Raw genomic sequence first — 71,497 nt, 5'->3', positions numbered from 1 at the left:
GGAGAAGTGGAATTATAATGCAAGAAAATAAAGTGCAATGTAAATCTGATGATGATTTGGATGCTGGTATTGAAACTTCATATTTTGACTCTGATGAGGATGACTTCTCTTATGATGAAGAAAGTGATGGAGAAGGAGGTACCACTATGGTTAGAAGGAAGAGCAAATGGCCTAGATTTGATAAAAAAGCTGAAAAACCCAACTTTCAGCTTGGCATGGTTTTTAGAAGCAGAGAGCACATGAAGAAAGCAGTGATTTCCTATGGAATTAAAACTCATAGGCATTTGTTGTTCAGCAAAGATGAACATGACAAAGTCCGAGCATACTGTTCTTGGCTTAGATGTAAGTGGGTCATTTATGCATCAAAGACAACTAGGCACAAATGGTTGCAAGTCTCAACATTTGTCGATGAGCATCACTGTATTCCAAGAAGAGGCAACAAATTAGTGACATCTGTTGTTATTGCTAAGATGTATGCAGCCTTGATAAAAGCAAATACAGCATGGAAATTAGAAAACTTGAAGCAAACTGTTTTGAAGGACATGTTTGCAGATGTCACTATTGCACAATGCAAAAGGGCCAAGAAATTAGTGATGGAGAAATACAAAGATAGCACTAAAGGAGAATATTCCTTGGTTTTTGACTACCAATTGGAATTGCTGAGAACTAACCCAGGTAGCACTGTTGCTATCAAACTGGCAGATGATGTGAAGGATGATCAGCATGTTTTTGAGAGGTTTTACATGTGCTTTGGTGCTATTAAAAAGGATTTCTTGCTGGTTGCAGAAAGGTTATAGGACTAGATGGTTGTTTCTTTAAAGGTGCTTGCTTTGGTTAGCTACTTGTTGCTTTGGGAAGAGATGCCAACAATCAGATGTACCCTGTAGCTTGGGCTGTAGTCGAAAAAGAAACATATGCGTCCTGGTTCTGGTTTGTTGAAAAGTTAAACAGAGACCTCAAAATCAGTAATCAAGGGGATGTGTGGGTGTTCATCTCAGACCAGCAGAAAGGACTAATAGGGGCTATAGAGGATATTCTTCCAAAAGCAGAACATAGGATGTTTGCAAGGCACATTTACTCCAACTGGAAGAAAAAACATAATGACAAAGATTTGCAAAAGAGATTCTGGAGATGTGCGAAGGCTCCTAACAGGTCTCTGTTCAACTATAACAGAGCACGGTTGGCTCAATTCACAGTTGAAGGAGCAAAGGACATGATGAATACAAACCCAATTCACTGGAGTAGGGCTTACATGAAGCTGGGAAGCTACTGTGATTCAGTTGACAATAATATGTGTGAGTCATTCAACAACTGGATTATGGAATCAAGATATCTACCTATTATATCTATGATGGAGTGGATAAGATGCAAAATTATGGTGAGGATACAAGAATGCATTACCAAGTGTTTGAAATGGTCAGGAATCATATGCCCAAACATATTTAAAAACTGAAGCAGAATATAACAAGATCTGGAAATTGCCATGTGCTTTGGAATGGAAGAGATGGGTTTGAGGTGTTAGAGCATGATAAATACAAGTACACTGTGAATTTGCAAACTAGGGTTTGTTCTTGTAGATATTGGCAGCTTTCTGGTCTACCCTACTGCCATGCAATAAGCTGCATCTACAAGAGCTCACAATTGTTGGATTCATACATAGCCGAGTGTTATTCCATTGAGGCTTACAAGAAAATTTACTCTCATGTGTTGGAGCCATTGGAAGGTCAGTCAAATTGGCCGGTTGCTGATCATGTGAGGCCACAAGCACCTGGTTACATCAAAATGCCAGGAAGGCCAAGGAAAGAAAGGAAAAGAGAAGAAGGAGAAGCACCAAAAGGGATAAAAATGAGCAAGGTGGGTGGCCAAATCACTTGCAGTTCATGCAATAGGACAGGCCATAACATGAAAAGTTGCACAAATAATGCTGCTGCAACTAAGCATCATGGAAACACACATATTGTCAGAGAAAGGTCTAGGAAAAGGAAACTACAGATAGAAGCCTATGAGGCAGAAACTTCAAAGAAATCAAAGGTAATGTGCTGAACATAAGTAATTTCAAATGTTTACTACATTCTCACATGCCATATTATACCCATGTAGTCCATAAGTTCTAATGTGTACATGTAATAGGCTAAAGAAGTTGCAAGGCAGAGCAAGGGAAAGGCTGTAGCTCAAGACCTACAAGTGCATGAGTGCAGACGACCTACAAGCATTCAAATTAGGGAGCCAAATTCACAACCGAGCTCATTGCCTGTGTCACAACCAAGCTCGCTGAAATATGATAAGCATGCTCCAGGAAGCAAGGCTAGATCAGCAAAGGTTCAGAGAAGTGCTGCTACTCCATTTGTTCCACCTAAACAAGTTACAAATTTTCCACAACATTGTGTCTTCAATTTAGCTGCATACAAAGAAGCTAAGAAAGGCAGAGCAGGTCCTCCAGTTTGACGTTGAGGAGTCATTTTTGTGTCAAGAGTCATGTCATGTAATATATATCTATATGGAGTCATGTATTCTCTGTACTATCAGGCTACTATGTTCTATATTATAAATTAGGATTGGTGTTTCATATGATCTTTTCATACTAGCATACAATATCTTTGTATTTTTTTGTAATATTTGGTTCAGATGATCTTTGCATACTTGCATACAATATCTTTATATTTTTTGTAATATTTGGTTCATTGCAGATGATCTTTTCATAACAACATACATTATATTTGTTTTTTGTACTATTTGGTTCACTGCATATTTTATGTTGTTCATAACAACATACAATATGTTTGTATTTTTTTGTAATATTTGGTTCACTGTAGATGATCTTTTCATAATGGCAAATAATATATTTGTATATTTGGTTCACCGTAGATAAAACATAGTGTTGCATACATCACAACACATATAAGAAGATCAGACATACATTCTGAATCTTTTCGTATCAGCATACAGTAGACATTCTACATAAGAAGATCAGACATAAAACTGAGATTTTGCATCATACCAAATTCTGGATCTTTTCATAACACTTGCAAGAGGCATTGTACCAAATTCTGAATCTTTTCATAACACTTGCAAGAGGCATTGTACCAAATTCTGAATTTTGCATAAGAAGATACAGTACAAATTCTGAATCCTTTTAACAGCAGACATTCTGAATCTTGGTTAAAAGCTTACAAAGCAAAACATCATACATAAATGACTCCTTCACAAACTAGCTTCTTCTTCTTCTTCCATTGTACATAAATGACTCTTCTTCTTCTTCTTCACGACAATCATTTCCAAGAGTGTGAAATGACAAAGCAGAACAGAGCAAGCACAAAGAAGAACTACAGTTTCTGAATCTTATTCTTCAAGACATCAACTTCTCCATGATGCTTGACTTCCAAATCACACACATACGCATCCAACATTTTGTTCTTCGACAAGTTGGCGTCGTTCCTTCAGTCGATACACAACATCGCTGGACCCGCAGGAGCCGTCCACCCAGGCGCCCGGGTCGGCCCACTTGTCCGTCCCGCCCAGGAGACTGCGGCGACTGAAGTTGACATAGGGAGACTCCACCTCCTCGGCGGAGAGGCCGCTGCAGCAGGAGCCCGAGCTCGCCGTCTTTAGGCAGGCGCCGTCGCCGGGACACGCCACCTGGACAAAGAACCGGTCATCCCCTTTGCCGGCGACATTGCTGTTGGGATTGGGATTGGTCTTGGGGTTGCGGAACGCGGAGACGCCCCTGTGCTTCATGCTCTGCTCCGTCTTGATGAGGAGCCTCCGGGATGCCAGGTAGCTGGGGGCGGCGCCGCGGGCGCGTGGCCCTTGAAGGAGCAGTAGGTGTAGATTATGTGAATTGCACGATGTATTGCTCTCGTGCATAGGCACGTATATATAATGTACAAAGGTGGGCCACGGACCTCAACTATACAAGGAACTGGGAGGCGGGCCCAATACACAATATGCACATAACATATATACTCAACACCCCCCGCAGTCGAAGCGGCACCGCGGCTGACGCAAAGACTGGACCGGAACTCCTCAAATGACGCCGTAGGCAAGCCCTTGGTCATGATATCTGCAAATTGTTGGGAAGTAGGGACGTGTAAAACACGAATATGGCCAAGGGCCACCTGTTCCCGAAAAAAGTGAATATCCAACTCAATATGCTTGGTCCGTCGATGATGCACCGGGTTAGCGGAGAGATAGACCGCCGAGACGTTGTCGCAGTAGACCACCGTGGCACGGTCAATAGGGCAAGAGAGCTCCTGAAGCAGTTGGCGAAGCCACGAACACTCGGCGACGGTGTTGGCCACTGCACGATACTCAGCCTCAGTACTGGAATGAGAGACCGTAGGCTGCCGCTTGGACGACCACGAGATGAGTGAGGGTCCAAGGTAGACACAATAGCCCGAAGTGGAGCGAGGAGTGTCAGGGAAGCCCGCCCAGTCTGCATCGGAGTAGGCGGTGAGGGCGGTGGCGGCGGAGGCGTGAAGCGTGACGCCAATATCCATAGTGCCACAGATATAGCAGAGAATCCCCTTGACGGCAGCCCAATGAACGTCGCGAGGAGCATGCATATGAAGACACACCTGCTGCACGGCATACTGGATCTCCGGTCGAGTCAGAGTGAGGTACTGGAGAGCACCAATGATAGACCGATAGAAAGCAGCATCCGAAGCAGGAGGACCATCTGTGGCAGAAAGCTTGGCCTTCGTATCAACAGACGTGGCGGCGGGCTTGCAGTTAAGCATGCCGGCGCGCTCGAGGAGCTCATGAGCGTACTTCCGCTGATGAAGGAAGAAGCCATCCGGACGGCGCACCACCTCGACACCGAGGAAGTAGTGCAAAGGACCCAAGTCCTTGATGGCGAACTCGGCGCGAAGATGAGCCGTGAGCTGACTGAGGAGACCAGCTGTACATGCCGTCAGGATGATGTCGTCGACATAGAGCAGCAAGTAGGCCGTGTCAGAGCCCTGATGATAGACAAAGAGCGAGGCGTCCGAGCGGGTAGAGGGGAACCCAAGCTGGTGGAGAAACGCTGCGATGCGCTGGTACCAAGCGCACAGAGCCTACTTGAGTCCGTACAAGGACCGCGAAAGCAGGCACACGTGATCGGGAAGCGCCGGGTCAACAAACCCAGTGGGCTGCTGGCAGAAGACCTGCTCCTCGAGGTGACCATGGAGGAAGGCATTGGAGACGTCCATCTGGTGCACCGGCCAAGCACGGGAGACCGCAAGGTGGAGAACCGTGCGTATCGTGCCGGGTTTGACGACTGGAGCGAAGGTGTCGGTGAAGTCGATGCCAGCACGCTGTCGGAATCCACAAATGACCGAGCACACTTTGTAGCGATCAAGGGTACCATCAGGACGGAGCTTGTGTTTAAAGACCCACTTCCCGGTAATCACGTTGGCGTGCCGGGGACGGGGAACAAGCTGCCACGTCCGGTTGCGCAACAGGGCGTCAAACTCCTCTTGCATCGCAGCCATCCAGAGCGGGTCACGAAGAGCGGCTCGAATGCAGGACGGCAACGGCGAGGGCTTAGAGGTGGACGCCGCATGGACGTAGTCATCCAAGGTGCAGCGCTAGCTCGGGCGAAAAATGCCCTTACGGGCGCGGGTGACCGGACCGGCCACAGGCGCCGAGGGGGCCTGGGGCGCCGAGGGGGCCACAGGGGCCACGGGCACCGGGGGAGGGGGGCACGGGCACCGGGGGCGCCGGGGGGCCGCGGGCGCCAACGTCGGGGGTGCCGGGGGCACCGCGGGGGCCGCGGGCACCAACGTCGGGGGCGCCGAGGGCACCGCGGGGGCCGCGGGCGCCAACGTTGGGGGCGCTGGGGGCGCCAGCGCCGCGACTGTAGGAGGCGTCGCATGCGGAAGGCGCACCTCAAAGCCAGGCGGCGGGCCAAGAGAGGCGCGCGAGCGCCCTGGGAGAGGCATCGAGGAGCCCGCGTCACCAGTGGTGGGAGGAGCAGCCAGGGGTACCTGGTGAAACGGAAACACATGCTCATCAAAGTAAACGTGCCGGGAAGTGAACACACGGTGGGAGATGGGATCGTAGCACCGATATCCCTTAGAGTTGGAGGGGTACCCGATGAAGATGCAAGCGACAGATCAAGGTGCAAACTTGTGAGAAGCAGTGTCGACAGTGCTGGGATAGCAAAGGCACCCAAAAATACGCAAGCCATCATAAGATGGGGGCGTACCAAAGAGAAGATGGTGAGGTGCGTAGTTCCACCGTGGGCGGCAAGGTCTAATGTTAAGGAGAAGTGATGCAGTGGCGAGTGCGTCTGGCCAGAAACGAGGCGGCACGTTAGCATGAAACAGGAGTGTGCGAACGCAGTCGTTCAGAGTGCGAAGGACGCGTTCGGCTCGACCATTCTGCTGTAAAGTATACGGGCATGTGAGACGAAAAATTGTGCCGTGATGCGACAGAAAAGTGCGGAAAGCAAGGTTGTCGAACTCTTTTCCATTGTTAGTCTGAAGAGCAAGGATGGGACGCCCAAACTGCGTGCGGACATAGGAGTAAAAAGCCATCAAGGTAGAGAGTGCATCCGACTTTCTGCGCAAAGAAAAAGTCCACACATAGTGAGAATAATCATCAAGAATGACCAGATAATATAAATAGCCCGAATTACTAGGAACCGGAGAGGTCCACACATCGCTATGAATCAACTAAAAAGGAAAAGAAGCAATGGTGGTGGAATTATTAAATGGCAGGCGAACGTGTTTGCCGACTCGACAAGCATGACAAGTGTGATCTTCGATCTTATTGCAAGTGAAACTGAAACTCCTAAGAATATGTCGAAGTGTGATGGGGTTGGGGTGACCTAAGAGAGCGTGCCAGAGATCAACTCCAGCGGAGAGAGCGACCGGTGCAGTGGTGGTGGATGAGGGCGAATGCACCGGATATAGCTCGTCGGGGCTGTCACATCGGTGAAGTACCATCCTGGTTCGAGCGTCCTTGAGACTAAAACCAAACTCGTCAAATTCAACAATGACAGGGTTTTCACGAGTGAAATAACGAACGGAGATAAGATTCTTAATAAGATGAGGAGACACAAGTCTGTTAGACATAGATAAAGGCGTAGAAGTAGAAGGAAAAGAAGTGTGCCCAACATGTGTGATAGGAAGTGTGGAACCGTCGCCGACAATGATGCGGCGGTCGGTGGAGACAGGAGTGAAGGAGGCAAGATTACCAAGATGAGCAAACATGTGAGCCATAGCACCAGTGTACATGTACCAATCACCACCTCCAGTGTAGTTATTCGGCGTAGGAGCGGCATGCAGCCCGGTGAGGAACACCGGGTCCCAGGGCGCCGGCGGCAGGGTCGGTGAGGGAGTCCTGGATTAGGGGGTGTCCGGATGGCCAGACTATACCTTCAGCCGGACTCCAGGACTATGAAGATACAAGATTGAAGACTCCGTCCCGTGTCCGGAAGGGACTTTTCCTTGGCGTGGAAGACAAGCTTGGCGATACGGATATGAAGATCTCCTACCATTGTAACCGACTCGATGTAACCCTAACCCTATCCGGTGTCTATATAAACCGGAGAGTTTTAGTCCGTAGGACAACATACACATCAACAATCATACCATAGGCTAGCTTCTAGGGTTTAGCCTCTCCGATCTCGTGGTAGATCAACTCTTGTAATACCCATACCATCAATATTAATCAAGCAGGACGTAGGGTTTTACCTCCATCGAGAGGGCCCGAACCTGGGTAAAACTTCGTGTCCCCTGCCTCCTGTTACCATCCGACCTAGACGCATAGTTCGGAACCCCCTACCCGAGATCCGCCGGTTTTGACACCGACATTGGTGCTTTCATTGAGAGTTCCTCTGTGCCGTCGCCGTCAGGCTCGATGGCTCCTACGATCTTCGACAGCGATGCAGTCCAGGGTGAGACCTTCCTCCCCGGACAGATCTTCGTCTTCGGCGGCATCGCACTGCGGGCCAATTCACTTGGCCATCTGGAGAAGATCCAAAGCTACGCCCCTGGCCGCCAGGTCAGATTCGGAAGTTTTAACTACACGGCTGACATCTGCGGGGACTTGATCTTCGACGGATTTGAGCCACTGCCGAGCGCGCCGCACTGTCCCGACGAGCATGTTCTAGCTCTGCCGTCGAACAGTGCCCTAGAGGCCGCACCCGTATCGGCTCCGGTCCCTAATTCAGAGCCAACTGCGCCGATCGAGGATGGGCGGTTGGACGCCACCTCGAGGGCTGCGATCCCAACGGCGGTTGAGCCGAACACCAGCCCCGCACTCCGCGAGACTCATGACTCCGAGGAGCCGGACTCCTTTCCGGACTCCGAACCCTCCGCGCCCTGGCCTATCGAATCCGATTGGGCGCCGATCATGGAGTTCACTGCCGCGGACATCTTTCAGCACTCGCCTTTCGGCAATATTCTGAAGTCACTGAAGTCTCTCTCTTTATCAGGAGAGCCCTGGCCGGACAGTGGCCAGCGAGGTTGGGATTCGGATGATGAAGAAATTCAAAGCCCACCCACCACCCACTTTGTAGCCACTGTCGACGACTTAACCGACATGCTCGACTTTGACTACGAAGACATCGACGGTATGGACGCCGATGAAGGAGATAATGAAGAACCAGCGCCTACTAGGCCCTGGAAAGCCACCTCGTCATATGACACATACATGGTGGACACCCCAAATGAGGGAGATGGCGATGGAACAGCGGAGGATGACCCCTCCAAGAAGTAGCCTAAGTGCCGACGTCAGCGGCGCCGCTCAAAATCCCGCCAAAAAAAACACAAACACGGTGATTCCAGCACGGGAGATAATAACACTCCGGAAAGCGCCAAAGAAAACCCCCTCCAGCAAGATTTAACACAGGAGGATGGAGAAACCAGCCCTCATGAGAGAGTGGCAGACAGAGAGGTCGAGGACGATAATTATATGCCTCCCTCCGAAGACGAGGCAAGTCTCGATGACGACGAATTCATCGTACCAGAGGATCCCGTCGAGCAAGAGCGTTTTCAACGCAGGCTTATGGCCACGACAAGAAGCCTCAAGAAAAAACAGCAACAGCTCAGAGCTGATCAAGATTTGCTAGTTGACAGATGGACTGAAGTCCTTGCGGCCGAAGAGCATAAACTCGAACGCCCCTCCAGAGCTACCCAAAGCGCAGGTTGCTACCCCCATTAGAGGAGGAAGCACTCGATGCGGCCGACCGGCCACCTCGTGGCCGCGACAGAGAGGCCTCTCGGCCCTCCACTCAAGCCGCACCCCGTACCAAGGCACGGGACTATGCGCCGGACTTACGAGATATGTTGGAGGACAAGGCTAAACAAACAAGATCGATCTACGGATCGCGTGGGCGCCCAATGGCTCGAGACGGCATCCGTCATGCCGGCCACAAATTCGGCAGGGCCGAACACAGTAGACAAGGCTCACTGGAGCTACGTCATGATATAGCCCAGTGCAGAGGCGCCGCACACCCACTCTGCTTCACAGACAAAATAATGGATCATCAAATCCCCGAGGGTTTCAAACCCGTAAACATCGAATCATATGATGGCACAACAGATCCTGCGGTATGGATTGAGGATTATCTCCTTCATATCCATATGGCCCACGGCGACGATTTCCACGCCATCAAATACCTCCCACTCAAGCTTAAAGGACCAGCTCGGCATTGGCTTAACAGCTTGCCAACAGGATCAATCAGTTGTTGGGAGGACCTAGAAGCCGCATTCCTCGACAATTTCCAGGGCACTTATGTGTGACCCCCAGACGCCGATGACCTAAGCCACGTAATTCAGCAGCCAGATGAATCGGCCAGGCAATTCTGGACACGGTTCTTAACAAAGAAAAATCAAATAGTCGACTGTCCAGATGCTGAGGCCCTAGCAGCCTTCAAGCACAATATGCGCGACGAGTGGCTAGCCCGGCACCTTGGACAGGAAAAGCCGAAATCTATGGCAGCACTCACGACACTCATGACCCGCTTTTGCGCGGGAGAAGACAGCTGGCTTGCTCGTAGCAACAATATAACCAAAAAGCCTGGTAATTCGGACACCAGGGACAGTGGTGGCAGGTCGCGTCGAACCAAGCAGAAGCGCCACATTAACGGCGACAATGCTGAGGATACGGCAGTTAATGCCGGATTCAGAGGCTCTAAATCCGGTCAGCGGAATAAGCCATTCAAAAGGAATCCTAGGGGCCCGTCTAGTTTGGACCGAATACTCGACCGCTTATGCCAGATACATGGCACCCCCGAAAAGCCGGCCAATCACACCAACAGGGATTGTTGGGTGTTCAAGCAGGCAGGCAAGCTAAAAGCCGAAAACAAAGACAAGGGGCTACATAGCGATGACGACGAGGAGCCCCAGCCGCCGAACAACAGGGGACAGAAGGGTTTTCCCTCACAAGTGTGGACGGTGAACATGATATACGCAACCCACATCCCCAAGAGGGAGCGTAAGCGCGTGTTAAGGGACGTATACGCGATAGAGCCAGTCGCCCCAAAGTTCAACCCATGGTCCTCCTGCCCGATCACCTTTGATCGACGGGACCACCCCACTAGCACCCGTCACGGCAGCTTCGCCGCATTGGTTCTAGACCCAATTATTGACGGATTTCATCTCACTAGAGTCCTTATGGACGGCGGCAGCAGCCTGAACCTGCTTTACCAGGATACAATGCAGAAAATGGGCATAGATCCCTCGAGGATTAAACCCACCCAAATGACCTTTAAAGGTGTAATACCAGATGTAGAGGCCAACTGTACAGGCTCAGTCACACTTGAAGTGGTCTTCGGATCTTCGGATAATTTCCGAAGCGAGGAGTTAATCTTCAACATAGTCCCGTTTCGCAGTGGTTATCACGCACTGCTCGGGCGAACCGCATTCGCTAAGTTCAATGCGATACCGCATTACGCATACCTTAAGCTCAAGATGCCAGGCCCTCGAGGAGTAATTACGGTCAATGGAAACACCGAACACTCCCTCCGAATGGAGGAGCACACGGCGGCCCTTGCGGCGGAAGTTCAAAGCAGCCTCTTTAGGCAGTTCTCCAGTCCGGCCACTAAACGACCGGACACCGTCAAACGCGCCCGGAGTAACCTACAACAAGACCGCCTGGCACGATCCAAGCAGGCGTAGCAATGCGGCCCCAACCCCAACCCTCGCAAAAAGGCGACGCCAGTACTTCGCGTACATAACTACGCTCTAGAGATACCATGGGCACAGGGGGAGGGGCACCACCACGGCACGCCCGAAACACGGCTTAAACCGCACCAGGGGCTGCCGATTTTTTAAATTTTCTCTTACTTTCAGGGTTCCACTCTTCGGAAGGCCTGTTCGGCAGTTCAGTTGCCGCACAAACGGTGCAAGAACCATGGAAGCAGCCAAGCCACGCCGCATTACGGAAACTCCCAAGTGGTCTCTATCACGAGCAGTATACCTGTTTCACACATTATTCCGCAGCTTGCCACTGGAGCGGACATGTTACATAGTCCAACCTTTTGCTTATCGCATTATTTGTATCGTTCTGCTTTGATCGCATCCCTTTTTAATAAACAATGCATAGCTTTTGTCTATTTTTGCATTACTTTTTTAATATATTTATATATGTTCCTTAACGACATGTTGCACCCGCACACTTTGGTACGGCCAAAATACGCCAGGGGCTTCCGTACCCCTCAACATGGTGTGAGAAGTCCGAACACTTTAACAAGTACGGTACCCCGAACTTATAGCATTATATGCATCGGCTCCGAATCATGTCTTGGGTCAATAGTTGGGTTTGCCCGGCTCCTATGTTTTGGTGCCTTACGTTCCGCTATATCGGCTAAGGTAGCACTAGGAGAACCACTGCGATTGTGCCCCGGTTGAGCTGGGTCGAGCACCTCAGTGGAGAAAGCTAAAACTGACCGTCATGATGAGGTGAGAGCTGGTCGCTGTTCGAGAGGTTTTTTCGAGTCCATAAAGACTTATGCCGCTTAGGGCGAGGAGCCGGCTCTGTCTGGCCAAGGCATGGATAGTGCCCCGAACTCGGTCTTCCGAATACTAGGGGCTTCGCCGAAATTTAAAATTATAGAATTCTATGGCTAAGTGAGAGTGCTCACGCATTATAGTCCGATTGCCTCGTTCGACGGGCTGAGTGCCTCCCTCGAAGGACCCAAATATGGGAAAAGAGCACCCAGGTTTATCCCCGAACACCCCAGCACTAGCGGCAAGGGGGCAGAAGCCGACGACTCGTCATCTCTCAGTATTGATAAACAGCCGCACAGAAGGTAATATTTTAAAGTCAAATAGCATTGCCTAAGCGCATATGAACAAGTTTTCAGCGCACGGGACAAAACGAGCGAGTTTTACTCAAAAATTACATCCATAGAACATTCCTCCGCCACAAGGCGGGCACCCTTCAGAACATCCTTATAATAATTTCTGGGATTACGATGCTCTTTCCCCGGCGGTGGCCCATCCTTCACAAGCTTCTCAGCATCCAGCCTGCCCCAGTGCACCTCCGCATGGGCAAGGGCCCTACGGGCACCTTCAATGCAGACGGAGCGCTTGATGACTTCGAGCCTGGGACAGGCCTCCACCAGCCGCCGCACCAGCCCGAAATAGCTCCCAGGCTGAGCCTCTCCAGGCCACAGCCGAACTATGAGGCCCTTCATGGCCTGCTCGACCGCCTTGTGGAGCTCGACCAGTTGCTTCAACTGGTCGCTCAAGGGCACGGGGTGTCCGGCCTCAGCATACTGAGACCAGAACACCTTCTCCGTCGAGCTACCCTCCTCAGCTTGATAGAATGCGGCGGCATCATATACACTCCGGGGAAGGTCTGCGAACACACCTGGAGAACTCCGGATTCGGGTAAGTAACAAGTAACTCACGCTTATGTGTTTACTTTGCATAAAGAATGCCTTACCCGCCGCTATCTTCTTCACCTCATCCAACTCCTGGAGGGTCTTCTGGGATTCGGCCTTGGCAGACTTGGCACTTTCAGTAGCCGCCGCGAGCTCGGACGCTCGCGTCCTTGAGTCATGCTCCAAACTCTCATGTTTTTCCATGAGAGCCTGGAGCTCTTGCCGCACCTTGCCAACCTCGGCCTCATACTTTTCTCGCTCAACGCGCTCCACGGCCGACCTATTCTCGGCCTCGAGCAGCGCTTGCTTCAGGGTCGCCACCTCAGACGTGGCCCCTACAATAGCCACGATAATCCTGTCATTTTTTGCAATTGCACCTTTTTATATAAACATATATTTTATTTACATAAGGTATTTCTTACTTTTTTTTGACTGTGGACTGTGGGGCAAAACCCCCACAGCAGATCAAAACTTTATTGAGAATAAAAGAGGTACAACAAGTTGATTACAAGGAGTAACCAGGTTACAAGGAACAAAAAGAGAAAAGAAAGTCCTACCAAACTAGCTTAGGGTGGGAGGAAAGATATCCATTTGAGCAGGTCATCCTTGTAAACAGCTTTGATCCTGTGCTGCATGAGACTAATATCCTGCCGAAAAGCAAACCTCCATTTACTGAAACTGGCCCTCTCATTTCTGAACACTTTGGCATTTCTGACTAGCCAAATATGCCAGCAAGCAATGAATACCACTTCAGAAAAGAAAGGCCTAGCAAAACCTCTCCTTGGCTGAGTAACCAGCTCAATCATGGATGTGCCAGCAGTCCAATCAATCTGTAGATAATTCCAGACCCTTACACTAAAATTGCAATTGAAAAATAAGTGGTCTCTTGTTTCCCTAGCCTGCAAAGGGCATAGTCTACAGTGGACTCCATCCTCCATGTGCCAGTGTCTCCTTTCAACTATATCCTTGGTGTTTAACCTGTCCATAATGAGCAACCAAGCAAAGACCTTGATCTTGAGAGTACAGGAGGATTTCCATATCCAACAGAGCAAAGGATTGAAGGACTCAAACTGAAAGGAGAGTAAGTAAAACATCTTGGGTTTGTAAAACTTGGAGGAGCCCTGCCAAAACCAACAATCCTTCAAGCTGGGGTTCCTTTTGTGTGAGTTCGTTAAAGCCTTTATCAGGTTTAACTCATCAAAGGCTTGAGCCGATAAGGGTAGGTGAAAAAATTGGAGCAGATCCTGGGTGTTGAAAATTTCTCTAATTGAGATCCAGGGGTCCTTGGCAAAAGAGAAAAGCCTTGGGAATCGTGCTTGCAAACTGGATGTCTCAGAGCCAAGGTCCCAATTATCAGACCAAAATAGGGCAGTGTCCCCTTCATTGATCTGTACCCAGGAGCAGGCCCTAAAATGCTGCATGACTTTACAAATATCTCTCCACCAGAAGGAGCCACAGTCATTTGTTCCCTGGGGCATTCTCTCAAAATAATATGAGTCCCAAACTAGAGATACCCAAGGAATTTGTCGTTTGTTCAGGAAATTGCTGGCATGCTTGAGAAGGAGAGCCACATTCTGAACCCCCAGATTAAGAATACCAAGACCTCCTTTGCTTTTTGGCCTACATATGAGCTTCCAAGCCGCCAGAGATGGAGCTGGCTCATCTCTATGCTTTCTCCACAAGCACTGCCTTTGAATTCTTTCTAACTGCTTTAGAATACCAACTGGGAGAGCCAGACTACCCATAAAGAAAATTGGTAAAGAGGATAGAGCCAAGTTTAGGAACTGTAGCCTTTCTCCTTGGTTAAGGAAAGAAGAACTGGCAGTCATTCTTCTCTCCATACAGTCGACCAGTGGCATGAAGTCTACCATTTTGGGTCTGGTGGTCCCCACAGGTAATCCCAGATAGGTAAATGGCATTGTACCAATTTTGCAGTCAAAAGCAGTTGCTAAATCCTTCATTACAGCAGAGTCAACATTAATTGGAATAATGGAAGACTTTTGATAGTTGACATCCAGACCAGTGGACTGGGAGAACACCTGTAGCATATCCTTCAGAGCCAGGAGTTGGACCCTGTCTGCAGGGAGGATGATCAAAGTATCATCAGCATACTGTATCACAGGGTAGTCTGTATCATGGCAAGGAATAGGTAAATGTAGAATTCCCCTCCTGTACATATCATTAATCACTGTTTGTAGCAGGTCAGCAGCTATGACAAACAACAGGGGAGATACAGGGTCACCCTGTCTAACTCCTTTCTTACAAACAAACTTCCTCCCAGGGACTCCGTTGAGCAGGACAGAAGAAGTACCAGTGGTAAGGAGCTGTTTCATCCAAAGAATCCACTTATCATTAAAGCCCTTATACCTGAGAATTTGAAAGATAGCTTCATGCTCAATGGAGTCAAATGCCTTTTCAAAATCCAATTTAAGGATTACTATTGGCCTCTTGGACTGGTGGCACTGATGTAAGTACTCGAAAGTCCAACCCAGGCAGTCCTGTATTGTTCTGGTTTTGATGAAACCATATTGGTTCTTATGGATGCACTGCATGATTATTGTTTGAAATCTATTTGCATCCATTTTGGACAAAAATTTAAGCCCCATACTAGTGAGAGAGATGGGTCTGAAGTCTCCCACTTCCTCAGGAGAAAGTTTCTTGGGCACAAGAGTAATAAAAGAACTATTGATGTTATCTAAGACAGCCTTTCCCTCATGAAAGGCCTGGGCTAGCTCATAGAAATCCCCAGAAATTAGGTGCTAGCATTTCTTAAAAAACAAGCCATTAAATCCATCCGGACCAGGTGCCTTATCCACAGGCATATGCTTGACCACATTATCCATTTCCTCCTTTTCAAAAGGCCTAGTGAGCACCTCAAGGCCAGACACTGGTGAGATTAGCGAAGACAAGTCAAAACCCATCACAATCCCTCTAGAGGTGCCCATTCTGTTCTTAAAACAGTTCCAGATAAGTCCAGCCATTTGGGAATGATCAGAGACTACAGTTCCATCAGGTAGTCTTAGACTAGCTATGGAATTTCTCCTATGCCTCTCAGTGGCCATAGCATGGAAAAACTTAGTGTTTTCTCCCCCCACCTTAAAGTATCTGATAGAGCATCGCTTCTTCCAGTACAGAAACTGTAAGTGCAGAAGCTTTTCCAAATGTGTTTTGACAATTCTTCTGAAGTTGTTCTCCTGAATAACAAGAGGCCTCCACTCCTCTAATTCATCCAAAAGGAAAATGACATGATTGCATTTGCTAATCAATAGTCTCAACTTGGAAATATTCATTTGCCATTTCTTAAGACACATTCTCAAACACTTAAATTTGTCTGCAATTTTAGCAGTTATGTGTGTCTTTCGAGAGGGCTGCTTCCAAGAGGATTCAACACAATTCATGAAACCTTCCAGTTCAAGCCAATAGTTTTCAAACCTAAAGATGTTTGATTTTGGAATGGAAGTTTTGATGGATACTAGACAAGGCACATGATCTGATGCAGTCCTAGCCAGGGGCAGAACTTCAGTCATGGGGTAATCAGAGATCCAATCTACAGAGGTAAAAAACCAGTCTAGCTGCTCAAGAAGTGGGGTGTCTTGCATATTGGACCATGTGTAGGATCTGCCTTTGATTGGAAGTTCAAGGAGGCCCAGGTGACCGATAATCTCATTAAAAATGAACATGTCATTAATGTCCCCACCCGGTAAGTTTCTGTTGTCCACAAATCGGAGGAAATTAAAATCACCAAGTAGCAACCAATGCTCATTAACAGGTATAGTCAGGTTGTATAACCAATTAACAAAGTTGTCCCTTGCTACACCCTGACAAGGACCATAAACAGACACAAGAGTCCAAGTTTCATTATTTTTCCTAGAAGTAAACTGAACCACCACAGCAAACTGCTGCACCTCAATTATAGTGCCACTAAAAACAGCAAAATTCCAAACAACAATAATTCCCCCAGAAGCCCGAATTGAGGGAGAGCAGACAAAAGAGCCAAATCTTTTAGGGCGGAAAGATTTGATTGTCCGCGAGTCAAAAGAAGTACATTTCGTTTCTTGCAGACAAGCTATTGAACATTGGCTCTCCTCAATTTTCTGCCTAACAGCTCTCTGTCTAGTTTCAGAATTCAGGCCTCTCACGTTCCAACAAAGAACATTCCAGTTTCTACAGCTATTACTCATTATAGCAAAAGTTAAAGGCCAGAAACCACATGGCACACAATACCACATTTTTAAAAGATGACAGTTTAGTCTGTCCCAACATCACCAAGCACCAAAGTTCCAGAAGCATGAAACTGCCTAAGAATAGATAAAAGGCAAAATTAAGGGCTTGCAAAACCCAATATTCCAGGGACACACTAATCATCAAGTTTAGGCGAGGCTACAGCAGGTGGGTCCACCATAAGTGCATCCACAGTTAGCAGAGCAGCATCAATCTGAAGCTCATGTCCAACTTCTTGTAGTCTGCTGACAGGGGTTGCAGGAGGAATTCCATCAGAAGCAGGCTCTTCATGCATCTGGGCCGTGAAAGGCCTGGCCTTGGGCTTCTTCCTCTTGGGCTGAAGTGCGAGCTCTTGGAAAGTGGGCTTGAAACCATCCCGCTGGGCCGAGCTTCTGGTGCAGCGTCGAACTGTGGTGTCTACAATTGGAGTTGGCGCCAGAGTCTTCCGTGGCTTGCGAGTTTTGACCGCAGCAGAATTGGGCACCTGCACAGGCTGCACATCAATAGGATCAGAAAAAAGTGCCCTGCCAACTGGCCGAGGTGGCTCCTCTTCCCTCCATGTAAGACGTGGCAGGTTCGAATCGCTGAAAGCCAAATCCCAGCTCCTCTTAGACAGAATAACAGGTGACAGAGGTTGCAGCATCACTAGCCTAGGTACAGAAAATGCTACAGGAGCTTGCAAAAGGTTCTCAAAAGACCTCCTCCAAATCATCTCCGGGGGCAAAGGAGGCCCAAAAGGAATCACCGGTAGAGCAATCTCCTTCGTGACAGTAGGAGGATGATACACCACAATTGCCCAATTGTTCGCTGTATCTTCATTGACCACAGGCTGCATAATTGATTCAGATAGATCATCCTCCACCACAATGACAGGTGGACCCTGGTCAGTAGCGGAGCTTGGCTGGGCGGAGAGATCCACCACCATTGACTCTTGATCTTGAACAGGTTCAGGCTCAACATTGTCCTGGCCATTCCCCCAATTGTCCTCGGCCACTTCAATGATCACAGGCTCTGGCGGCGGAGGAGGGACTGCATTCCACCCCAAGGCGGGGTAGACAGGAAGATTAAACGGGGGCAAATCCGGGAAAGGAACACCCGGAACTGGATGCGGATTACCATTGAGGGGCATCCAATCTTCATCCTGGGGCATCTGCTCAGCAAAGTTCGCTCCCAAAATGTATAGAGGTGCAGTCCAAGAAACCCTCGCCCCACCATAGGCCGCAAAATCCATGAAGACCACACCACGTGGTACGAGGAAATCCTCAGGGAAGGAAGCGAAGACCAGAGATCGAACCAAATAAGGGTCCTCACTGACCCAATGGTGGAATTTCCCAAAAGTATTCACCGCTGCCCTTATGCATTCAGTGTTACGAAGGTCCAACGGAATACCAAGAAACATAATAAGTCCCTGACGAAAACCCTGAACTCCCCGAAAATTTTCACCCTCGTCATGCTTCATAAAATGCACAAAACGGTCATTACCCAGCGGCTGAGGCGGAAGTTGTAGCAGAGAAAATCTGACGGCAGCATCTCTAAGCTCAAAGAGCCCAACAGACCGGATCCAAGGCTGAGCTGACCGAACATGAACCCCATGCCCATGCAACCACTGCACTACTTCCTCTCTAGCCGCACCAATCTCATCTGGTTGAGGAATAGGCATTACCTCTGCAAGCATGAACTCCTCATGGCGGCGCACAATTGGGGTATGTGGCGTCACAAAGGTTCGCGGCAGCCGATCTTCTCCCCCATCGACGATGTGGTGACCAGCAGGTACATACCGCAGGGGATCCAAATGGAAGTTGGCCATCGGATTCGGGAGCTCCGCCTCCAATGACGGCGAGTGAAGGGGCGGGGAGGGGTTGCAGGCGGCGAAGTCGGTGGTGTCTTGGGGCCAGGGCTGATGGAACTGGACGATGGTGTAAATGCGGAAGTGCAAGGGAGGTCCAAGTTTGGTAAAGGATTTGTCAGAGAGATATTCCCGCAGCGCGCCTCGGAAGATGGAGCGTTAACAGGTTTGGCTTGCCACACGAGCCCCAAGATACTAGCAAATTTGTTGCAATCTTTTTTGACGTGACCAGACCGGAGGCAAGAGATACACCAGAGCGTAGATGTGCACGCAGAAGCAAAATGACCCATAGAAATTTCATCGACCATATCAGAAATTAAGTTATCGAAATCCTCCCTTGCTTGTTGGGACGAGGGGATATTCAGCTGCTCCCCAAAGGAAACCGGCGAAGTCCGGCCCACCTCAGAGGAGGATGATGGCTCATCAAGGCCCTCCGAGTCCATAAAAGCGGGCCCAACATGGCTCGGCACGTCCACATTCGAAGGAACAGAATTCCCGCCCGGGACTGGTGGCGTGCGATCAACATGGGGCCTAAGATCATGCACCGTACCAAACGAGATAGATGGTCTCGCCGACGTCCACCGGAGAGTCGCCGGCAAGGTTGGACGAATAATCACCCTCTCATGAGAAGAAATTGAGTAGCCCGCTTGTTCGACATCGCGAATGCAACTTTCCGTAGCTGGAAAACGATAATCCTGACAAGCACCATATCTTTGAAAAACTGCAAATGAGAGCTTCTTTCGAATTGAATGAGCCGATTTGAAAGAAGACTTAGAAGGCTTAGAGCGCAGGGCTAAAACCCCAAGAGCAGCACGTCTCTTTGAGGGACTCACTAGGATCCACTCAGCATCACACTCCAAATTCCAGATCTTGAACTCACGACTCCAATTAGGACCACCGTTACTCCATAAATGAAAGTAACATTTGAATTGTTCGCAAGAAAAAGACCGAAGGCGAAGAATAATCATGGCAACAACCTTGCAAGAGACTTGAAATCCAAATACCTTGTCCTTAATCAAAAACACCATGAGATCAATGCCCGATCCACCAATCGCTGCTTCCAGAGCCGCAGCCACAGAATCTTCGTTCAAACGAAAGTTGTGGCACCCAAACGAAACCACCATGGTGAAGATGTGGGATTCCTCCATGGGGTGTACCGAAAAGCCCGTAGATCTGAAGACCTTCTCCGCAAAGGCCAAACCCTTGGAAAAATCCAGGCCAAGGGTAGAACCCTCCATGGGACCCATTAAAGATGGGTATGAACGTGTAGATCTCAGAACGCCGAAGAGATCCACTGGAGAAGAACTAGATTTTAGTGGCTAGTGGAGTGGATCGCCGGGGTGGGGGTGGGAGCGCCATTTTCGTCGTGGGCTATGTATTTCTTACTTTCATTGTCCTCTAGCTGCTTCTTGGCACATCCGAGCTCTTGCTCGGACCGCTCGAGGTTCTGCTTTAGCACGTCCACTTCCGCAGTCAGTGCGGCGGACGCCAGCAGGGAAGCCTGCACACACACATTGACTCTTTTTAGACTCCTGCGATTTTTTATTTTGATCCTCTATTCGGCTTTTCTTTCCGAACGCCAAACAGAGCATCAGGGGCTACTGTCTATGTGGTAATGTTATTTACACATTCTTTACTTACCTCAAAGCCTGTTAAAAGGCTTGTACAAGCTTCAGTCAGTCCGCTCTTGGCAGACTGAACCTTCTGGATCACCGCACTCATAATAGTGCGGTGCCCCTCGTTGATGGAGGCGCCTTGGAGCGCCTCCAACATATTGTCCGGCGCCTCCGGTTGGACGGAGATCGCCGCCGCGGTGGGTTTACTCCTCTTGGAAGGAGGTTCTCCGCCAGACTCTGGAACCTTTGAAGGTTTCGGAGCGGTGTCCGGCCTAGGGCCGGACTTGGAGCCCTGGGGGGTTTCGTCCCCTTTACTCCTGGAGTCCGGGAGGTCGCCTTGCGGCGCCTCCAGGACCACCTCCTCCCGGATTGGACCTTGTTGGGACAACACTTCGGTGTCGTCCGTAGGGCGGGGGGAGGAAGCCGTCGGCAGCGAGTTCACATCCGACGAGTCCAGTGAGCCGCTCGACGACGCGTCGAGCCGGTCTTTGGGTGGGCTGCATAAACATATTCGACATAAGGGAAAGCTGTGCAATAAACGAATACTATGAAATCACTCCGGTATCCAGATACTTACGATTTCGCCAGGGGCTTGGCCCTGGGTGGCCACTCCTCTTCACCGTCGTCAGCGTTGGTGGGGTAGTCCGGAGGAGGGATTCTCCCCTTCTTGGACCCTTCGGCCTCCCCAGTTGGGGCGGCCTTCCTTTTCTTCCCTTCCCCCGTTGGAGGGGGAGGGGTCTCTTCTTCCTCCTCCTCATCTTCGTGGGAGGAGTGCGCCTCGGAACCGTCGGATGATGGATCCGACGCCTCCTGGCGCCGGGCACTCTTTCGAGTCCCCACGGCCTTTTTCGCGGCCTTCTTCTCCGGCACCACATAGGGTGCCGGAACTAGCAACTTCGCCAATTGAGCGTCCGCTGGGCCTTCGGCCAGAGGAGCTGGACAGTTGATCTGCCCGGACTTCGCCTGCCAATCCTGTCAAAGGTAAGGGAGCTTAGATCCCGCACAGAGTTGAACTATGAAAAACTAGTGCCCTGTAAAAGGTACAAAAAACTTACCGCGCTAGCGTGACGCTGCGCGCCGTATCCGCGATCCTCGGCGGCAGATGCGGGAGCCTCGGCGCCTTTGAAGAGCACCTTCCAGGCATCTTCGTACGTCGTGTTGAAGAGCCTGCTCAGAGTTTGGTGCAGCGGCGGATCAAACTCCCACAGGTTAAAAGCCCGTTGTTGGCACGGGAGGATCAAGTAGATGAGCATAACCTGGACTACATTGACAAGCATGAGCTGCTTGTTCACCAGGGATTGGATGCATGTTTGTAGTCCGGTCACCTCCTTTTTGCTACCCCACGACAGGCCCGTCTCTTTCAGGACGTGAGCCGCGTTGGGGGTCCGGACCGGAACTCAGGGGGTGTGACCCATTCGGCGTCGCGCGGCTCGGTGATGTAGGACCACCCCGATTGCCACCCCTTCAGGGTCTCCACAAAGGAGCCCTCGAGCCATAGGACGTTGGCCATCTTGCCAACCATGGCGCCTCCGCACTTCGCTTGGTTGCCGCGCACCACCTTTGGCTTGACGTTGAAGGTCTTGAGCCATAGGCCGAAATGGGGGCGGATGCGGAGGAAAGCCTCGCACACGACGATAAACGCCGAGATGTTGAGGACAAAATTCGGGGCCAGATCGTGGAAATCCAGGCCGTAGTAGAACATGAGCCCCCGGACAAATGGATGCAGAGGGAAGCCCAGTCCGCGGAGGAAATGGGGGAGGAATACTACCCTCTCATGGGGCCTGGGAGTGGGGATGAGCTGCCCCGTTTCGGGAAGCCAGTGCGCGATGTCGCTAGCCAGATATCCAGCCTTCCTCAGCTTTTTGATGTGTCCTTCCGTGACGGAGGAGACCATCCACTTGCCTTCCGCTCCGGACATGGCTGGAGAAGGTTGAGGTGAGGAGTGCGGACTTGGGCGCTGGAGCTCGAGTGCGCAAGAATGGATAGGCGAAGGAGGAAGAGGGCGTAGGTGAAAAGGTGGATCCTTATCCCCTTATATGGGTGGACGCAACTACATGTCCCCACCAGCCTGGTAAAACTCGCTTATCTCCCAAGCGTCGTAATCAAAGGCGCGGTTGGGTTACCCACGCCCGTATTGATGAGAATTCCGGAATAAGGGGACACGGTCTCTGCTTTAACAAGACGTGCCAAGGAAACCGCCTCGCATAACGCGCTGAGATGGGACAGTAAAACGGCTTGTATAAAAGCTTGGTCGTGGTGTGATGTCACACTACGGAGTGCGTCGGCAGATTAGATTTGTGTAAATATTATTCTCTCTATGGCAATATGTGGAAACTTATTTTGCAGAGCCGGACACTACTTTTGTGTTCAGCAATGCCGAAGACAATTTGCGCGCCGAACTCGTCGTCATTGAAGCCTGGTTCATGGGCTACTGAGGGAGTCCTGGATTAGGGGGTGTCCGGATGGCCGGACTATACCTTCAGCCGGACTCCAGGACTATGAAGATACAAGATTGAAGACTCCGTCCCGTGTCCGGAAGGGACTTTTCCTTGGCGTGGAAGGCAAGCTTGGCGATACAGATATGAAGATCTCCTACCATTGTAACCGACTCGATGTAACCCTAACCCTATCCGGTGTCTATATAAACCGAAGGGTTTTAGTCCGTAGGACAACATACACATCAACAATCATACCATAGGCTAGCTTCTAGGGTTTAGCCTCTCAGATCTCGTGGTAGATCAACTCTTGTAATGCCCATACCATCAATATTAATCAAGCAGGACGTAGGGTTTTACCTCCATTGAGAGGGCCCGAACCTGGGTAAAACTTCGTGTCCCCTGCCTCCTGTTACCATCTGGCCTAAATGTACAGTTCGGGACCCCCTACCCGAGATCCGCCGGTTTTGACACCGACAGTCGGTGAGGGAGACGGAGGCGCCATGGGAAAGCCGTAATCGCCGCTTAGCTGCGGCGGTGGGTACTCTCCATACGGCTGCGGAGCCGCGTAGTATGCATGAGGTGCGAGAGGGGCGGAAGGCCCGTACGGTGTGGATAGTAGCCTCGGAGGCAATTGCGGTGCCAGGTAGGCCGGATGATCCGCCGAAAAAAACCTGCTGGCCCGTTGAGACCGTCACCAATACCCAGAAGACCCGTACGCGGGCGAAGCTCCGTACGCCCCGTACGTGGGAACAGGCGCGTGGGGAGCCGCACCCGAGGGCGCCGGCGGTGGGGCGATGACGGACTGGCTGAAGAGCGCCAGCGGCGGAGCCGCGACAGAGGGTGCCGGCGGCGGGATGGCAGTAGCGGCGGCGGACGGTCCGGTTGACGCCATTGCTGATGACGTGCCTTGCTGCATGGCGAGTGACGAGGCGTATGGCCCCGTGGGCGACGCGCCTGGTTGCATCGCGGGCTGCATGGCGCCGTATAAAGCTGTAGACGCTGCTGGCCCCGCGGGCGACGCACCGTATGGCCCTGCTGGCGACGTGCCTTGCTGCATGGCGGGTGACGAGCCGTATGGCGGGCGAGGCGAAGCTAGCAAGCGGGCGACGCGATGCTACACGGAGGACTTGAGAAAGCAATAGGATCTCAAAGAACGAGTTGATTTGTGGAATTGCTCACGTACTAGAAGTACTGGTACTAATGCCCAATGGTTTGACTAGGTCTTCACGTGGAGCTGGCGATGCGGGGATTGCCTAGCGATGCAAGGCGCGGCTAGCAAGTGTGAGGTGTGGCGGCAGCACGGGTGCGGCGGCGCGGGAGGGAAGCAGGCGGGCGGCTCGAAGGGAGTGGCGGCCTGCGGATGGATGCGGCGGCGCGGGAGGAAGGGGACGCGCGGCGGCAAGGAGGAGCGGCGGCGGCCGGCGCAGGAGGTGTGCACGAGCGGCGGCGGCGCGTGAGGAGGTGCGCGGCGGCGGCAGCGGAAGACTAGGTTTAGAACCTAAAAACTGATACCATGTAGATTATGTGAATTGCACGATGTATTGCTCTCGTGCATAGGCACGTATATATAGTGTACAAAGGTGGACCACGGACCTTAATTATACAAAGAACTAGGAGACGAGCCCAATACATAATATGCACATAATATATATACTCAACAGTAGGCGTACCGGCATGCGCGGTGCCCCAGCTACCTGGCCGCGCACGGCGTGCTCCCAACGAGCACCGCCTTGGCCCCCATCAGCTGCGCGGCGTGAGTGGAGGTCGCCGCAGCAGCCTCCCGGCCGGCCCTGGCGCCGGAGCTGCTGCTCGGCCTCATGTAGCCAGGGTCCGACGACGCGGGCGCCCTCGCCGCCATGGCCTCGGCCCCGCCCCCGGCGCGCGCGGCCCCCGTTCCTGAGGACGCCGGGCCTCGTGCGCGGCTGCTTGCAGTGCACCATGGCGGGTGGCGGCGACCAAGAAAGGAAAGAAAGGCGGAGACGAGATGGAGATTGGGGTTTGTTGGGGGTTGCGATCCTGGTGCAGACCCACACTGGCCTACTCAGCATTCTCTGCCCAGTCAGCGCCTAATCAGAATTATGGGCGCACATAAACCGCTCCAGATTACATATAAATCGCTAAGGGGGTTATTAACCCGGTTTGAGTAATTTCAGGGTGTTATTTATCCCGGTTTTGAGTTTAGGGGGGTATGTATGTCAAAGAGTAGATTTGAGGGTGATTTGTATACTTCTTTCATCTATATATAATTGCTTTGCTAGGCGGCCTGGCTAATTAATCAGTGGGCATCTGCTTCATCGCCGCTGCCGGTACGCAATCAAACCGACACTCCTAGGCCCTGTTTGGTTCATAAGTCCTAGGGCTTTTTCTAGTCCCAACTAAAAAGTCCCTAGTCCCTAAAAAATCTTTCCCTGTTTGTTTTCAGAGACTAAAATGTCCTTAATCCCTTTCTAGAGGTTATTAAATGACCATGTTGCCCTTAGTATATAGAAAAATAACAATCAAACAACACCATGGGGGGCGGGCCAATGGGTGCATGGAGGGGCATTGTTGGAAAAGTCCCAAAAAGACTCTCCTTGAGAGTCTTCTTCATTTAGTCCCAAATATCTAGTTTAGTCTCTAAAAGTCCCTATCGTTTGATAAAAAAAATCTTTAAGAGAGACTTTTTTTTAATCCCTACATAAAAAAGTCCCTAGAAACAAACACCCCTATAATTTCTTTGCTAGGCGGCCTGGCTAATTAATCAGTGGGCATCTGCTCCATCGCCGCCGCCGCTACGCAATCAAACCGACACTCCTAATTAATTGACTACTTAATTTGACCTTTTTTTTGCTGGGGAATTTGGCAATGAGACTGACGACGGTCCATTTACCCTTGAGTTTTGTCTCTAGTCAAAATTTCTAAACGTTGACCAAGTTTACAAAAACAATATTAGCATCTACAGTAACAAATCAATACAGTTAGAATCATCATTCAATATATTTGCATACTATATATTTTTTTACTGTGAAAGTTTAGATTGTTTTAGATAAACTTGGTCCAACTTTATACAGTTTAATTTAGGTCAAATCTAATATGCCAAATAAATAAAAACAAAGAGAGTATAAATATCTATGACTAGTAGGCCCCGCATATCGGCACGAAGGAAAAATCAACGCCATGGGAATTTGAATTACCGCCCTCACGCTTGGGACAGGTTGTGCTACCCACTCCACAACTGTATTTCTTATCTCTAGTAATGATGACGGTGCTTATTATTTTGTAAAGGAACACGTTCGTCGGTTTCAAATCGGCTGCAGCCCATTTTGCACATGTTAGTGTTTTTTATAGAAATTTGTAAAATTATAATCACAGTAATAAAAATAAATTTCCAATATTTATGTATTATAAATATTATGCGTACAAATAAAATAACTAATTAAAAAAATGTTCACGTGATTTTAAAATATCCACTTTTTTACATGTGTATTATATTGAAACCATTTAGTAAATACAAAAATTGTTTACCAATGTAAACATTTATACCCTATGGATTATATTTAAATTATACTTATGAATACATTTTTTTTACTAATATTAACTTGTGGCATATATTCATCATTTCTATATAATTGAAATATAGTCAGGAGTAAATAGTAAATTGAATTAAGATTTTAGATCTGAATGATCATGCATCTGAAAGTTGGAACGAACAAGTCTTGGTAGAATTATTTTCATCTCCCAATGGATATTGATGCAATCCACAAAATATCGATTAGCACACGGCATCAAGATGACTTTTGGCCTGGTTCCATGAATAGAAAGGAAGTTTTACTATTCATTCGTTCTACATAATGTTTATAACAACGAAGAAATTTAGAGAGGACTGGTTGGAGGGAAGGACGAGTTCAGGCTTAAAGAAGAGTCAGGAGTGTTGGTTATGGCTATGGAAAACAAAAGCTCCATCAAAGGTTCGGGTGTTCGCTTGGAGACTGGTTCGGCAATTGCTGCCCACGGGAGAGGTGCTTCGTCACGTAAACATGGCTAGAACAGTGAGATGCACAATCTACCAGGGCTGAGGACATGTGGGTGTTTGGTTGATTGTACAATGGCTAGATGTGTATGGGCACTATCGGACTCAAAGCTTACTAGTTTCACTCAGCTGGAGCAAGGATCCGACTACATCTCAAATTTCAGAGAGGATGGAAGCTCGTCCATGGAGAAATGAGAAACATGAGGAAGGAGACTAAAGTGAAGGAGGTTGTAGCCGTCCAATCCAAGCCAAGTTGTTGTAGCCAACCCCCTCCCGCCTCCTGTGGCTTTCGAGAAGCCCAAGCCCAGTTGAGCATGGGAAGCGTACTACCTGCCGTAGCAGGGCACGGGGCATTTATTGATAGAGGCGAATAGCCAGCCGTGGCGTACAAAATGGGGACGATCGCTACGTTGAGGATGTGAGGAAATTGGGTACTTGGATGGGAATCGCCGGAGGATAGAAAGCCCTCAAAAAACCCTAGGGGAGACGGAAAATATTAGATGAATGGAATTTGTGGGAACAATTTTGGTTGGCTATAGGGCAGCGATGAGTACGTGATAAATGGGCTGGTCCATTAATCTAGTTGTTCCCCTTCATCAGTTTTTTGGACTGTTTTATTTATTTGTTTCAGGGTTTTATCCGCACTTGTTTTGCTCTCTTTTTTCATTGGTTCCATTTTCGTTTTTGTTCTATTTTTTGCGATTGTTTCTAAAACTTTTATGCAAATTTGTGACCTTTTTCAAATTCATGAACATTTTTGCAATTGTTTTTCAAATTATGAATCTTTTTCAAATTCATCAACAAATTTGGAAATTTTTAAAAAAACATAATTTTTTTCAAATTTACAAACATTTTATTTAAATAAAAAAATAAAAATCAAGGTATTTGAAAATTAATGGATTTTTTGTTCAAATTCATGAACTTTTTTTCCCCAAATTGTTGATGATGTTGTTTATGGTTATGTAGCGTGCGTGCGTTGGTTGGGAAAAAGATAGATGTTGATGACGTCAGTGTATGCCCTAGTGTGAACTCAGGAAGGGGATCTCATTCTCATTCTCATCTGAGGGGATCTCATCTTCATCTTCTTCTTCTTCTCTCCTCTTGTCTCGTAGGCAGAGCAGAGCAAGAGCTTACTCTCAACCAAGGTGAGGAAAGTGTGGATCGAATCGAACCGAACCCAATCCTAAGCAAGCGGCCGGAAGGAAGGAAGGGGATGGCGATGGCGCTGTTGAAGGTGTATGCGGACCGGCTGTCGCAGCCGTCGCGCGCCATCATCATCTTGTGCAAGGTCAACCGGATCGACTTCCAGGAGCTCACCGTGGATCTCGCCAAGGGACAACACCGCGCACCAGAGTTCACCAGTAAGTCTGTCTCTTTTTCTTGATTTCCTTGTTGACTTCTTTCCTTGTTGATTTCCTTCCTTGTTGATTTGCTTGCTTCAGAAATCAACCCCATGGCACAGGTCCCAACAATCGTCGATGGAAGATTCAAACTATTTGAAAGGTATTTCTCTCTGTATGCTACTAGTTGCGTTTTTATTTGAATGAAAGGTCTCCCAACTGCTGCTGCTGCTGCTCCTTGATATATAGTGATAGTGTTGTTCAATCTCACTACCCTCATACTCATGCTCTCTCTCAAGCTCTACTAATCTCACTCACTCATTGCACAGTTTTACATCCTTTGCGCCTACTCTACTAATTACTATGTTTCTTCTTCCTGTCAGCCATGCCATTCTGAGGTATCTTGCCACCGTCTTCCCCGGGGTTCCAGATCACTGGTAAGTTCCTTCCCTTCCCTAACCTAACCTTGCCTTCCTCTCTCACAAGTCACAACTACTGCTACTGCTACCACTACTACTACTTACAGTATGAGTTACTGTATATGACCCAACCCATGGGAATTCACTTTATTCACTCTCTTATCAACTACGTAAATAATTAACGACTTTTAGAACTGCTGCTGGAGTTGTATCATGTCACAGGGACAGGGCTACACATGGATCATTCGCATAATTATTTTGCTCTCACAAGGGCTACATTTATTCTTTCATTGCCCCGTTTCGTTTCGTTTCTTTTCTTTTCTTTAAGGACGGCTACTACTTGATTCATAGTCTCAACTCATCATTTTATTACTTGTTTTCTCACATGACATATACATATATAGGTACCCTGCTGACTTATTTACCAGAGCAAAACTCGAGTCTGTCTTGGATTGGCACCACTCTAATCTGCGCCGTGGTGCAGGTCACAACCCCTCCCCTCCCCTCCCCTCCCCTATTTTATCCTTCTTGCATAGCATAATAATAATACTAGCTTCCATTCAAGAGACGAGATTGATTGATGGATCCTTGCATGCATATGCAGCAACCTATGTACTGCACACCGCGTTGGGTCCTGCTCTCGGTCTCACACCGAATCCTGAAACCGCAAAAGAGGCCGAGAAGTTGCTGTCGCGATCACTGGGAACGATCGAAACCGTGTGGCTCAAAGGCGATGCCAAATTCTTGAATGGCAACCCCCAGCCATCAATCGCAGACCTCAGCCTCGTGTGCGAGATAATGCAGCTGGAGGTATGATGTTTTTGTCTCTCAGCTTGTAAGAAGATGTGTGTGCCGTCAGCTCAAGTAGAGTTTCTCAAAGTGGAATTTCGTATTTGCAGGTTGTTGGTGACGAGAGGCGTGACAGAATTCTGGGACCTCACGACAAGGTGCGCGCTTGGATGGAGAATGTGAAGAAGGCCACCAGCCCTCATTTTGATGAGGTCCATGAGCTCATCTTCAAACTCAAGGCGCGCTTGAACCCAGCATCCAAGCTCTGAATACATGGATCCTCCTACATTTACCCAATTCTTCTTTCTTCTTGGGATGAAAACCAAGTACTAGCATCCATGTACTGTACGATGAAAGAAAGAAATAAGGAACAACAAGAACCTTGATGCTTGATGCTTTGCTTGTGCTGTAAATCTTCTTGTGTACAAAACTCACCTTGCTGTTCTAGTGCTGTACGTGCCCCCTTACATTTTTGTACTCCCTCCGTAAAGAAATATAAGAGCGTTTAGATCACTACTACAGAGGTAGTGATCTAAACGCTCTTATATTTCTTTACAGAGGGAGTACATTTCAACATGGAGTGAGTAAGCAACACTACAATTTGTTCCATCCAGCTCTCTTTACTCAACAAAACTCAAGTTTGATTTCATTAACGTAACGTACAGAGCAAAACGGGCTTATTATTCCATTCCATTCCATGGAACCAACCTCTGCTACGTCACCTTCGGTATGTTCATATTCATTTACAACAACACCCAAAATGTACACATTACAGCATCATGCAAAATGTCATCTGAAATTTATTCCTCCTTCCTATGGCTCCTCTCTCTCTCTCTCTCTCTCTCTCTCTCTCTCTCTCTCTCTCTCTCTTCTTCGGCTATAAATTGTCTGGTCTCACATACACAACACGTGAAGCTTTCTTTACCAGCCAGCAGCTAGTCTGTCTTGAATCTGTGCACAAGCTTCTCCAAGCCATCTTTGCACTCCTCCACGACCTTCTTCGACCTGTCCCCGACGCTTGAACCAAACGCCTTGGCTTCTGATGACACATTCTTTGCCTTTGAGGCTGCAGCAGCCCCAAGATCTGCGCACCCTTGCCTTGCTTCCGCCGCTCGCTGCTTTAGGCTTGAGATCAAGGACCTCACGTATTGCATTACTCTCTCCAGGGCATGGCTGGATCGCACTTTCATCTCACCAGCAAACGACTTGAGCTTCTCCAGCAACGACTCCGCCCGGTTGATTGCCTCGTCGACTGGGTGTTCTTTGCCAGCATTAGCCCATGTCACTCCGGCCGATGCGTCGTCCTCAAGCCCTGCTTCAACGACAACTTTGATTCCCTGTCGCTCCCATTGGTTCCGGGCCTCCTCGAGTGCGCGAGCATGCTCCCTGGCCTTCTTTGCTTCATCCTCTGCCCAAGCCCTGGTTATTCAACATGTGTGCATTTGTTAATTTGATTTGATGCATGGTGGCAGTAGTAAGATGTATGTACTCATATTAAGTACATCACCAAACAAATTAGAGATGGGTTCAGTGTATCGCCAAACAAATGTATTGCAGAGGAAATCTCAAAAAAGTATCTTAATTACCTGGCCATAGACAAAGCCTTCCTTTCAACTTCAAGCTCGTACTGAAGTTGCACAGCAGCCTGGTTTTCATTCTCGATTTCCTTTTGAAGTTTCTCAATCCTGTTCTTCTCAAAGTTGATCTCGACCTTCTTGCTCAGCACATTCTGCAGCTGCTCCTCTACTTCACACCTCAACTTTGAAAGAACTTGTATTTCAGATTCGACGGTAGCTCTGCCCCTAAGCAGAGCATTCTTTTCCTCCTCTCTCTCTGCTCTCAACTTGTCCAATTCAGCCCTGGCCTCTTCAGCCAGCTTTTCAAGGGTCTCTATTTTTTCCTTTTCCCTTGTAAGCTCCCTTTCAAAACTTGCATTAATTTGTTTCTCCACCTCAGCGACCAATGCCCCATGAGCGTTCACAGCCGCTTCAGCTATTTTATCTGCTTCAATACGAGCAAGCTCCTCCATAACCACTTCAGCATAGTCACCAGTTGAAAGTGCCAGGGCAGCTTGTCCTTTTGTCACAGGTTTGTCTGGCTGGAAAAGTCTTGTAAAACCTTTAAGAAGATGAGTTTTAGCGATCGTCCATGAGCCAAAAAGTGAGCAAAATTTTATAAAAAGAAAGACTACCGAATGCAAGAGCCGTGATGCTCTGGTCTTCAGCACCCAAGTCAGCCACCAAAGCAGGCCATGCAGCTGTATCAATTTTATCAATGTCTATGTAGCCGGATGTCTTGTACAAAGACTGGTCATGCAGAGAGTGCTAATATCAGCATAACCAGATGGTTTCAAGACAGATAATTATGGAAGATATTATTAACTTTTTTATATCCTTACATTTTTGTCAACTTCAGGTAGTTGCCTTTTATCCAAAGCCATCTTCCAACTCACAAGGTCTTGACGTGACAAGGGACTGAAACAAGGACAGATGATTAGTAGCTAGACACAATAAACGCACGCACACATACAGCACGCAGAGAGTCAAGTGGATGCGTGGAACAAGACCATTACCTGTCCGGGGAGAAAAAGTAATGGTTGTCCTGAATGTTTTCAGCGATGTTCATATCAGATCTTGAAAGCTTGCTAGAAATTAACCCTGCTTCTGCCAGTCCTGAGGGTACATTTACATAGATGAGGCTAAAATTCAGCAGTGATGATTTATTGATTCACTCATGCTTGCATAAACAAGATAAACTGTGATAACAATCTTTCCATTTCTCACCTTGTATAAATGGAAAATCAGGATCTTCAGTGGTGACGTCATCAAATGCAAGTTCAGACACGTTCTCGATGTACATTGCTGGATAAACTTTTGAGTAAGTGTTCCTGCGGTTGCAAACCAGATCAATAATAAACTAGTTAAATGGAAGAAATCGCTCAGGAGGCCAGATTGGATTTACAGGGGAAAAAAAAAGTGAACTCCTGCCGCTACTTCTTATTTCTATTATGTAACAGGCAATATCCACAGAAACAGTTAGCAATAAGAAATAAACTAGTGATACAACATTACTGAAATAAATAATCAAGAGGATGAATCATTCAAAAGACAGAAATGAGACTTGGGATTTTCTCTCAAGGAACAAAGACAGAAGCGGGATGCAGCAATATCCGGAAGGTGAAGATGCATCAAGGAGAAGTATGTACCTCGAAAGGGAATTGCTTGCAACTACCAACCATCGAGCGTATTCACGTCGGGTACACAAATCACCAGCTCGAGCATCAGGTTCAATCACCTTGAAAGAGAATAAAAGTTGAAGAAAGAATTCCATATAATTCCCTAGAGAGTGTACTCAGTAAGTTGTCTCTGTAACAATCAGCCCCATACTACAGCTTACGTTGTGCAAATGAGATGGGGGTTTTCCCTAGAGAAAGTTGTAACGATTTCAGCGAAAGCAGCAAGGCATGATTCAACATATAATAGGGTAGTTTAACTTATCTAGAGACAGAAGCCACTATAAGCTCAAAACCCTGATGAGGAAGCCAATAATATATATATATATATATATATATATATATATATATATATATAGGTTCAGGGCCACACAGAGATTTTCTGTTTCAAATAAAATTCTAGAACTAGCGAATGATGCTTGATCTAACAAGAACCCTTATCCAGGAGATACAAGAAACAATGAATGGTGTTCCTGAAAAAAGAGAAGAGATGCTGAACTGAATATATACATGTAAAAAAGAAATACCTTTAGAAGTTGCAGCGCGGCCAATGCATTTCCCTGGGTAGGGTCAACTGCCGCTGGAACCACAATGTGGCCAGCAGGCACCTGTAAAGCTGCAGAGAGCAGAGAGGGAGCAGGAATTCCAATTCCAGAAGAGAAAGGTTTGGCATTTCGTCCTTGATCCTGGTCTGATGCTGGGTCTTGTATCGCCTTTCCTTGGTTAGCGTCTTGAGTGGGTAAGTCATTCGAGCCCGATGGAAGCATCCGGTCAGTGCTTCCATATGCCACATAATCAGGAAAAGTGGATGCAGAAGAAATTCCATCTTGAGTAGAAGAAAGTTGAGGATTCTGCTCTGTATCTTGTAAATGTTTAACCTCAGCCACAGCGTCGGATATTTGCACAACATCACCGGACTCGAGCACCATAATATCTGAAGTGAAAGTAGTATCCTGGTTTTCTGGCAAAGTGGGTTCAGAGTCCAATAATAATAATGCGTCCTCAGAGGTTGGATCATAAGCAGGGACCAAAGATTGAGGTGAATCAGTCACAGGAGTGTCATCTTGTGAAGCAATGTATTTATCGGTGGTCGGATCTAGGTGACTGCTGCCGCGATCCAGATCCAATTGGTGGTTGTCCATGTCATCATGTTGAGCTGCTTCCTCGGGTATTTTGTCGTCTGTTTGTAGATTATTAGGCAATGGCGTTGCCTCACTAGTGGCATCCAGGGTATCATCGGCTGGTGACAAAGCCTGAGCAGCAGCAGCGTCAGCGTCAGCTTCTTCTTGCTGGTCAGGAGTAGTATCGGCCGTTGCCTCAGTGTGTGTGGGCAAAAAGGTTTGGATGGGTGCCTTTGATCCTGCATATATGTATATATGTAGAAAGAGAAAGAAATGTCAGAGAGTGATTGAAGGGAGGAAGGAAGGAAGGAGAAGATTTGGGCATCATCAACAACAAGTGAAGTGCAGTAGAGTAGGTTATTGGTTTACCTGTGGGTCTGAGTGAGATTGCTGCGAATGTGACGCCGGCGAGGAAGAGGAGGCCAGCAAGGGCAGGTCCAACAAGGCCTGCGTTTGCATTTGCATTTGCATTTGAATTTGATTCAGGCCAGTAGTGAGAGAATGTTGGACAAGGAAGGGGGATTGGATTAATGCTATACTATACTATGCTAGACCAGAGTAGTACTGTAATTGTAATGGAGAAGGTCGTCTTCTTGTTCCATATCTACTACTCTATATATCTATCTACTCCTCTGGTTTGCTTTAGCAGCTAAGAACGAAAGAAAGAAAGAAAGAAATGATATTTATTAGCGTATTGTGAGTCACCTACCTCCGAATGGCCCTCCTCCTGAATCAGCAGCAGAATCCTTATTGTCTTGGTCCGACCAGCCGGCGAAGGAGTCGTCGGCTTCGGCTTCGGGATCCGGGGAAGGGGAAGGGGATGCTTGGGCCCGGAGGCGGAGAGGGAGGCGGAGGTGGGGGCGTCCGACTTTGGGAAACACGACTAGGGCGGGGCGGCGGAGGAGGTGGAGCTGGAGCGAGCAGCACGCCGGAGACGGAGACGGAGAAGCGGCGGCGAGGCTGGACGCCATCACCACCTCACCTGACCTGACCTGACCTGACCTGCCCTGCCCTGCCCTGACCTGACCTGACCTACCGACGACGACGGCGAGACCCGACCCCAAGCGAGCGGCTGAGACGACCCACACCACATACACAAGTACTCCACAACACACGGGACGGGAGATGGGCCTCCTTCCTCAACAAACCTCTCCATTTGGGCCGGCCCAGCACCTGGCTAAACGGGCCTCTCGCGGAACCAACCAAATTCTCTGGATAGCCCAAGCCCATACTGGATATCCTCAAGCCATCCGTCTGCTCTGCTTTAGTGAGTCTTGCCTTGTCCCTCCCTTACAAAAAAAAAAACATTTGGAGTTTCAAGACACGCATCATCTATGTCTTTTACCATCAACTCCGATTCTTCCTGCCCTCCAATAGTATGTCACCCCACCGAATATTTCTCCCACCGCAAGTTCCTCATTTCCTTTTTCTTTTCCATACAATCGTAGCAAAGGATATGATAGGATAGGGTTCCACTATCAAGAAAAAAGAAACAACGGAATAGCAAAAGTATAAAACAAAAACATTCGCCAGCTTACCAGTCAAGAAGGAATTTGGAGGAATTCAAGCCTAATCTCAACCTAGCTAGTAGCATATACTAGATACATAGACTAGCAATATTGTGTTGCGATTAAGGAGGCTAATCAAAGAAAGACGCTTGGACAAAGTTTGGTTGACAAGAACAAGATACATCGATTTTATTTTATTTTATTTTAGTAGAAAATAAGCTAGTGTCGACAAGCATTATTTTATTTTACTTTATCCCTGCAATGCAAAAAGTAAAAAAGCAAGACAAGAAACTATGAGCCAGGCAGGCAGCAGGTGCTCTCTGTCGACAGGTAAAGTATACATTTTATTTCCTTGATGGGAAGTAAAGTAGTACTCCGTAGTAGAAAGATAGATGAGGAGGAGCACCCATGAATTTCACTCCAGTCGACAGACCACCAAAATCAAATCAAGTTTGGCAGGCACTCACTGCATGCAACGCACACGCACACGCACATCTGCTATAAAAACACGACGCAACACTCAAGCAGTCTGTACACCACACCACCAAGAGAGATCACTCACTCCACCTGAATGAATCCCATGGCCAAATGTTGCCCGCTGCTCCTCCTCTTCCTCTTGTCGTTCCTCTCGCCCGAGGCGCGCGCGACCTCGTGCCACCCCGACGACCTCCACGCGCTATGGGGCTTCACCGCGAACCTCAGCAGGGGGGGCGCCCTCCTTCGCGCCGCGTGGTCCGGCGCCGCATGCTGTGGCTGGGATGGCGTGGGCTGTGACGGTGCCACCGGCCGCGTCACAGCGCTGCGCCTCCCCGGACGTGGCCTCGTGGGGCCCATCCCAGGAGCCTCCCTCGCAGGCCTCACGCTGCTGGAGGAGCTCGACCTCGGCTACAACAGCTTGCGCAACATCTCAGGGGTGATCACCGTGCTGCGTGGGTGCCAGAACGTCACCATACTAATTCTCACCAAGAATTTTGACGGTGAGGAGTTACCGACCGATGGTATTATTGGTGGGTTCAAGAGCCTCGTGGTGCTGGATCTTGGTGATTGTGCTCTTAGGGGCAGGGTTCCGGAATGGTTGTCTCAATGCAAGAAAATGAAGGTGCTTGACCTGTCCCGCAACCAATTGGTTGGCGCCATTCCGTCGTGGATTGGTAGGCTTGACCATCTTTGCTACTTAGATCTCTCCAACAATACATTAGTTGGCGAGGTACCCAAGAGTTCTAAGGGCCTCAACATCTCTGGGTGTTCATCGGGCATCAATTTCACGAATATGACATTTTATCTGAAGCGTAGCGGAATAAGCAAACATCGCCGACAACGCAAGCATACCCCAAATGTCATAGCTGGGACCAATAACGTTGTCAGATCTGGAAGCAACAATGTTATGGCCGGGAACGACAATACTGTAATATTTGGGAATGACAACGCCGTATCCGGGAGCTATCAGGTCGTATATGGGTATAACCATGTTGTAACTGGGGATCATCACGTCGTATCCGGGAGCAACCATGCCGCGTCTGGGAGCCACCATGTCGTGATTGGGAAACACAATATCGTATCTGGGACCCACAATGACGTAGGTGGGAGCAAAAATATCGTATCCGGGAGTAAAAATGTTGTATCTGGGAGCCACAATACCGTGTCCGGTAAGAACCATTTTGTAACTGGGCACAACAAAGTCGTAACCTGAGGTTAATGACTGTACACATCATAGTATAAGTGCGCGTGTTGCCGCGTCCGTCCGTTTCATGGTGTCAGAAGTACTATCATGCATGATCCCAAAAGAATAAATAAAGACACTCATATATTCAGGGCAAAACTGATGTATCAAGAGTTTTAATACTAGCTGGTATGACATATCCAAATTAAACTTATGTATGTATGTATGTATGTCTCACGAGATTATACTTTTTCCTAGGTTATGCTTTGCTGCAAATCCATGCATGCCGGCGTGCCATATCTTTTGTCCATGCACTACACTGCACTAGACGCATTCCATATTCTTCTTCTCACTGTATGTACGTACGTCCATGATAGCTGTCCATGCATCGATCCCACACGTCTTTGGCCGTCTGGTCGAATGCAAATTACAAATCAAAGATACCTATGACAGCCGCGCCGAGAGAATATCCACGTTGAAACTATCTTTTGAAGTTTTGAAGCTATAAAAAATGTTGCATGTCAAAGAGATGCTTTATATAGACATGTTAAATTCCAAGTTCAAATACAATACAAATTTATCAACTAGGACCAACAACTTAACCATCACCCAAATGTCATACAGTAACTAGGACCAACAACGTTGTCAGATTTGGACACAATAATGTCGTATCCAGGAACGACAACACTGTCATATTTCAGAACGGCAATGGTGATCAAATGTACAAAGGGAGTTCGAAATGAGTGAACCGTTAGGGGTACGGACTGGCGACTGTGTTGGCGACCGCGTGCTTTCGCCGGTGCGTGCTGCGGGAGGGGCATCACCGGAGGGTTGGACCTTGGTTCGCCGCGGGGCGGGGTCGCCTAAGGCGCGCTCGTCGGCTTTGCGTGCTGGTTCGTCGCCGGCGGGGGTTGGGGCCTACCGCAATCGCTTTTGGGCGTTATCGGCGGCGGAATTGGAAGATGAAGACGAGGGGGACGATCACGTGGTGCAGATGCGTGCGGTGCCGGCGGGTCCGTCGATCGGCGACTTTGTGGCCTTCGCGGCAGACGCGCGCGGCCTGGGAGCGGAGCGAGGGCGGCGCTTTGTGCCGGAAGGGCGCGGTTCCAGGGCCATGGCTCTGCGCATTTGGCAACCTTCGGCGGTGCAGTGCGCGGTCGCAAGCGAGGGGGTAGCATCAACAGCGGCTCGACACATCAGATCATGGCGGCGGCAAGCCTGGTGGTGGACAGGGCAGTGCCGTCCAGGGAGGACTAGCCGTGCCTGCCGGCCCCTCCGTCCCCCGCGCCGGCGGCGGCGGCGTCGGGTGGTCGGACGAGACCGCGGTCCCCACTGGTACCTAGGGTTGGTTCAGTCGGGCCGTGTTCGGTTGGGCCTGGGCCGGCTGGCTCCTCTTGTCTTGGGTCGGGCGTGTTTGTCGGGACGGGACCAGAGTTAGACCTGGTTGTGTTTCCTCATGGGCCCCCAAGGCCCGGGACGCCTCGGCCTGCCTCACGCCCTGTCTCTGGCTATATATGGTTGGGACGCGGCTGTCTGGACCCTAGTTTAGGGTTTCCAGCCACTGCTAGTGAGGTGCGGCGCCTCGCTCACTCCGCCCGCACCCTCCAGATCTCACTCCCCTCCCCCTCTCCACAAATCCTTCGCGGCGGTGGTGATGGGAGATCGGCGTGCGGACAAGCGCCCCATGGAGGTCTCAGATCCGAAGGCGGAGCGGCGTCGTGAGCGTGAGCTGTGAGACAAGGCAAAGCGCGCGATGCGGGAGCGTGCGGATGGTCGGGAGGTCAGGGCCGAGCGCGGCGGTTCCCGTGACCATGACGGGCACGAGGGGGATTGGGGTCCTCCTCCCTCGTGGTGGAACCAGCAGCAGGAAAGAAAGAAAGAAAGAAGAAGGTCAACCAGCGACGGCGTGAGCTCGAGAGGAAGCCGGAGGCACATCCATACTGTGGTGGGGGGCCATGGTGACCCGATGGCCAAGAAGCCGCGGGCGGCTGCAGACCCATTAGCGGTATCTTTTCCCTCCTCCTCCAAGGGCACGGCGGAGGAACCCATTCCGGTGGAAGAGGTGCCCGACGTGGAGTGCTTCAAGTGCGGACGCCTCGGGCACTACCAGTCCAAGTGCAAGTTCCCTCCCCTTTGTGTGCTGTGTAAGGAGGAGGGCCATGCGTATGCGCACTGCCCGACGAGGGGTCGACAGCTGCAATTACAGATCATGGTGAGCGCCATCTCCGGCGAGGATTTCTTCTGCTTGGAGTTCGACAAGGAGGCCAAGGGTGAGTTGCCTGTGGACGCTCGGATTGAGAATGCGGCCATCCTATCTGCTGAGCCAGGGAGGCTCAATCTCCGCATCCTCAAGCAGGAGCTGCAACACATGGTGACCGGATCTTGGGATTGGCAAATTACTCAGGTGGGCGACAACGATTTCTTGGTGGTCTTTCCTTCAGCAGATCTTCTGCACATGGCAAAAACTAGTGGGAAGCTTTTCCTCTCGATCAACGACATCACGGCCTCGGTCCGGGATATGCTACATGAGGAGCTGCAGCCGGTGGCCATGCCAGAGACTTGGGTTCGATTGCACGGCATTCCAAAGAAACACAGGCATGAGGACCGCATCAAGGAAGGGTTCCGGATGCTAGGTCGCCCGATTGTGGTGGATGAACTGTCCCTCATCAGGTTGGGGCCTGTGAGGATGAAGTTAGCTTGCAAAGCTCCGGAGAAATTGAATGGATTTGTGGAAGTGTGGTTCAATCATGAAGGTTACCAGATCAAGGTGGAACGTGAGGTTCTGCCCAAGCGTGGGGGAGACCGTGCGATGAATGTCTATGATCCTCCCAACCCCGCCAAAAGACCCACCTGGCAATGGTGGCGCACGGCCCTCGGGTAGCGCCCCGCCCAAGGGGGCGACCCCTGGTCCTGAACCTCAGGGCGAGGCTCGGGCGCCTGCCAAGGCTTCTGACGGCGACACCAAGATGCAGGACACGGGAGAAGAAGGAGATGACAGCCAACATGATTATTCTATAGACACGGAGACTTGGGACAAGCTGGGTGCGATTTCCACTGATTCGGGTGCCTTGGGAGTGGCGACCCAGGATACGGCGGTGATTGTTCCACCACTGGCCAGATCCCTGGCGCTGTCCTTTGACGAGTATGGATCCAACATCTCGGCCCTGTAGCTGGCGCAGACGGAGACTCAGGAGGTGGTTGGGGCCATTGTGGTTGCGGACCCGCCGTCAACTCTTGTTGTGGCACCGGGGGCCGATTCTAGATGCGTTGTGGACTCCGACCTGACCCCTGCCAACAAGCGTGGTTCCAACAGTGCGGGGCGTCAGGCTAAGAAGACGGCTGGGAGGAAGCCGGTCTCCGAGAACGTGGTGTCGGTGGCGGTGGCGATTCTGGGTGGCGAGCTAGGGGCGACGTTGGGCACGGCACAAGTGGGTAGCAAGGCCAGGCGCTCCAAGGCTACTCCGGTGACGCAGCGGGCTCCCAGCGTCCGCGCCAAGGCCAAGCTAGGAGAGCTAACGTCGATGGAAAGCGCCAAGCTGCGGCTCGCTGACAAGAACCTGGAGGCCGCAGGTAACCCCTTACCCTCTTATCGTATCTTGAATGCTTTTACGGACGATCAGCTTGCTAGCATTTTGGACGATAATGGCGTGGCGATTAGCGATCCTTGTAGCGAGATTATTTCGCTGGTTCATGCACGGGAGGAAGCACATGCCATGCTTGCGGCAGCGGCTGCACGCTGTGTCGACCCGAACCAAAGTGCCACCGTACCGGTTGCAGCTGGTAGTGAGGCAGAGCCCGATGAGGAGACAAAGGCTACGGAGGCCTCTGTTCTTCCTTCTTCCAGCCGGATTCCGGCGCGGAAGCAAGTGGCGAAAGCGGTGACATCCAAGGGGGTGCGCCTTCGCAATCGTATTATTTAGATGCGTTATCTTTTCTAGAACATCCGTGGTTGTGGCCAGGAGGCGTACACAACTCAAGGAATATATTGCCAAAGAGAGGATAGATGTGGTAGCGTTACAGGAAACGATCAAAGCTGACTTCTCGTTTTGTGATCTTTTGGCATTCGACCCTTTGCAGCGTTTCTCTTGGCACTGGGTGCCCTCGTCGGGCCATTTGGGTGGTATCTTAATGGGCTGTAATAATGATATCTGTGATGTATTGCAATGGGATGTTGGTGTATTTTTTCTTTCTGCTACCATTAGACACCGTGTCTCGGGCCTTTCGTGGGTGGTGGTGTGCGTTTATGGGCCTGCAGACCATTCGCGCTCTGTAGATTTCTTACATGAATTAGCTAATTTGGTAGGGGCCAAACGCGCTATCAATCTGCCCCTTATAGTAGGTGGGGACTTCAATCTAATTCGCTCGGGTGCGGACAAAAGCAACGCCAACATTGACTGGACTCGGGTGTCCATGTTCAATGCTACCATCGTGGCATCGGCGCTGCGGGAGGCAGCTCAGACCGGTGCGAGATATACCTGGACAAACAAGCAATTGTGCCTGGTCCGGAGTGTGTTGGATAGGGTATTTTTTACCCCTGAATGGAAGGCCTTATTTCCCCTATGCACACTGGTTGCTGAAACTAGCGGCTCGGACCATGTTCCGTTAATATTTTCCTCTGGGGAGGAATATATTAGACGTAGCCCTCGATTCTACTTCGAAACGACATGGTTTGAGTCCGCGGGGTTTGCACAGATGGTGTCGGATCGTTGGGATATGATCTGCAACCAGCTAGGGCCGCAACGGGGACCGGCAGAGTGCTGGAACACGGCGGCTAGAAAACTCCGGGCTTTTCTGCGTGGTTGGGGGCTAACCATGGCAGTGAATCCAAGAGGGAGCGGGCTCAAATTGTTGAGGCAATTGCTGCACTTGACTTGGAGGCCGACCTGCGGCCCTTCTCGGAGGGAGAATGGGCCTTACGTTACGACTTGGAACGCCAAGTCCTGGCCATCCTCCGGGCTGAAGAGGAATATTGGCGTCGCAGGGGAGGGATCAAGTGGGTCACCAAAGGAGACACTAATACCGGCTATTTTCATGCTTAAGCTAACGGTAGGAAACGCAAAAGTACGATCCTTAGATTACAATCCGATCATGGGCTCTTACTTACGAACGAGCTCATTGTGGCCCACATTTACGAGCTCTTCATCGGTCTGTTGGGAACGGCCGAGGAGAAAGTTCTTGGCCTCCGGGATGACCTATGGGACCCTGCCGAACGGGTCCCACAGGAGGAGAACGATGGGCTCGTCCTCTCTTTCCTTCCGGAGGAAATTGATAGCGCCTTACACGATATGAAAACGGGCATGGCGCCCGGTCCGGACGGATGGCCGGTGGAATTTTTCAAAAAACTCTGGCCTATGCTCAAACATCTTTTCTACGACATCGTGAACGGCTTCGCGTTAGGTACCGTCGACCTGTCGAGACTAAACTACAGGGCTATCAATCTGATCCCCAAGGTTAAAGGGGACGACGACATTAAGTTGTTTCGGCCTATCACTCTGATAAATGTCCCTTTCAAGATTTGTGCAGAAGCCTACGCCTCCCGCTTGGCGCCCGTGGCTCAACGGGTGATTAGCCCTAGTCAATCCGGTTTCCTCAAGCAGCGTAACATTCTTGAAGGGCCTTTAGCGCTGCTCGAAATCGTTCATGAGATAAAACGTACCAAGTCTAGAGGCATTCTCCTTAAGTTAGATTTCGAGAAGGCATACGATCGCGTGAACTGGGAGTTTGTGCGTGAGGTCCTCATCAAAAAGGGTTTTGATGTGGGTTTTGTCCATCGTATCATGCACCTCGTGAGTAGTGGACACACGACGATGACTATCAATGGTGAAATGGGCAACTTCTTTCGCAACAAACGCGGCCTTAGGCAGGGAGACCCTAGCTCTCCTTTGATCTTTAATTTTGTTGCGGATGCCTTAGCGGCTTTGATTAGCAAAGCCAGGGCTGCGGGGCATATCAAATGGTTAATCACTCACCTCATCCCCGGCGGCGTGACCCATCTGCAATACGCGGATGACACGATGTTGTTATTCGAGCCAGACGACCATAGCATTGCCACGATTAAGTTACTTCTGATTGCCTTTGAGATTCTATCGGGCCTTAAGATTAATTTTATCAAAAGCGAAGTGATCACCATAGGGATGGATGACCACGAAGGACGGAGAGTCGCAAACTTGCTCAATTGTAAGATTGGGAAACTCCCGATCGAATACTTAGGGCTCCCGATAAACCATAAGAACTTGACAATTGCCGAATGGGCGCCACTTTACGACAAAGTGGTGAATCGGGTTAGTCCGTGGAGAGGGAGGTTCATGTCTTCCGCGACTAGGTTAATTTTGACCAATTCTAGCTTATCTTCCTTGCCCATCTTTATTATAGGCATGTTCCTCCTAGCCGATGGTGTGCACGCCAAGCTGGACACGCCACGCGCCCGGTTCTTTTGGGAAGGAACCGGGACGAAACGCAAATACCACTTGGTGAAGTGGGCTGCGGTGTGCAGACCAAAGAAGTTTGGTGGTTTGGGGATCATGAATTCGAAGCTTATGAACATAGCACTACTCACTAAATGGTGGTGGCGCCTTGCCCAAAATGAGAAGGGTCTCTGGGCAGACATTCTCCGGGCTAAGTACTTCCCGGACAGCAACCTTTTTACGGCCAAGCCCAAGGGATCTTCTTTTGGAATGACTTTCAAGCGGTAAGGCCGGCGTTTGCGGTTGGGGCCCAGTTTGCAGTCAACAACGGCAAGTCCACGCGCTTTTGGCTGGACTGCTGGAAGGGGCAAACTCCGCTGTGGCAATCACACCCGGAGTTGTATCAGCTTGCCACGGACACGAACATTATGGTCGCTGACGCCCTTAGAGTGCACCCTCCGGCGATCTCCTTCTTCAGACCTCTGGAAGCAGGAGAGGCGACGGCTTGGGATACACTGGTTGCTGAGCTCGAGGGGTGGAGTCTCAGTCAGGACCATGATCAGATTGCTTGGAGGCTTACGGCTTCTCGTAAATTCTCGGTTAAATCCTTATATGAGAAACTTACGGAGGGGAATGGGCTAGATATGGCTAGGGGGCTGTGGAAGGCTGGCATTCCCCTCAAGATCAAGATCTTTTTGTGGCAAATGTTCCGCAATCACCTACCTACCTCGGATAATGTGGCCAAACGCAACGGGCCGGCTACCGGTCGAGTGCTAACTCTCGGTGGACTTTTTTGTTCGAGAAGAAACATTCAATCTATTCATCGTCTGTTGCACATTAATAATTTCAATTAGGAGGAAGGTGACGCGTTTGAACAAGTTGATATAAGAAAAACAAATCCTTGCATCAGTAGTCGGCCAGCTTAAGATAAGAAGAAGAGTCGACAAACATGAATGGGCCACAAACAAGTAAATATAAGCTAGATGAGGAAGAGGAGCTGCCACCCACAAATTTCACTCAAGAGTCGACACAGATCTTCAAGCATCGAAAAAAAAAGATCTTCAAGCATCGAAAGAAAAAGATCTTCAAGCACCAAAATCAAAATCAAGTGTGGCGGGCACTTACTTGAAGTAGTACGTGGCCTGGCCACTCACTACCACTTGCTGCAACGCACACCCTATAAGACACCATTCATCACCCTAGCAGTTTGTACAACACCAATAGAGAGCACTTGCCAATCACTCACTCGACCTCAATGAATCCCATGGCCAAATGCTGCCTACTGCTCCTCCCCATCTTCTTCTTGGCATTTCTCTTGCCCGAGGCGCACGCGACTTCGTGCCACCCCGCCGACCTTCGCGCACTGCAGGACTTTGTTAGGAACCTCAGCGGTGGGGGTGTCCTCCTCCAGGCCACATGGTTCGGCGCCGCATGCTGCAGCTGGGAAGGCGTGGGCTGTGACGCCGCCACTGGCCGTGTCACGGCACTGCGCCTCCCCAGGCGCGGCCTTGCAGGGCCCTTCCCAGGAACCTCCCTTGCAGGACTTGCACATCTCGAGGAGCTTGACCTCGGCTCCAACAACTTTCACAACATCTCAGGGGTGCTCACCGTGTTGCGTGGGTGCCAGAACCTCACCACGCTGATTCTCACCAAGAATTTTGGTGGTGAGGAGCTACTAGGCGATGGTATTATTGGCGAGTTCAAGAGCCTCGAGGTGCTGGCCCTTGGTGATTGTGCTCTCAAGGGCAGGGTTCCGGAATGGTTGTCTCAATGCAAGAAAATGGAGGTGCTTGATTTGTCCGGCAACCAATTGGTGGGCACCATCCCATCATGGATTGGTGAGCTTCACCACCTTTGCTACTTGGATCTCTCAAACAATTCATTGGTTGGCGATGCACCTAAGAGTTTGGCACTGCTAAAGGGGCTCGCCCCTGATGGGCGTTCACCGGGCATGGTTTTCACTAACATTCCATCGTATGTGAAGCATAACAGAAGCACACTCGGACGGCGACTTAACGACCTCCCAAATGTCATCACAGGGACCAACAACTTTGTAACATCTGGGAGCAACAATGTTTTATCAGGGAATGACAACACAGTCATATTTGGGGATGAAAACACCGTATCTGGGAACAACCATGCTATATATGGGGATGGGAACACGGTATCTGGGAACAACCATGTCGTATCTGGGAGCAAGCATGTTGTATCCGGGAGTAGGCATGGCGTAACTGGGAGAAGTAGTGTGGTATCTGGGTTCAACAATGGCGTATCTGGGATCAACCATGTTGTATCGGGGAGTAACAATGTCGTATCCGGGAGCAACAATGTTGTATCTGGGATGAACCATATTGTGTCTGGAAACAACAAAGTAATAACATGAGGTTAATGATTTTATAAGAGAGAGGAGGGAGGGGGAGAGATTATGCCTAGTATCTGAGGCCGATGAGATGGTTCAATAAATAAGGTACATAAGTTGCCACACAAGATGTGCCCTATGCCTCGTATAAGTTGTAGTGAGTATATGTATTGTAATAGTATGGTTTGGTTTGTATGTTAAGTTTTATTGTGTATCGAGAAGACGCGATCTTGAGTGGTTTGTTTGTTTTAATTATTGGAGCTCTGATCTCTAATATATTAATTAGATTAGATTATTCCTTGCGACCTGGGCGGTGTTGTTTGCTTTGTACTTTGCTTTGATCCATACACCAAAACAAGATAGCAGCAGCAGCATGTCCACGCCTTCAATATTCTTCTTGGGCAAACCAGTAGAAGTATTACGATCAATCACTATCCATCATATTCATATCAGCTCCAGAGCTGCTACAGCCACGCATATTCATATGAGCTCCAGAGCTGCTGCAGCCACGCAGAAACCAGTGAAAACCAGGTTGATACTATATTTTGAAATTTTTAAAAATTCTATAAAATACACTATATGTCGAAGAGATGCTTTCTACAGACATGTTAAATTCCAAGTTAAAACACAAATTTATCAACTAGGACCAACAACTTAAGCATCTCCCAAATGTCATAACTAGGACCAACAACATTGTTAGATCTAGAAGGAACAATGTTGTATCCAGGAACGACAACACTATCATATTTAAGAATGGCAATGTCAAGTCTGCGAGCAACTATGTCATCTATGGGGTCAAGCATGCCGTATCGAATTTTTTGAGTTTCCTGTCCCCTATCTGTAATTCTGTTCCAAATTGGTTTTTGAAGCAAACGACAATCCGACAGTAGCAGCTGGTGGTGAGTTTTTTAGTTTCCTGCCCTCTATTTGTAATTCTGTTCCAAATTGAGAATAAATATTGATTGACTAATTGAATTCCAGAATGATGTATCGTAGTATGCATTCTTTTTATTTGAGCAAAGGTGAACATTTTGAGGCTTTCTAAGCTGGAACAGCAGCACCTGTTAGATGCTTGCAAATGGATACATTAAGAATTCAGGAAACCAAGTATTAGGTAGCCGCTCAAACTTATTGATATGAAGTATACCTTTACAAAAAATACATTGTATGAAGTCTAAGATGCCTTCTTCGATTCTAACTTGTATTCAATGTTTCACGTGTTATATATTCCTTTGGTGAAGTTCTCCAGCCAGTATAGTAGAATAAATCAACCATAAATCTCATTTCCTATAAAGTTTTGCTGCTGAGTGATCAGTTTTTGCATGTCTATTACTTGCATATTTGAAAAACCAGGCGCACGGCTTCTGTGAAGGAATACCATATCTTTATGAACTTTTTTGTTTACCAGTAATGCTTACATGCTTGATCTTTCTTTGATAAAATATCACACCGGATGCAAGAGGGCACTATCTAATGCGCAATGGGAATAGGTCTTACCATTAAGTAGTATAAGCATCATAAGGCAATGTTGGGGTATTGATTACAAGACACAATCAGATGGTGATCTTTGTCATGTGAGAAATACAAAAAAAACATTTGCTACTTCTCTAATTCTCATGGATGGTTGGATTTTGGTGTGCATGTGTTGTTTCAGTAATGACATAAATTTGGTTGGCTCAAGAATTATTTGTTGACGAACTGTCGGATGCTCAGTTTAGTTTAAAAATATCATGCCATGTGGCTTTCACTGTTTATGGCCGCATCAAGGATCAAAAGAGGGCATGTCAATTAATTTGTTGGCATGTTGTCTCTAAGCCTATAGTAATCCCACTCTCTCTTGCATTTTCCGCTATTTATAACTTTTACATTCACTTTTGTTATGTAAGTGCAAGTACAAATAGTGACGAGCTTTCACTCTTTCTAGGGCTCTGGTAGTAAATCATCATGAGATGGGTAGCGATGACCTGATATACATCACCGATTATACAATGTGCAGCAGACACATCTTCGACTTTGTGTTTGACTTATTCTTATTCAATCTTAATTTTTCATTTTCCTCAGAACTGGAAACATCAAAATTGACACTTGGATATAAGCAAGACCATGAATTATGTCAACTTTAGTGCTCTACAATTAGAAGTGACTCTTCTGCAATTTTTGATAACACAGGTTGAGGCGAGCATTGTAAGGATGTAACGCCCTCGATGCGGCTATAGCTCCCACGTGTCGAGGCACGACTTAGAGACATAACCGCATTGAAAGCAATGTCGCAAGCTAGGCAATCTTCACAACATCCCATGTAATGTAAATAATAAAGGGGAGAAACATAGTTGGCTTACACTCGCCACGTCAATCAAGTACATAACTAGCATTACAACATTCAAAACACTCATGACCCGACTACAACGCCAAAATAAAAGATAACCCAACATGCGACACGGTCCCGATCACCCCAATTGGGCACCACTACTGATCATCAGGGAAAGACACGTAGTATCGTTGTGAGTCCTCGTCGGACTCCCACTTGAGCTCAAGCGCGTCATCTGGAACGGAATCATCAGGCCCTGTATCTGGTTTAATAGTAAACTGTGAGCCACAGGGACTCAGCAATCTCGCACCCTCGCGATCAAGACTATTTAAGCTTAATATGTAAGGCAAGGTAATATATGTGGAGCTGCAGCAAGCGGCTAGCATATATGGTGGCTATCCTGTTCGCAAAAGAGAGCGAGAAGAGGAGGCAAAGCGCGAGCGAGAAACTAGAGAGCATCCTGCGGCAAGCATTACTCCAACACCGTGTTCGCTTTCCGGACTACGCCGAGAAGAGACCATCACGGTAACTCACACTGTTGATTCATTTTAATTAAGTTAAGGTTCAAGTTATCTACAACCGGACATTAACAAATTCCCATCTGCCCATAACCGCGGGCACGGCTTTCGAAAGTTCAAATCCCTGCAGGGGGTCCCAACTTAGCCCATGACAAGCTCTCACGGTCAACGAAGGAATAGACCTCCTCCCGAGACGTTCCGATCAGACTCGGTATCCCGGTTCTTCAAGACACTTCGACAGGTTAAAACAAATCCAGCAACACTGCCCGAATGTGCCGACAAATCCCGATAGGAGCTGCACATATCTCGTTCTCAGGGCACACTCAGATAGGTCAAGCTACGAGTAAAACCAACCCTCGAGTTTCCCCGAGGTGGCCCCGCAGGCTGCCTGGTTCGCACCAACACTCAGAGGAGCACTGGCCCCCCGGGGGGGGGGGGGGTTAAAATAAGATGACCCTCAGGCTCTGGAAACCCAAGGGAAAAAGAGGCTAGGTGGCAAATGGTAAAATCAAGGTTGGGCATTGCTGGAAAAGCTTTAATCAAGGCGAACTATCAAGGGGTTCCTATTATAACCCAACCGCGTAAGGAACGCAAAATCCGGGAACATAACACCGACATGACGAAAACTAGGGCGGCAAGAGTGGAACAAAACACTAGGCGAGAGGCCGAGCCTTCCACCCTTTACCAAGTATATAGATGCATTAAGATAACATGGCAATATAATGATATCCCAACAAGTAAATAATGTTCCAATAAGGAACGGTCTCCAATCTTCACCTGCAACTAGCAACGCTATAAGAGGGGCTGAGCAAAGCGGTAACATAGCCAACCAACGGTTTGCTAGGACATGGTGGGTTAGAGGCTTGACATGGCAATTTGGGAGGCATGATAAGCAAGTGGTAGGCATCGAAGCATAGGCATAGCAAAAGAGCGAGCATCTAGCAAAGCAAAGATAGTAGTGATTTCGAGGATATGATCATCTTGCCTGCAAAGTTGTCAGAGTTGACTGGATCCTCGAAAGCAAACTCAACGGGCTCCTCGTTAGCGAACTCGTCTCCCGGCTCTACCCAAACAAGACAAACAAGCAAACGGAGCACAATCAACCACGTGCAAACTCAAACAACATGATGCAAAGATGGTATGCTATGCGGGATGCGATGCGGGATGCATATGAAAGAATGGACAAGTAATGCATGAACCTGGCCTCAACATGGAAATCCAAGTGTGCCACTGGAAAGATGAGATGAAATCGCTTGAAAACGATATAAAGAACACCGAAGTCGGAGTTACGGTTTGGAAATGGCAAGCGATTTAAATATGACCACGTTCTGCGATTTACAGCAAGTAGCCATCTAAATGCAACAAGATGAACATGCTACAACACTCAAACATGGCATCAAAGTACATGGCAGGAATCCATTCATGGAGCTTAACAAAAGTCTAGCACTGAGCTACGACCAATTCATCCATTAACAGGTTCAAACAAGAATGGAAAAATGCATTTGGTAAACAGATCTCAGACTTAGTGAAATTAACACTTGTCTGGAATTTCAGATCAGATAGCACTCTTTGGAGCATGAAAACTATATGCTACAGGACCTGAACATGGCAAAGTAAAGCATGGCATGGAGCTACTCAAAGAGCTTAACAAAAGTCCCTTAGTGACCTTGAGCCAAAAAGGATCAGAAAATACATTTGCAAGCATGTGAACATGGCAAAAACATAATCAGTTCTCAGACTTAGTGAAAACTGGAGCATGCTGAAACAGATATCAAGTAGGCATGTTTACGAGCTCGATGCACTCACTACAGAGCAAGTCATGACAATCTAAGTATACACCCATCAAGAATGCACAAAATACAAGCTAGACATGGCGTGAACAATAGCATAGCGTGCACGGATCAACTACAACATCCTCGGCCAAATTGCTAACAAGTAGACAATCTGCCCAGATTCACGAAATGACAAAAGTAGAGCTTGATTGACTCAAGCTAGGGTGCTCCATAATTGCAAAAAAATTACATGGATGGATAGAGCACTACAAGATTAACAAAACATCCTTACTGATCATCCTCAAAAGAGGCACAGATCACTAGGAAACAACATGAACATATGGCCATATGAGATAAGCAGTCCAAGGACTTAGTGGAAATGCTAAGTCCCTGAAATCAGCATTAACAAATGCCTCACTTTGCAAGCTTGTGCTAGTCACCACACACGTCACAAAAATACATGGGTTGCACCTCTAGATAGATGGCAAAACATATAACAAAACACATGTGGAGCACCTGGGCATATCATGCACACAATAATCATGGCAAAAATGACAAATATCCAATTGGATCAGCAGATCTGACAATTATCTCAAATAGCATTCTTCTAACAGCATTTCGGACATCAAGATGAACTCAAATGAAAATGATGCAATGAGATGAAATGATTTACTCTCTGAGATGAACATTTTGATATGCTATATGCCCAAAACGGAGTTACGGATGAGGAGTTATGATGCGATGAACAGGAGCAAATAATTAGGGTTTCGGGGCAAAAGTCAACCCAAACGGGATCTCAGATCCAGATCCGGACAGCACGCGGATCGAGGTTGGCTGGAGCTTCGCTGGAGTTCCTGTACGCCGGTGGACGAGGTGGCCGGAGTTTGTGGTTGCGGTGGCCGGCCGGAGGAGGACGAGGACAGAGAGGAGGCAGACGGCATGGTGCGGCGGCCGGGGCGGCGCTCGCCGGCAGCCGGGGCGGCGGTCGCCGGGCGCGGACGAAGGGCGCGGGGCGCGCGGGGAGCCGCGGGCCGGGGAGGGCCTCCCGCGGGCTCGCCGGGCCGGCGGTGGAGGAAGGCGGCGGCGACACGTGGCGCGGCGTGGTTGGTCGGTGGCGGCGGCGGACAACGTCCGGCTCCGTCCGGACGTGTCCGGCGGCGGCGAAGGAGATTTTTTAGGGTTAGAAGGAGGGGATCCGAGATTTGGAATGGGGGAGGTATATATAGGCATAGAGGGAGCTAGGAGTGTCCAAATGAGGTGCGGTTTTCGGCCACGCGATCGTGATCGAACGCTCTAGATGATGGAGAGGGTTTTGGTGGGTTTTGGGCCAAATTGGAGGGGTGTTGGGCTGAAACACACACGAGGCCTTTTCGGTCCCTCGGTTAACCGTTGGAGTGTCAAACGAAGTCCAAATGGTACGAAACTTGACAGGCGGTCTACTGGTAGTAAACAAAGGCCGCTTGAAAAGTCTCGGTCCAATCCGGAAATGTTTAATCCCCACACACGAAAGAAAGGTAGAATTGACCACCGGAGGAGAACGGAGCGCCGGAATGCAAAACGGACAACGGGGAAAATGCTCGAATGCATGAGATGAACACGTATGCAAAAGCAATGCACATGATGACATGATATGAGATGCATGACAACGATAACAACACACGGAGACAAAAACCCGAACCCGAGAAAATAAAATAACTTAACGCCGGAAACGGCAAGAGTTGGATTACATATTGGGTAATTCACATCCGGGGTGTTACAAAGGATCCAGTAGAATGATGCTTGATCTCCTATTAGAGCATCATGGGCTTCCAAAGGCCATTTACCATCAAAGGAGATACTTATAGAACACGATGAGTAACCATTCTTTTCAACACCACTATCCAAAACAGCGCTGTCCAACCCAAATGTCGATTACTTGTGTTTGCTCTCCCAATGAGACAATGGCGGAAGATTCTGCCGCTTTGAGGCCATTAGGTACAATGGCGGAAAACGCCACAAACACTGTGGCGAAGGATCTGAACTACACACAGCTGGACATATGTAACGAGACTTTGGTTATCTAAGGCTCAGACTCAATTAGGCATTTGACATGATAGACAGCTTGCTAAAGGTTACTTATATGATGTGAGATACATGTCCTCCTTTTCAGATCAACTTCATAGTGTGATAGCAGATGCCTTTCCTCCTACTTGTGACATGGATAAATCGACAAAGTAGATGGTTATTAATATCGAATTGGTGGGGCATAATCTTAAGGACATAAGCTGCCACTAGCTACTGTGATGTGTTTTGTGAACTGTTGTCGGATTGTCCCCGCCCTTCGTAAGAGTGCCCTGCTCTAAGAATTATATGACATTCTTTATGTTGACTACATATTAGTTGCGCTGATGCACTACTGGAGCTTTAGCAGAACCATATAAGATTCTTATCTCGAAACGCCACACTACTAGAGAAAACTGTATACACATAATCTTACTAGCAGCGTGGTTTAAAATAAGGCGCAGCAGTAGCGCGTGACCCCAAACAATGCTACGGATATCCATGTAGCAGTAGCGCGACATGAAGAAGGAGCGCTACTACTACAATTGCCACGACGTTGCCGCCAGACTAGGTATAGTAGCAGCTCGTTTGCGCAAATGCACTACTGCTATTGTACTTAGCAGTAGCGCTCTTCGCCAACCATCGCTGCTGTTAAGTTTAGTCCCCTCCTAGGAACTAAGTTTAGTCCCATCTTGCTCCGCGAACAGGGTGTTTACCACCTTAAATATGTTACTTCTCAAACTATCACAACCACTTGGTCTTCATTATACTCTATGTGTAGTATCTGTGACAATATGAATCCTCACCGGTTCCTAAACCGGTGAGGATTCATACTGACAATTTAGATTCTACACAAAAAGATCATTGATGACCAATGTATTTTTTGATGGCATATTATCATTGATGACAATATGAATTTTCCTTTTCCGTTGCCTCCAAGCTTGGTATAGAAGTACGTAGCGCCCGTTCACAGACCACGCTACTGCTAATGAAGTAGTAACAGCGCGTTTCAAGGTGACAGCGCTGCAACTAAGAAAAGGAAACAAAAAAAGAAAAGGAAAATTAGAAAAAGGAAAAAAATAAAGCAATATGTTTGCGAAAGCGCTATAGCTACTTTAGCTATAGCGCTTTTTGCCGGCAAGCGCTATAGCTAACTTATTGAAAGCACAAGTGCTCCCTGGGTGATTTTGGTAATTAATGACAACATGTCTCTTGTTGGACTAATGCTTCTATCTAGTATGTTTCAGATAAGTTCAACAATGGAGTGGCATGGACTAGAGGATGTGGAACCTCTTCAAAATGCTGAGGACAAAGGATTGGCTCAAGCTCAAAGCTCAGGACTCTATATTTTCTATTTTAGTGATCCAAGATCACATTGAGTCCATAGGAAAGCCAATACTATTAAGATGGGATGAGGTGTTGCTTAATGGATTGCTTGCTCAAAGTGCTTAGTGATATGCTCCATAGCCCTCAACCACTTTCTCACATCCACATATGTCCCAAACCAAAAGTCAAACTCGGCCCCACCGAAACTGTCTATCCGGCGCCACCGAGTTCTCTTGACATAGCCACTGCCAGAAACCCTAGTCTTTTCGGTCTCACCGATAGGGATCTCGGTATCACCGAGATGGGATCGCAAAATCTCTATTGCCTATTGCAATAATTTTGGTCTCACCGAAATATGCAATCGGTCCCACCGAGATTGCAATGCAAACACTCTAGTTCCCTTTTGTAACGTTTCGGTCTAACCGAGATGAGCGAATCGGTCCCACCAAGTTTGCCTGACCAACTCTCTGTTTGTCTATTACCAAAATCGGTCTCACCGAGTTTTTGTAATCGGTCTCACTGAGATTAATTTATGCCCTAACCCTAACGAAATCGGTCTCACCGAGTTGACGTGTCGGTCCCACTGAAAATCCTAACGGTCACATTATGAACTATATCGGTCTGACCGAGTTTAACGATTCGGTCCCACCGAGTTTGGTAAATTCTGTGTAACGGTTAGATTCTGTGTGGAGGCTATATATACCCCTCCACCCACTCTTCATTTGTGGAGAGAGCCATCAGAACATGCCTACACTTCCAACATACATTTTCTGAGAGAGAACCACCTACACTTGTGTTGAGGTCAAGATATTCCATTCCAACCACATAAATCTTGATCTCTAGCCTTCCCCAAGTTGCTTTCCACTCAAATCATATTTCCACCAAATCCAATCCTATGAGAGAGAGTTGAGTGTTGGGGAGACTATCATTTGAAGCACAAGAGCAAGGAGTTCATCATCAACACACCATTTGTTACCTCTTGGAGAGTGGTGTCTCCTAGATTGGCTAGATGTCACTTGGGAGCCTCCGTCAAGATTGTGGAGTTGAACCAAGGAGTTTGTAAGGGCAAGGAGATCGCCTACTTCGTGAAGATCCACTAGTGCAGAACCGGGTAATAGCACCGGTTCGTAAGGCCCTTTAGTGCCGGTTCCATAACCGGCACTAAAGTGTGGGCACTAAAGCCCCCCCCTTTAGTACCGGTTCAGCACGAACCGGTGCTAAAGGGCAAACACGTGGCACAAGCCAGCTCCGTGGGCGCGTAGGACATTAGTACCGGTTGGTAACACCAACCGGTACTAAATGTTTTGGTGTGTTTTGGTTTTTTTACTTTAATTATGTGTTTTCAATTTAATTTAGTGATTGTTTTACATTATAATGAGTTGTTAAATCATTAGGTGATTAGTTTGACTGGATGCGTGTGGATCCTAGCTAAGTCATCAAGTATATGTCATATCCATATTATATATACTTGATCACCTACTTAAGTGATCGAGGTAATATGGATATGGCATATATATACTTGATCACTTAGCTAGAATCCATCCAGTTGAAACTAATATGCAATTTCTTTCATAAATGATATAATAACTCATCATCATCATATTAATTAATATAAAAACTCTTGCATCATATATATCATCACCAACGGTTTTCATAGCAAAGATATCATCGAGTTCAACATGGTAATGATATTATAAGCGTTTATAACACCACAAAAGCAAATCACTGTTTGAGATTAAGTTCGGGACGAAGAACACGGACATGAGAGGACAAGTACTAAGAGCATGAACTAGCTAATTAATCACTCCTGCTGCTCTCTCTCAGGTAAAATAGCATAGAACATGTATAGCTTTGCTGATTCATCATATTGGAACATGCAGATGAACCTGTCTCCTAATCGTGGGTTGTGCTTTTGATTGCTGCCCCCTAGTACTTCTCTGTGATCGTTCACAATTTTGCTCCAGTCTTTTACTATTAAGCATTCCTCGCTATTAGAAATCCTGAATGCAGTAAAGTGCATTGTAGGATATCTTGGCCGTAAGCTAACAATATTCATGGTACCTTTAGTCTCGATCCAATCAGGCACAACATTCATCGGGACTCCCTGTTGAATAACATCGTATAGTAACATACTTAGCAATGAAGTTTAGCTTAAAAAAATAATGTATGCAAAAGATGCACTGAGAAGAAATAGTAGAAATCTTACCATCTTTCCTAAATATATGTGACCGTAGTTCAGTACGAACACTATTGGTCGCACGTTTTGAGTACTAACATTTCTAAGTGCAGGAAAGAAATTTGTCTTGACAGCATCAAGATCCTCAAGCCATGAAATATAATGACTTGTCTCCTCGCAGTTTAGTTCAGCCCCGGGACAGTGGATGGTCCTGTCCACCAAGCGCCAGACATGTTTGCTTGACTGGAAGTAAGCTGTCAATATTAATTGAGATCTATTAATTATTCAACTGGTTCAAATAATCTCATATCGAAGACATAAATATGGTTGAGAAACTTACATAATGGTAGAACTGGAGGCGTCTGCACATCGACCCAGATGTCTCTATTACCTTCAATATCATCTTCCGGACGAATATCAAAGGTGATAACCATATCAGGCTCAAATGCATAAGCCTTGCATAGTGCTTGCCAAGTTTTGCATTCAAAATAGGTGTATGTGTCTGCATTGTATAATTTGACGTTGAAGGTATAACCATGCTCGGTCTTCAAGTAAACTCTTTTTACCTCCATAGTTTCGTTAGGACTGAAACCTATCTTATCCAAGACAAAAATTCTTGCATGGCAGGGGATACGCTAGTAGAATAGTGAAAAATTAAAATTAAAAGGTGAAGCAAAATGAAGCATAAGTCATGCTTAATTACGAAAAAAGACTTGTCATTGTGACTTACTGTATCCACTTCGAAGTTCTCATCCAGCTTGATGCTGAAGCGTCTATCATCAACTAGAAAATTTTGGCCGCACAGGCCGCGCTGGTCTTCGCAGTATTCACACATAATGAAATCGTGTTCGTCGTCAGACAACATTCCTATGTTCATAGGTGAAACATTAAACACTTATTAGTTCTATTAATTCAACTAATTCTGTTAATTCAACTAGTTCAACTAAGCACTTACGAATTCAACTAACTAGTTCAACTAATTAATTGAACTAATTCATCTAATATCTAACATATATGTTCATATATAGGTGAAACATTAAACACTTACTAGTTCTATTAATTCAACTAAATAAACTAGTTCTATTAATTCAACTAAGCATTTACTAAAAATAAACTAGTTCTATTAATTTCTTACTAAAATAAAGTAGGTAGTTCTATATAGTAATATTTTGATTAGATCATCAAATCTCATATACCTAAATTTTCTTACTAAAAATAAACTTGTTCTATTAATTTTCATACAAAAAATAAACTAGTTATATTAATTCAACTAGTTCAAATAATCTCATATATATACCTAATTAATATCTAGCTATACTAATTCAACTAGTTCAACTTGTTCTAATTCATGTAAAATATATTTGACATTAATATTTAACATCTTTTCCATATAATTCATCTAACCATTAACATTCTAACATTATTATCTACGTAACTTATCTAACATTAATCTAAACAACAGAAAATAGAAAATAAGTAAAAATTAACAATGTGTGTGTGTATGTGTGTGTGTGTGTACGTACGACCGGGGGACGGCGGCGTACGGGCGGCGGTGGGCGACGACGGGGGGACGGGCGCGGCGGGCGAGAGGCGGCGGCGACGTACGGGCATGGCGGGGGCGACGGGTCGGGCGGTGACGGCGACAGGCGGCGGGGCGGCGCGCGATGGGGCGACGGGCGCGCGGCGAAGAAGTTTGGATCGAGAAGAACTACTGGTGGTCGATGAACTGATTTTTTTCGTAGGTTCCATATATATAGGAGGGGTCTTTAGTGCCGATTGGAGCCACCAACCGGTAATAAAGGCCAATTTTCGCCAGGCCAAGGGGCGGGAAACGGCCCCTATAGTACCGGTTCGTGCCACGAACCGGTACTAAAGACCCCCTTTAGTACCGGTTGGAGCCACCAACCGGTACTAAAGGTTGTGCGCTGCCACCGGCGGTGCACAATGTTTAGTCCCACCTCGCCGAGCAAAGGGCAGCCACACTGGTTTATAAACCCAGCCGCGACTGCTCCTTCGAACTTCTCTATATAGCAGGTTTCTAGGCCTAATTAACTAGGGCGCGCTGCCCTGTGAGCCCGCTGGCCCTTCTGGGCCTGCATTTGCACACCCTAGGTCTGGCAGGCCCACTGGGCAGCACGCCAACAATTTTTTTATAAAGTTTTTTCTTTTCTGCATTATTTATTTTCTTCTATTTATTTTTGAGTAGTTTTTTATATAGTTTTTTCTTTTCTGCATTATTTATTTTCTTCTATTTATTTTTGAGTAATTTTTTTGTATAGTTTTTTTTATTTTCTGCATTATTTCATTTCTTCTATTTATTTTCTTCTGGAAAATGAATACTGCATACTGAACAATTAGGTAAATGACCGAAAAACAACAAATGATGTCAAAACATGTTGGAAATTGATGACGTCGCTTTGAATGCTGCATACTGAACACAAAAGAAGTCCGGAGTTCAAATAAGTTTAAAAAACATTAAAGTGGCCGTGTAACAGATGAGTTCTCGTCCGAAACCCTGATACGCCGAAAGAGTATGTCCAGTTTGTACACGAAGTGCGTCCAGTTTTTGCCGTGACCCTCTCTACTCTTTCGCGCATGCTATGCGGGTGATATGATGATACCATGCCAAGTTTCAACATTTTCAGGATTCATTTTGTAGTGATTTTCAATTTCACGGTCATTTAGCTCTCTAAACAATTAGGTAAATGACCGAAAAACAACAAATGATGTCAGAACATGTTGGAAATTGATGACATCGCTTTGAATGCTGCATACTGAACACAAAAGAATTCCGGAGTTCAAATAAGTTTAAAAAACATTGAAGTGGCCGTGTAGAGTTCTCGTCCGAAACCCTGATACTCCGAAAGAGTTTATCCAGTTTGTACACGAAGTGCGTCCAGTTTTTGCCGTGACTCTCTCTACTCTTTCGCGCATGCTATGCGGGTGATATGATGATACCATGCCAAGTTTCAACATTTTCAGGATTCATGTTGTAGTGATTTTCAATTTCATGGTCATTTAGCTCTCTAAACAATTAGGTAAATGACCGAAAAACAACAAATGATGTCAGAACATGTTGGAAATTGATGACGTCGCTTTGAATGCTGCATACTAAACACAAAAGAAGTCCGGAGTTCAAATAAGTTTAAAAAACATTGAAGTGGCCATGTAACAGATGAGTTCTCGTCTGAAACCCTGATACTCTGAAAGAGTTTGTCCAGTTTGTACACGAAGTGCGTCCAGTTTTTGCCGTGACCCTCTCTACTCTTTCGCGCATGCTATGCGGGTGATATGATGATACCATGCCAAGTTTGAACATTTTCAGGATTCATTTTGTAGTGATTTTCAATTTCACGGTCATTTAGCTCTCTAAACAATTAGGTAAATGACCGAAAAACAACAAATGATGTCAGAACATGTTGGAAATTGATGACGTCGCTTTGAATGCTGCATACTGAACACAAAAGAAGTCCGGAGTTCAAATAAGTTATTAAAAATAAAAAAGAGGTGCAATGCTGGTTAATTTGCTTCAAGCCATTCGGAATAGTGTAGACTGCACTGCACATAGCTCGGTGCAATCTATGCTATTCCACAAGGCTTGAAGCTAATCAACATGTAGGTGAGCATTGCAACTCTTCGTCATTGTCTGTGCACTCACGGCTTATAAACCGCTCATACTGCCTCTCTCTTGGCGAGGTGGGACTAAAAATCACCTTACAAAGAAACTCTAGTACCGGTTCATGGCATGAACCGGTACTAAAGGTCTTCATGGGGGCCCCAGACTGACCATAGCCTAACACAGCCTCATTAGTATCGGTTCGTGGCATGAACCGGTACTAAAGGTTAACCACGAACCGGTACTAATGATGCCCGCCCGCCTAGCCGTTGGAACCGGCACTAATGGTCACATTAGTGCCGGCTCAAATTCAAACCGGCACTAATGTGCTTCACATTTGACCCTTTTTCTACTAGTGATCTACCCTAGTGAGGCAAGTCCTTCGTGGGCGACGACCATGGTGGGATAGATAAGGTTGCTTCTTCGTGGACCCTTCGTGGGTGGAGCCCTCCGTGGACTCACGCAACCGTTACCCTTCGTGGGTTGAAGTCTCCATCAACGTGGATGTACGATAGCACCACCTATCGAAACCACGGATAAAAAATCTCCGTGTCTCCAAATTGCGTTTGCACACTCCAATCCCATCCCTTTACATTCTTGTAACTTGCATGCTTTACTTTCCGCTGCTCATATACTCTTGTCATGCTTGCTTGATATGTATTGTGAATGTTTAAACTTGTGCCAAAACTCCACATCAACTTAAGGAAATTAAAAACTGCAACTTTTCTTCTTAAAGTCCATTCACCCCCCCCCCCTCTAGACACCTCTTCTTGATCCTTCCAATTAGTATCAGAGCTTTGGTCTCCATTGCATTGGTTTAATCACCATTGGAGGAAGATGGATGAGTCTATGTTGGGGAGTCTTAGACATAGAGTGCGTATTCTTGATGGAGAGTTCTTCCATGAGTGGAAAAATGAAATGCTTGCGATTTTCAATGAATATCATTTGAACAAGTACATTACTGAAGGAAATATGCCCTACAGGCAATAATAAAGTTATTATTTATTTCCTCATATCATGATAAATGTTTATTATTCATGCCAGAATTGTATTAATCGGAAACTTAGTACATGTGCGAATACATAGACAAATAGAGTGTCACTAGTATGCCTCTACTTGACTGGCTCGTTAATTAAAGATGGTTATGTTTCCTAACCATATACATGAGTTGTGATTTGATTAACGGGATCACATCATTAGGAGAATGATGTGATTGGCTTGACCCATTCCGCCAGCTTAGCACTTGATCGTTTAGTATGTTGCTATTGCTTTCTTCATGACTTATACATGTTCCTATGACTATGAGATTATGCAACTCCCGTTTACCGGAGGAACACTTTGTGTGCTACCAAACATCACAACGTAAATGGGTGATTATAAAGGTGCACTACAGGTGTCTCCGAAGGTACTTGTTGAGTTGGCGTATATCGAGATTAGGATTTGTCACTCCGATTGTCGGAGAGGTATCTCTGGGCCCACTCGGTAATGCACATCACTATAAGCCTTGCAAGCATTGCAACTAATAAGTTAGTTGCGGGATGATGTGTTACGGAACGAGTAAAGAGACTTGCCGGTAACGAGATTGAACTAGGTATTGAGATATCGACGATCCAATCTCGGGCAAGTAACATACCGATGACAAAAGGAACAACGTATGTTGTTATGCGGTTTGACCGATAAAGATCTTCGTAGAATATGTAGGAGCCAATATGAGCATCCAGGTTCTGCTATTGGTTATTGACCAGAAACGAGTCTCGGTCATGTCTACATAGTTCTCGAACCCGTAGGGTCCGCACGCTTAACGTTCGGTGATGATCGATATTATGAGTTTATGTGATTTGATGTACCGAAGGTAGTTCGGAGTCCCGGATGAGATCGGGGACATGACGAGGAGCCTCAAAATGATTGAGATGTAAAGATCGATATATTGGAAGGCTATATCCGGACATCGGAAAGGTTCCGAGTGTTTCGGGTATTTTTCGGAGTACCGGGGAGTTACGGGAATTCGCCCAGGGAGTCAATGGGCCTTAATGGGCCTTGGTGGGAAGGAGAGGCAGCAGCCAGGAGGTGGCGCGCACCCCTCCCAAGCCCAGTCCGAATTGGACAAGGGGTTTGGGGCGCGGCCCCCTCTCCCTTCCTTCTACCCTCCCCCTTCTTTCCCCCTTCTCCTAGTTGGACTAGGAAAGGAGGAAACCTACTGCTACTAGGAGTAGGAATCCTACTGCCTTGGCGTGCCCCTCCTAGGGCCGGCCTCCTCCTCCCTCCCTCCTTTATATATGGGGGCAGGGGGGCACCCTAGGACACACAATTGATCATTGATCTCTTAGTCGTGTGCGCTGCCCCCCTCCACCATATTCCACCTCGGTAATATCGTAGTGGTGCTTAGGCGAAGCCCTATGTCGGTAGCATCATCAACACCGTCATCATGCCGTCATGCTGACGGAACTCTCCTGCAAAGCTCTACTGGATCGGAGTTCATGGGACGTCATCGAGCTGAACGTGTGCAGAACTCGGAGGTGTCGTGCGTTCAGTACTTGGATTGGTCGGATCGTGAAGATGTACGACTACATCAACCGCATTGTCATAACGCTTCCGCTTACGGTCTACGAGGGTATGTGGACACACTCTCCCCTCTCGTTGCTATGCATCACCATGATCCTGTGTGTGCATAGGAATTTTTTTGAAATTACTACGTTCCCCAACAGTGGTATTAGAGCCAGGTTTATGCGTAGATGTTATATGCATGAGTAGAACACAAGTGAGTTGTGGGCGATACAAGTCATACTACTTACCAGCATGTCATACTTTGGTTCGGCGGTATTGTTGGATGAAGCGGCCCGGACCGGCATTACACGTACGCTTACGCGAGACTGGTTCTACCGACGTGCTTTGCACACAGGTGGCTGGCGGGTGTTAGTTTCTCCAACTTTAGTTGAACCGAGTGTGGCTACGCCCGGTCCTTGAGAAGGTTAAAACAACACTAACTTGACGAACTATCATTGTGGTTTTGATGCGTAGGTAAGAACGGTTCTTGCTCAAGCCCATAGCAGCCACGTAAAACTTGTAACAACAAAATAGAGGACGTCTAACTTGTTTTTGCAGGGCATGTTGTGATGTGATATGGTCAAGACATGATGCTATATTTTATTGTATGAGATGATCATGTTTTGTAACGGAGTTATTGGCAACTGGCAGGAGCCATGTGGTTGTCGCTTTATTATATGCAATGCAATCGCCCTGTAATTGCTTTACTTTATCACTAAGCGGTAGCGATAGTCGTAGAAGCAATAGTTTGCGAGACGACAACGATGCTACGATGGAGATCAAGGTGTCGCGCCGATGATGATGGTGATCATGACGGTGCTTTGGAGATGGAGATCAAAGGCACAAGATGATGATGGCCATATCATATCACTTATATTGATTGCATGTGATGCTTATCCTTTATGCATCATATCATGACGGGTGTAAGATAGTTTTGCACATGCAGAATACTCAGGTTAAACTTGACGAGCCTAGCATATGCAGATATGGCCTCGGAACACTGAGACTGAAAGGTCGAGCGTGAACCATATAGTAGATATGATCAACATAGTGAGATGTTCACCATTGAAAACTACTCCATCTCACGTGATGATCGAACATGGTTTAGTTAATATGGATCACGTGATCACTTAGATGATTAGAGGGATGTATATCTAAGTGGGAGTTCTTAAGTAATATGGTTAATTGAACTTTAATTTATCATGAACTTAGTCCTGGTAGTATTAGCATATCTATGTTGTAGATCAATAGCTCGCGTTTAGCTCCCCTGTTTTATTTTTGATATGTTCCTAGAGAAAACTAAGTTGAAAGATGTTAGTAGCAATGATGCAGATTGGATCTGTGATCTGAGGATTATCCTCATTGCCGCAAAGAAGAATTATGTCCTTGATGCACCGCTAGGTGACAGACCGATTGCAGGAGCAAATGCAGACGTTATGAACGTTTGGCAAGCTCGATATGATGACTACTTGATAGTTTAGTGCACCATACTTTACGACTTAGAATCAGGCTTCAAAGACGTTTTTGAAACGTCATGGAGCATATGGGATGTTCCAAGAGTTGAAATTAGTATTTCAGACTCATGCCCATGTCAAAAGGTATGAGACCTTTAACAAGTACTTTGCCTACAAGATGGAGGAGAATAGCTCAGCTAGTGAGAATGTGCTCAGAATGTCTAAGTACTACAATCACTTAAATCAAGTGGGAGTTAATCTTCTAGATAAGATAGTGATTGACAAAGTTCTCTAGTTACTATCACCAAGTTACTAGAACTTCGTGATGAACTATAATATGCAAGGGATAACGGAAACGATTCCCAAGCTCTTCGTGATGCTGAAACTCGACAAAGGTAGAAATCAAGAAAAGCATCAAGTGTTGATGGTTAACTGATACGTCCATTTTGCATCATGCTTTTATATTGATATTTATTGCATTATGGGTTGTTATTTCACATTATGTCACAATACTTATTGCTATTCTCTCTTATTTTACAAGGTTTACATAAGGAGGGAGAATGCAGGCAGCTGGAATTCTGGGCTGGAAAAGGACCAAATATTAGAGACCTATTCTAAAAAACTCCAAAAGTCCTGAAATTCCACGGAACACCTTATAATAAATAATGAAAAATCCTCGCCAAAGATGAAGACCAGGGGGCCCATGCCCTTCTCACGAGGGTGGGGGGCGCGCCCCCTGCCTCGTGGGCCCCCTGGTGGCTCTCCGATGACCATCTTCTCTTATATGAAGTCTTTTGTCGAGAAAAAAATAGGAAGCAACCTTTCGGGATGAAACTTCACCGCCACGAGGCGGAACCTTGGCGGATCGAATCTAGAGCTCCGGCAGAGCTGTTCTGCCGGGGAAACTTCCCTCCCGGAGGGGGGAATCATCGCCATCGTCATCACCAATGCTCCTCTCATCGGGAGAGGGCAATCTCCATCAACATCTTCATCAGCACCATCTCATCTCAAAACCCTAGTTCATCTCTTGTATCCGATTCTTGTCTTCAAGTCCGGGATTGGTGCTAGTAGGTTGCTAGTAGTGTTAATTACTCCTTGTAGTTGATGCTAGTTGGTTTAATTGGTGGAAGATCATATGTTCAGATCCTTTATGCATATTAATACCCCTCTGATTATGAACATGTTTATGCTTTGTGAGTAGTTACGTTTGTTCCTGAGGACAAGGGAGAAGTCTTGCTATTAGTAGTCATGTGAATTTGGTATTCGTTCGATATTTTGATGAGATGTATGTTGTCTAGCCTCTAGTGGTGTTATGTGAACATCGACTACATAACACTTCACCATTATTTGGGTCTAGAGGAAGGCATTGGGAAGTAATAAGTAGATGATGGGTTGCTAGAGTGACAGAAGCTTAAACCCTAGTTTATGCGTTGCTTCGTAAGGGGCTGATTTGGATCCATATGTTTCATGCTATGGTTAGGTTTACCTTAATACTTTTGTTGTAGTTGCGGATGCTTGCAATAGAGGTTAATCATAAGTGGGATGCTTGTTCAAGTAAGAACAGCACCCAAGCACCGGTCCACCCACATATCAAATTATCAAAGTACCGAACACGAATCATATGAACGTGATGAAAACTAGTTTGACGATATTCCCATGTGTCCTCGGGAGCGCTTTTCCTTATATAAGAGTTTGTCCAGGCTTGTCCTTTGCTACAAAAAGGATTGGGCCACCTTGCTGCACTTTATTTACTTTTGTTACTTGTTGCTCGTTACAAATTATCTCATTACAAAACTATCTGTTACCACTTATTTTAGTACTTGCAGAGAATACCTTGCTGAAAACCGTTTATCATTTCCTTCTGCTCCTCGTTGGGTTCGACACTCTTACTTATCGAAAGGACTACGATAGATCCCCTATACTTGTGGGTCATCAAGACTCTTTTCTGGCGCTGTTGCCGGGGAGTGAAGCGCCTTTGGTAGGTGGAATTTGGTAAGGAAAAATTTATATAGTGTGCTAAAATTTACTGTCACTTGTTACTATGGAAAGTAATCCTCTGAGGGGCTTGTTCGGGGTATCTTCACCCCGACCAGTAGAGCAAAGAGTTGCTCCTCAACCCACTGAACCTATTGAAAATGAAATTCCTTATGAGTATCCTTCGAGTATAATAGAAAAACTGCTAGCTAATCCTTTTACAGGAGATGGAATAAAGCATCCTAATGAACACCTAATATATGTGGATGAAGTTTGTGGATTATTTAAGCTTGCAGGTATTTCCGATGATGTTGCTAAGAAGAAGGTCTTCCCTTTATCTTTGAAGGGAGACGCATTGACATGGTATAGGCTATGTGATGATATGGGATCATGGAACTATAGAAGATTGAAATTGGAATTTCATCAAAAGTATTACCCTATGCATCTTGTTCATCGTGATCGCAATTATATATATAATTTTTGGCCTCGCGGAGGAGAAAGCATCGCTCAAGCTTGGGGGAGGCTTAAATCAATGTTATATTCATGCCCCAATCATGAGCTTCCAAGAGAAACTATTCTTCAAAATTTTTATGCTCGGCTTTCAGATAACAATCGCACCATGCTTGATACTTCTTGTGCTAGCTCTTTTATGATGAAGACTATTGAATTCAAATGGTATTTATTGGATAGAATTAAATGCAACTCTGAAGATTGGGACCTCGACAATGGTAAGGAGTCGGGTATGACACCTAAGTTTTATTGTGTTAAATCTTTCATGGGTACCGATGTTTTCCGTAAGTTTAGCACTAAATATGGACTTGATTCTGAGATAGTAGCTTCTTTCTATGAATCTTTTTCTACTTATGTTGATCTCCCTAAGGAGAAGTGGTTTAAATATCATCCTCCCATAGAAGTAAAAGTAGCTGCACCTATTAAAGTTGAAGAAAAGACTGTCACTTATAATGATCCTATTGTTCCGACTTCTTATGTTGAGAAACCACCTTTCCCTGTTAGGATAAAGGATCATGCTAAAGCTTCAACTGTAGTTCGTAAAAGCAATATTAAAACATATACACCTCCTGAGCAAGTTAAAGTTGAACCTAATATTGCTATTGTTAAAGAGCTCTTGTCTGATAATATTGATGGGCATGTTATCCAGTTCTGCGGTGAAACTGCTAGAATTGCTAAACCTTGTGCTAAAGATAAACATAGACCTGTGGTAGGCGTGCCTGTTATTTCTGTTAAAATAGGAGATCATTGTTATCATGGCTTATGTGATATGGGTGCTAGTGCTAGTGTTATACCTTATGACTTGTATAAACACTAGTAGAAAAAGGGTCAAATGTGAAGCACATTAGTGCCGGTTTGAATTTGAGCCGGCAGTAATGTGACCATTAGTGCCGGTTCTAACGGCTAGGCGGGCGGGCATCATTAGTACCGGTTCGTGGGCAACCTTTAGTACCGGTTCATGCCACGAACCGGTACTAATGAGGCCAGTGCGGCTGTGGTCAGGCTGGGGCCCCCACGAAGACCTTTAGTACCGGTTCATGGCATGAACCGGTACTAGATTTTCTTAGTAAGCTGATTTTTAGTCCCACCTCGCCAAGAGAGAGGCAGAATGAGCGGTTTATAAGCCATGAGTGCAGAGACAATGACGAAGAGGCGCAATGCGCACCTGCACGTTGATTAGCTTCAAGCCTGTCGGAATAGCATAGATTGCACTGAGCTATGTGCAGTGCAGTCTACACTATTCCGAAAGGCTTGAAGCAAATTAACCAGCATTGCACCTCTTTTTTATTTTTAATAACTTATTTGAACTTCCGGACTTCTTTTGTGTTCAGTATGCAGCATTCAAAGCGACGTCATCAATTTCCAACATGTTCTGACATCATTTGTTGTTTTTCGGTCATTTACCTAATTGTTTAGAGAGCTAAATGAACGTGAAATTGAAAATCACTACAAAATGAACTCTGAAAATGTTGAAACTTGGCATGGTATCATCATTTCACCCACATAGCATGTGCGAAAGAGTAGAGAGGGTCACGGCAAAAACTGGATGCACTTCGTGTACAAACTGGACAAACTCTTTCGGAGTATCAGGGTTTCGAACGAGAACTCATCTGTTACACGGGCACTTCAATGTTTTTTAAACTTATTTGAACTCCGGACTTATTTTGTGTTCAGTATGCAGCATTCAAAGCAACGTCATCAATTTCCAACATGTTCTGACATCATTTGTTGTTTTTCGGTCATCTACCTAATTGTTTAGAGAGTTAAATGACCGTGAAATTGAAAATCACTACAAAATGAACTCTGAAAATGTTGAAACTTGGCATGGTATCATCATTTCACCCGCATAGCATGTGCAAAAGAGTAGAGAGGGTCACGACAAAAACTGGACGCACTTCGTGTACAAACTAGACAAACTCTTTTGGAGTATCAGGGTTTCGAACGAGAACTCATCTGTTACACGGGCACTTCAATGTTTTTTAAACTTATTTGAACTCCGGACTTATTTTGTGTTCAGTATGCAGCATTCAAAGCGACGTCATCAATTTCCAACATGTTCTGACATCATTTGTTGTTTTTCGGTCATCTACCTAATTGCTTAGAGAGTTAAATGACCGTGAAATTGAAAATCACTACAAAATGAACTCTGAAAATGTTGAAACTTGGCATGGTATCATCATTTCACCCGCATAGCATGTGCAAAAGAGTAGAGAGGGTCACGACAAAAACTGGACGCACTTCGTGTACAAACTAGACAAACTCTTTTGGAGTATCAGGGTTTCGAACGAGAACTCATCTGTTACACGAGCACTTCAATGTTTTTTAAACTTATTTGAACTCCAGACTTCTTTTGTGTTCAGTATGCAGCATTCAAAGCGACATCATCAATTTCCAATATGTTCTGACATCATTTGTTGTTTTTCGGTCATTTACCTAATTGTTTAGAGAGCTAAATGACCGTGAAATTGAAAATCACTACAAAATGAACTCTGAAAATGTTGAAACTTGGCATGGTATCATCATTTCACCCGCATAGCATGTGCGAAAGAGTATAGAGGGTCACGGAAAAAATTGGACGCACTTCGTGTACAAACTGGACAAACTCTTTCGGAGTATCAGGGTTTCGGACGAGAACTCATCTGTTAGACGGGCACTTCAATGTTTTTTAAACTTATTTGAACTCCGGACTTCTTTTGTGTTTGGTATGCAGCATTCAAAGCGACGTCATCAATTTCCAACATGTTCTGACATCATTTTTTGTTTTCGGTCATTTACCTAATTGTTTAGAGAGCTAAATGACCGTGAAATTGAAAATTACTACAAAATGAATTATGAAAATGTTGAAACTTGCAATGGTATTATCATTTCACCAGCATAGCATGTGCGAAAGAGTAGAGAGGGTCACGGCAAAAACTGGACGCACTTCGTGTACAAACTGGACAAACTCTTTCGGAGTATCAGGGTTTCGGATGAGAACTCATCTGTTACACGGGCACTTCAATGTTTTTTAAACTTATTTGAACTCCGGACTTCTTTTGTGTTCAGTATGCAGCATTCAAAGAGACGTCATCAATTTCTAACATGTTCTGACATCATTTGTTGTTTTTCGGTCATTTACCTAATTGTTTAGAGAGCTAAATGATCGTGAAATTGAAAATCACTACAAAATGAATTCTGAAAATGTTGAAACTTGCAATGGTATTATCATTTCGGACTATCAGAGTAGAGAGGGTCACAAAAAAACTACTCAGAAATAAATAGAAGAAAATAAATAAAGCAGAAAAGAATAAAACTATATAAAAAATTACTCAAAAATAAAGAGAAGAAAATAAATAATGCAAAAAAGAAAAAACTATATAAAAAATTACTCAAAAATAAATAGAAGAAAAGAAAAAACTACATAAAAAATTTGTTGGGGCGCTGCCTAGTGGGCCTGCCAGACCTAGGGTGTGCAAATGCAGGCCCAGAAGGGCCACCAGACTCACAGGGCAGCGCGCCCTAGTTAGGCCCAGAAGACAGATATATAGAGAAGCTCGAAGGAGCAGCCGCGGCTGGGTTTATAAACCAGTGCGGCTGTCCTTCGCTCGGCGAGGTGGGACTAAACATTGTGCACCGTCGGTGGCAGCGCACAACCATTAGTACCGGTTGGTGGCTCCAACCGGTACTAATGATTGGGCCTTTAGTTCCGGTTCGTGACACGAACCGGTACTAAAGGGGCCGTTTCCCGCCCCTTGGCCTGATGAAAATTGGCCTTTAGTACCGGTTGGTGGCTCCAACCGGTACTAAAGACCCCTCCTATATATATGGCACTTAGGAAAAAATCAGTTTCATCGACCACCACTTCTTCTTGATCCAACTTCTTCGCCGCGCCCGTCGCCCATCGCGCGCCGCCCTCGCCGCCCCCGCCGCCCGTCGTCGCCGTCACCGCTGTCGCCCCTGCCACCCGCCGTCGCCGTCGCCCCCGTCGCCGCCGCCTCGCCCGCCGCCCGTCCCCATCGCATCGCCCGCCGCCACCCCTACGCCGCCGCCCCCCGCTCGTACACACACACACATACACACACACACCCACACACACACACATACACACACACACAGCCACACACACAGAGACACACACACACACATTGTTTTTACTTATTTTCTATTTTCTATTGTTTAGATTACTGTTAGATAAATTACGTAGATAATAATGTTAGAATGTTAATGTTAGATGAATTATATGGAAAAGATGTCAAATATTAATGTCAATTTTACATGAATTAGAACAAGTTGAACTAGTTGAATTAGTATATCTAGATATTAATTAGGTATATATATATATGAGATTTGAACTAGTTGAATTAATATAACTAGTTTATTTTTAGTATGAAAATTAATACAACAAGTTTATTTTTAGTAAGAAAATTTAGGTATATGAGATTTGATGATCTAATCAAAATATTACTATATAGAACTACCTACTTTATTTTAGTAAGAAATTAATAGAATTAGTTTGTTTTTAGTAAATGCTTAGTTGAATTAATAGAACTAGTTTATTTAGTTGAATTAATAGAACTAGTAAGTGTTTAATGTTTCACCTATATATGAACATATGTTAGATATTAATGTCAAATGTTAGATGAATTAGATATAAATTATATGTTAGATATATATTTAATTTAGTTATATGAGATTTCATTATCTAATTAACATTTTATTATATAGAACTAGCTACCTTATTTTGAGTAAGAAAATTAATAGAACTAGTTTAGTTGAATTAGTTGAATTAATTAGTTGAACTAGTTAGTTGAATTAGTTCAATTAATTAGGTATATTTTTAGTAAGTGCTTAGTTGAATTAGTTCAATTAATTAGTTGAACTAGTTGAATTAACAGAATTAGTTGAATTAATAGAACTAATAAGTGTTTAATGTTTCACCTATGAACATAGGATTGTCGTCTGATGACGAACACGATTTCATTATGTGCGAATACTGCGAAGACCAGCGCGGCCTGTGCGGCAGAAATTTTCTAGTTGATGATAGACGCTTCAGCATCAAGCTGGATGAGAACTTCGAAGTGGATACAGTAAATCACAACGACAAATCTTTTTTTGTAATTAAGCATGACTTATGCTTCATTTGCTTCAACTTCTAATTTTAATTTTTCACTATTCTACTAGCGTATCCCCTGCCATGCAAGAATATTTGTCTTGGATAAGATTGGTTTCAGTCCTAACGAAACTATGGAGACAAAAAGAGTTTACTTGAAGACCGAGCATGGTTATACCTTCAACGTCAAATTATACAATGCAGACACATACACCTATTTTGAATGCAAAACTTGGCAAGCACTATGCAAGGCTTATGCATTTGAGCCTGATATGGTTATCACCTTTGATATTCGTCCGGAAGATGATATTGAAGGTAATAGAGACATCTGGGTCGATGTGCAGATGTCTCCAGTTCTACCATTATGTGAGTTTCTCAACCATATTTATGT

At 46.8% G+C, this 71,497-nt stretch overlaps 5 protein-coding genes and 1 pseudogene across 5 annotated transcripts; 5 read left to right on the top strand and 1 right to left on the bottom strand.

The window, feature by feature from the left end:
* Window positions 1-797, top strand: part of LOC147977500 (uncharacterized) — a 1,772-nt pseudogene extending 975 nt beyond the window's left edge.
* Window positions 543-2,445, top strand: LOC147977499 (uncharacterized). The gene is made up of 2 exons (XM_087519990.1): window positions 543-2,031; window positions 2,131-2,445. Exons 1-2 carry the CDS (start codon window positions 1,783-1,785, stop codon window positions 2,443-2,445), a joined length of 564 nt encoding a protein of 187 aa, XP_087376116.1. The 5' UTR covers window positions 543-1,782.
* A 25,527-nt stretch (window positions 2,446-27,972) lies between these two features.
* GSTT1 (glutathione S-transferase THETA 1) lies at window positions 27,973-29,942 on the top strand. The gene is made up of 6 exons (XM_048717082.2): window positions 27,973-28,308; window positions 28,390-28,450; window positions 28,671-28,724; window positions 29,111-29,190; window positions 29,311-29,516; window positions 29,606-29,942. Exons 1-6 carry the CDS (start codon window positions 28,161-28,163, stop codon window positions 29,762-29,764), a joined length of 708 nt encoding a protein of 235 aa, XP_048573039.1. The 5' UTR covers window positions 27,973-28,160; the 3' UTR covers window positions 29,765-29,942.
* Window positions 29,943-30,114: 172 nt separating this feature from the next.
* Window positions 30,115-34,928, bottom strand: LOC125553272 (uncharacterized). Its single transcript, XM_048717081.2, has 10 exons — window positions 34,558-34,928; window positions 34,218-34,295; window positions 33,255-34,087; window positions 32,701-32,789; window positions 32,279-32,382; window positions 32,068-32,167; window positions 31,894-31,969; window positions 31,687-31,801; window positions 31,082-31,613; window positions 30,115-30,914 (listed from the first exon to the last, which is right to left on the bottom strand). Exons 1-10 carry the CDS (start codon window positions 34,817-34,819, stop codon window positions 30,431-30,433), a joined length of 2,673 nt encoding a protein of 890 aa, XP_048573038.2. The 5' UTR covers window positions 34,820-34,928; the 3' UTR covers window positions 30,115-30,430.
* Window positions 34,929-35,927: 999 nt separating this feature from the next.
* Window positions 35,928-37,046, top strand: LOC125554457 (uncharacterized). Its single transcript, XM_048718013.2, has one exon. The coding sequence runs from the start codon at window positions 35,928-35,930 to the stop codon at window positions 37,044-37,046; it is 1,119 nt and encodes a 372-aa protein (XP_048573970.2).
* A 7,600-nt stretch (window positions 37,047-44,646) lies between these two features.
* LOC125554456 (uncharacterized) lies at window positions 44,647-45,993 on the top strand. Its single transcript, XM_048718012.2, has one exon. The coding sequence runs from the start codon at window positions 44,676-44,678 to the stop codon at window positions 45,801-45,803; it is 1,128 nt and encodes a 375-aa protein (XP_048573969.2). The 5' UTR covers window positions 44,647-44,675; the 3' UTR covers window positions 45,804-45,993.
* The last annotated feature ends 25,504 nt before the right edge of the window (window positions 45,994-71,497 follow it).

This window comes from Triticum urartu, chromosome 4A (assembly GCF_056163025.1).
Source record: "Triticum urartu cultivar PI428250 chromosome 4A, HENAU_Tu73, whole genome shotgun sequence".
NCBI lineage: Eukaryota > Viridiplantae > Streptophyta > Magnoliopsida > Poales > Poaceae > Triticum > Triticum urartu.
Note: the sequence above shows the minus strand (reverse complement) of the source record. Positions and strands in the feature narration are given on the sequence as shown.

Coding starts and splice junctions, on each gene's coding strand:
- GSTT1 (XM_048717082.2), top strand. CDS start 28,161: ATGGCGATGGCGCTGTTGAAGGTGTATGCGGACCGGCTGTCGCAGCCG. Junction 28,309..28,389: donor CCGCGCACCAGAGTTCACCA/GTAAGTCTGTCT, acceptor TGCTTGCTTCAG/AAATCAACCCCATGGCACAG. Junction 28,725..29,110: donor CCCGGGGTTCCAGATCACTG/GTAAGTTCCTTC, acceptor ATACATATATAG/GTACCCTGCTGACTTATTTA.
- LOC147977499 (XM_087519990.1), top strand. CDS start 1,783: ATGCCAGGAAGGCCAAGGAAAGAAAGGAAAAGAGAAGAAGGAGAAGCA. Junction 2,032..2,130: donor AAACTTCAAAGAAATCAAAG/GTAATGTGCTGA, acceptor TACATGTAATAG/GCTAAAGAAGTTGCAAGGCA.
- LOC125553272 (XM_048717081.2), bottom strand. CDS start 34,819: ATGGCGTCCAGCCTCGCCGCCGCTTCTCCGTCTCCGTCTCCGGCGTGC. Junction 34,296..34,557: donor AGGAGGAGGGCCATTCGGAG/GTAGGTGACTCA, acceptor ATGCAAACGCAG/GCCTTGTTGGACCTGCCCTT. Junction 31,614..31,686: donor CATCACGGCTCTTGCATTCG/GTAGTCTTTCTT, acceptor ATCTTCTTAAAG/GTTTTACAAGACTTTTCCAG.
- LOC125554457 (XM_048718013.2), top strand. CDS start 35,928: ATGAATCCCATGGCCAAATGTTGCCCGCTGCTCCTCCTCTTCCTCTTG.
- LOC125554456 (XM_048718012.2), top strand. CDS start 44,676: ATGAATCCCATGGCCAAATGCTGCCTACTGCTCCTCCCCATCTTCTTC.